Source organism: Drosophila bipectinata, chromosome 3L (assembly GCF_030179905.1).
Source record: "Drosophila bipectinata strain 14024-0381.07 chromosome 3L, DbipHiC1v2, whole genome shotgun sequence".
Lineage (NCBI taxonomy): Eukaryota > Metazoa > Arthropoda > Insecta > Diptera > Drosophilidae > Drosophila > Drosophila bipectinata.
Window position 1 is genome coordinate 2,907,839 of NC_091738.1, and position 67,713 is coordinate 2,975,551.

General features: G+C 42.1%; 10 protein-coding genes and 3 long non-coding RNA genes across 18 annotated transcripts; 3 read left to right on the forward strand and 10 right to left on the reverse strand.

Moving 5' to 3' along the window:
• Nucleotides 1-7,198: 7,198 nt before the first annotated feature.
• LOC108127775 (uncharacterized) lies at nt 7,199-8,956 on the reverse strand. The gene is made up of 5 exons (XM_070280020.1): nt 8,873-8,956; nt 8,632-8,823; nt 8,187-8,528; nt 7,646-7,726; nt 7,199-7,586 (listed from the first exon to the last, which is right to left on the reverse strand). The coding sequence occupies exons 3-5, from the start codon at nt 8,526-8,528 to the stop codon at nt 7,338-7,340; spliced, it is 672 nt and encodes a 223-aa protein (XP_070136121.1). The 5' UTR covers nt 8,632-8,823; nt 8,873-8,956; the 3' UTR covers nt 7,199-7,337.
• Nucleotides 8,957-9,682: 726 nt separating this feature from the next.
• Nucleotides 9,683-12,627, reverse strand: ebd1 (earthbound 1). Its single transcript, XM_017245058.3, has 2 exons — nt 11,731-12,627; nt 9,683-11,542 (listed from the first exon to the last, which is right to left on the reverse strand). Exons 1-2 carry the CDS (start codon nt 11,821-11,823, stop codon nt 9,884-9,886), a joined length of 1,752 nt encoding a protein of 583 aa, XP_017100547.2. The 5' UTR covers nt 11,824-12,627; the 3' UTR covers nt 9,683-9,883.
• An 866-nt stretch (nt 12,628-13,493) lies between these two features.
• Nucleotides 13,494-15,506, reverse strand: hiro (highroad). The gene is made up of 4 exons (XM_017244667.3): nt 15,359-15,506; nt 14,097-14,888; nt 13,859-14,044; nt 13,494-13,804 (listed from the first exon to the last, which is right to left on the reverse strand). The coding sequence occupies exons 1-4, from the start codon at nt 15,423-15,425 to the stop codon at nt 13,509-13,511; spliced, it is 1,341 nt and encodes a 446-aa protein (XP_017100156.2). The 5' UTR covers nt 15,426-15,506; the 3' UTR covers nt 13,494-13,508.
• Nucleotides 15,507-15,965: 459 nt separating this feature from the next.
• LOC108127556 (retinoid-inducible serine carboxypeptidase) lies at nt 15,966-17,674 on the reverse strand. Its single transcript, XM_017244680.3, has 4 exons — nt 17,530-17,674; nt 16,652-17,437; nt 16,407-16,592; nt 15,966-16,339 (listed from the first exon to the last, which is right to left on the reverse strand). Exons 1-4 carry the CDS (start codon nt 17,579-17,581, stop codon nt 16,044-16,046), a joined length of 1,320 nt encoding a protein of 439 aa, XP_017100169.2. The 5' UTR covers nt 17,582-17,674; the 3' UTR covers nt 15,966-16,043.
• Nucleotides 17,675-18,174: 500 nt separating this feature from the next.
• Nucleotides 18,175-18,994, forward strand: RabX6 (RAS oncogene family member RabX6). The gene is made up of 2 exons (XM_017245118.3): nt 18,175-18,481; nt 18,539-18,994. The coding sequence occupies exons 1-2, from the start codon at nt 18,302-18,304 to the stop codon at nt 18,992-18,994; spliced, it is 636 nt and encodes a 211-aa protein (XP_017100607.2). The 5' UTR covers nt 18,175-18,301.
• A 73-nt stretch (nt 18,995-19,067) lies between these two features.
• Vti1a (Vesicle transport through interaction with t-SNAREs 1a) lies at nt 19,068-20,565 on the reverse strand. Its single transcript, XM_017245117.3, has 2 exons — nt 20,357-20,565; nt 19,068-20,298 (listed from the first exon to the last, which is right to left on the reverse strand). Exons 1-2 carry the CDS (start codon nt 20,448-20,450, stop codon nt 19,700-19,702), a joined length of 693 nt encoding a protein of 230 aa, XP_017100606.2. The 5' UTR covers nt 20,451-20,565; the 3' UTR covers nt 19,068-19,699.
• Nucleotides 20,566-20,779: 214 nt separating this feature from the next.
• LOC108127809 (uncharacterized) lies at nt 20,780-30,361 on the reverse strand. Of its 5 annotated transcripts, XM_070280108.1 has the most exons (3): nt 22,921-22,944; nt 22,699-22,868; nt 20,780-22,604 (listed from the first exon to the last, which is right to left on the reverse strand). In XM_070280108.1, the coding sequence occupies exon 3, from the start codon at nt 22,485-22,487 to the stop codon at nt 20,922-20,924; it is 1,566 nt and encodes a 521-aa protein (XP_070136209.1). In that variant the 5' UTR covers nt 22,488-22,604; nt 22,699-22,868; nt 22,921-22,944; the 3' UTR covers nt 20,780-20,921. The 5 variants fall into 5 exon arrangements, with proteins under 5 accessions (XP_070136209.1, XP_070136211.1, XP_017100598.2 ...); XM_070280110.1 differs by lacking the exons at nt 22,699-22,868; nt 22,921-22,944 and adding an exon at nt 29,969-30,361; XM_017245109.3 differs by lacking the exons at nt 22,699-22,868; nt 22,921-22,944 and adding an exon at nt 26,416-26,632.
• Nucleotides 30,362-30,465: 104 nt separating this feature from the next.
• LOC138926346 (uncharacterized) lies at nt 30,466-30,895 on the forward strand. Its single transcript, XR_011442825.1, has 2 exons — nt 30,466-30,601; nt 30,669-30,895. It is a non-coding gene; the product is annotated as an uncharacterized lncRNA (long non-coding RNA).
• A 5,520-nt stretch (nt 30,896-36,415) lies between these two features.
• Nucleotides 36,416-37,630, reverse strand: LOC138926275 (uncharacterized). Its single transcript, XM_070279906.1, has 2 exons — nt 36,796-37,630; nt 36,416-36,734 (listed from the first exon to the last, which is right to left on the reverse strand). The coding sequence occupies exon 1, from the start codon at nt 37,544-37,546 to the stop codon at nt 36,809-36,811; it is 738 nt and encodes a 245-aa protein (XP_070136007.1). The 5' UTR covers nt 37,547-37,630; the 3' UTR covers nt 36,416-36,734; nt 36,796-36,808.
• A 224-nt stretch (nt 37,631-37,854) lies between these two features.
• LOC108127794 (uncharacterized) lies at nt 37,855-41,032 on the reverse strand. 2 transcript variants are annotated; one of them, XM_017245087.3, is made up of 4 exons: nt 40,778-41,032; nt 40,574-40,705; nt 40,125-40,511; nt 37,855-39,483 (listed from the first exon to the last, which is right to left on the reverse strand). In XM_017245087.3, exons 3-4 carry the CDS (start codon nt 40,254-40,256, stop codon nt 37,870-37,872), a joined length of 1,746 nt encoding a protein of 581 aa, XP_017100576.2. In that variant the 5' UTR covers nt 40,257-40,511; nt 40,574-40,705; nt 40,778-41,032; the 3' UTR covers nt 37,855-37,869. The 2 variants fall into 2 exon arrangements, with proteins under 2 accessions (XP_017100576.2, XP_070136153.1); XM_070280052.1 differs by lacking the exons at nt 40,574-40,705; nt 40,778-41,032 and having other exon boundaries at nt 39,635-40,253.
• LOC138926336 (uncharacterized) lies at nt 39,268-46,588 on the forward strand. The gene is made up of 4 exons (XR_011442805.1): nt 39,268-39,403; nt 43,203-43,520; nt 44,711-45,231; nt 45,362-46,588. It is a non-coding gene; the product is annotated as an uncharacterized lncRNA (long non-coding RNA).
• LOC108127795 (uncharacterized) lies at nt 41,645-42,631 on the reverse strand. Its single transcript, XM_017245088.3, has 2 exons — nt 42,501-42,631; nt 41,645-42,436 (listed from the first exon to the last, which is right to left on the reverse strand). The coding sequence occupies exons 1-2, from the start codon at nt 42,538-42,540 to the stop codon at nt 41,784-41,786; spliced, it is 693 nt and encodes a 230-aa protein (XP_017100577.2). The 5' UTR covers nt 42,541-42,631; the 3' UTR covers nt 41,645-41,783.
• A 9,311-nt stretch (nt 46,589-55,899) lies between the features above and the next one.
• On the reverse strand, nt 55,900-56,770 carry LOC138926407 (uncharacterized). The gene is made up of 2 exons (XR_011442919.1): nt 56,213-56,770; nt 55,900-56,159 (listed from the first exon to the last, which is right to left on the reverse strand). It is a non-coding gene; the product is annotated as an uncharacterized lncRNA (long non-coding RNA).
• Between the last annotated feature and the right edge of the window lie 10,943 nt (nt 56,771-67,713).

Genomic DNA, 67,713 nt, shown 5'->3' on the forward strand with positions numbered 1-67,713 from the left:
CTTGGCCAGGCACTTCAAATGGCGTTTGTTTTTATGCAACTGCAGCTGGGAGAAGAAAACCAAGGAACTGCCTAAAACAAACAAAACCAAATGCGATATCATCATCATCATCGACGAGGGAAAGAGTTGAGAGTAGTGAGCGATAAAAAGATTTTTGTTGCTTGATTTCGTTGCACCAAAAAAGGCAACGGCAACTCCCCATTAAACGTCCCAAAAAGGCAAAGGCGCCGTGTTGCAGATTGTTGCTGTTGCTCTTGCTGTTGATGTTGCAGTTGCTGTTGCAGATTGCTGGCGCCCACCAACTTGCGAGAATCGCCGGCCACCGGCGCAGTCGCGGGCATTTCATTTCGTGGCTGCTTTGCCACGCCCATCCCACGCCCATTGTGGCAGCATTTGTGGCATATCCAATGATTTTCTACAGAGCCCCCACTCATCAAAGATGCCTAATATGGATAAAAAAAAGTACTATAAGTAGTATGATACTAGTTACTTATCACATTCTCTTAACTTTCAAAGATATTTCGAAAATTTCTGTTTTAATAAAAACTTTCAAGTGACACTATTTGAAAGCTATACCAAAACAAAAGTTTTCAACTTTTTTTTAAAATAATAGAGTTGAATGCGCATCTCTGACTTCAAGTCAATAGCTAGCATCAGCAGTATTAAAGCAGCTGCATTTAATTTCAATGTCCATTTACGGTTCCTAGGCCCCTTCAAGGGCGCTTTTCCTCCTCCCAGATTCTGATTCCTCGTCGTCGCCGGCTTCGCAGCTGCCACGCATTTCTTACAACATTTTTGCCGCGACTAGTATGCAGCCAACACGTGCAACAGCCTGCTGCAGCAGCATCAGAACCAGCTAGTACAAATACTAGTGAAGACCCTATCCGGCAACTGTATGGCCCCCAGTTACCCAGTCACCCAGCCAGCAATGGGGGACCCCAGCCCACAGCGGTTGTTGTATCAATTAAAGCTGCGCTTGATTTTTCGCAGGCGATGGGCGGACGACAGGTGCAAAGTGTTGCAACAACTCAGAACTTGCCCCAATCGGCATCCCCCCAGTAATTTGAATTTTTCCTTGCAGCTGTCGGTCCTAGAAAAAAGGTTAAAGCAAAAAAACTACGACTACATAGCTAGTTGTTTTGCAAATGTTCTTATCTCAAAAGTCAAATAAAAATAAAGTTTAAACTTAAAAATATATGATTGTACTTCTCTTTATGAGAACAAATTTTTTATTATACATTTATTAAACTCATTAGATTTACGAGGTACTGATTTAGTAAACATATTTGCTTTACCTCTAATAGTCTACACTTTTAAATTACCCTTTCTACTTGGGGTCTAAGTTTCTCTGTTCCACTGAGTGGTTTCGGTGAAATCTGAGTGGTTGTTCAGTAAGTTATCTTCAAAAACACGAAGATAGCGTTTCTAGATCGATTCCCCAACATTCTCAGTTTTTACCCTATATGGTCCGTAGTGATGGCTATATCTTTCCCAATTCTTATCCGATTCTCAAGCGGAGTACCTTAAACGATTTCTAGATTGATTCGCCCCGAGGTCTCGTCAAGGTGAAACTGAATATGTTGGACAAAGAAGAGTTTGTTGGCGGAATGGAGTCCGTTGTGGAGATCAAGGACAAGATTTTTTGACATGAAAATAAATTACGTGTTTGAACAATGGATTTTATCTTTTTTCCCATTCGATTCCAATCTATTCGGATCGGATAAATTACTGACTATTATTTCAGTTGTTCTAGATGTAAGATATATAATATTTTTTTGTATAAATGCCGCAGATAATCTGCAAACAGTGAAAAAATTCGTTTTAAAATGTTGGTATTGAATCTTTTAAAAATCGCGCTATTTGTTGTTGGTTTTTGGATCAGGATTCTTTCTGTGGAAGTGAGTGCATGTGGTATTGGTCCTTGACGACCTCTAAATATCCTTTTCCAATGCCTATAGAGCTGGCGTCAGTCCTACGAGTATTTTAATGTCGCAGTGATCAATTATCCTGGCAAACTGTTTGTCCCCAATTTTAAGCTTGTGGGTCGTGAGCGACTGGTTAACGGTACGGCTGAATGTCTCAAGGATCTTGATAACGAGTACCAGATTTCGGTAGAACTTTCCTCAGACGCTACTGGAGCTGGGTACAAGCAGTTGCCCTTGGAGATTCCACCGATGCCATTCTGCACCGCATTGCAATCCTTCTACCAGAGGTTCGTGAAAAAGTCTATAGTCACTGGAATAAACACCGATGTGGATTTCAAAAATGGAAAATTGTGCCCGTTTCCGAAGGGAATGCACTTTTTTAAAAACGTATATTTTGATACTTCAGAATGGGCCGTCATTCTGCCTCGGGGTCTTCTCAAAATGAGGCTTAATGTTTTGGACAAGGATGAATTTGCAGGTGGCTTTGAGTACATTTTAGAGATCAAGGATAAAGCCATCTAAGGATGAATAAAATCATATCTAAGTGGTCAGTGTTTCTTGTAGTGCAGTGGGCCTTTTTATTTGGGGCTAGGGATACTGGGCGATGGGGTGGGTGGTGGCCGATTCTTAAGCGGAGTACCTTAAACGATTTCTAGATCGATCCTCCACCATTCTGCATCAAAATCCTGAGACGAAAAATTTTCTATATTTTTTGTCCATTTTTCGTGAGGGGATCCCTTTAAAATGGGGTTTATATAGTGGACCCTATAGAGTCCACTGCGATGTCTATATCTTCCCCAATTCTCATCCGATTCTCCAGCGGAGTACCTTAAACGATTTCTAGATCGATTCGCCATCATTCTGCAACAAAATCCTGATACAAAATATTTTTCCGATATTTTGTCCATTTTTCCTCATGGGATCCCTTGAAAATGGGGTTTTCCCTATAGGGTCCACTGCGATGTCTATATCTTCCCCAATTCTCATCCGATTTTCAAGCGGAGTACCTTAAACGATTTCTACATCGATTCGCTACCATTCTGCATCAAAATCCTGGGACAAAATATTTTTTAGATATTTTGTCCATTTTTCCTGATGGGGCCCCTTGAAAATGTGGTTTTCCCCTATAGGGTCCACTGCGATGTCCATATCTTCCCCAATTCTCATCCGATTTCCAAGCGGAGTACCTTTACCGATTTCTAGATCGATTCGCTATCATTCTGCATCAAAATCCTGGGACTAAATATTTTTTAGATTTTTTGTCCATTTTTCCTGATGAGGCCCCTTAAAAATGGGGTTTTCCCAATAGAGTCCACTGCGATGTCTATATCTTCCCCAATTCTCATCCGATTCTCAAGCGGAGTACCTTAAACGATTTCTAGAACGATTCCCCACCATTCTCAATCAAAATCCTGGGACAAAATATTTTTCCGATTTTTTGTCCATTTTTCCTGATGGGGCCCCTTAAAAATGGGGTTTTCCCAATAGAGTCCACTGCGATGTCTATATCTTCCCCAATTCTTATCCGATTCTCAAGCGGAGTACCTTTAACGATTTCTAGATCGATTCGCTATCATTCTGCATCAAAATCCTGGGACAAAATATTTTTTATATTTTTTGTCCATTTTTCCTGATGGGGCCCCTTGAAAATGTGGTTTTCCCCTATAGGGTCCACTGCGATGTCCATATCTTCCCCAATTCTCATCCGATTCTCAAGCGGAGTACCTTTAACGATTTCTAGATCGATTCCCCACCATTCTCAATCAAAATCCTGAGACAAAATATTTTTCTGATTTTTTGTCCATTTTTCCTGATGGGGCCCCTTGAAAATGTGGTTTTTCCCTATAGGGTCCACTGCGATGTCTATATCTTCCCCAATTCTCATCCGATTCTCAAGCGGAGTACCTTAAACGATTTCTAGAACGATTCCCCACCATTCTCAATCAAAATCCTGAGACAAAATATTTTTTAGATTTGTTGTCCATTTTTCGGATCTATTGAAGTTGGGGTTTTCCCCCTATCTTGCTGAAAAGGGTTAGGAATTAAATTTCTCACAAGTTGTTTCTATACTTTTATTATCATACACGTTTAATCAGAAAAAGTGGAGCAAATGTATATTGTATACCCCATGGAAACATTTTATTTTGAAATATCTAACAATATTTTCTAAACAATATTTAAAGTTTACATTTATACATAATCAACATAATCAAAGCTATATTAGGCATCTAAACATTTCATAGTCAGCTGATTAACTAATGGCAGAATTTTATGGCAGACCCTTCGTTGTGTATCCCGAATCGTAACTAATTCATAAATTCATAAATTTAGCCCTTGTATTAGGCTTATGCGAAGCATTTTAATCAGAAAAAATGCCTCTTCATTCGCATGTCTTACGGTGAAGTTCTCTACGGTCTCCAACATGTCCAGGATCTTTGTCATTTCGGACAATGCGTTATCTTCTTTTGTGGTTGAAGACATTGTATTACTACCATTCTGAAAATTAAAAATACTCTTGAGCACTTTTAAATACTTATCCTCAGAATTTTCCGCTGGTTCTTGCTTTGTTGATGGGTTTTCGGCAGGTAATACTTCTAAGGCGGAAGTAATTGTAGTACTAGGCTTAGATTCACTACTCTGAAGGCCAGTACCTTTTTCTGTTTCTTGATTTTTTTCCTCCAAATTACTTGTCGGGTTCTGAGAAGGCAATTCTTTCGCAGCGGGTATATTGGGAGAACTACCAATTTGAGATTTACGCAGCAGAGCACCCGAACTCGTCGAAGGTCCTTGTTTACTGTTCGCCAGAGCACTCGATGGTTTCGGACTAGGCAATACTTTAAAATCTGAAGTAATTAAAGAATTACTAAGTCCAAAATTACGGATCCGAACACCCGAACTTTTTGCTAGTCCTTCTTTATTGCCCTCCAAAATAGAAGACTGCTTCTGAGAAGGCAATTCTTTGGTAGCTGGAATAATTGGATCACTACCGATTTCAGATTTATGAAGGTGAACAATCGTAAACGGAGCATTCGAGGGGTTCTCAATAGGCAAGACTTTTGAAATTGGGATAACCTTATCACTACCACTCCCCATACTTGTCGCTGGTCCTTGAGAAGGCACCTGAACACGAAGCTGATTACCCAAACTTGTTGGTGGTCCTTGTTTACTATTCGCCACGGCACCGGATGGGTTCCGAACAGGCAATACTTTTGTATTGGGAGGTTTCATCGGATGGTCTGAACTGTTTGCTGGTCTTTGTTTATTGGCCTCCAAGTGACTAGACGCCTTGGGGGAATGCAATTCTTTGGTATCGGGATTAACTTGAGCACTACCCGAGCTTGTTGAAGGTCCTTGCTTACTGTTCGCCAATGAACTCGATGGGTTTTGAATGGGTAATACTTTTGTAATTGTTGTGTCACCTTTTGTAAATTGTTGTGTAGTAATTGGTGTGGTTTGGGAAGTGCCCCCTCGTGCATGGGGCACTGTTCCAGGACGGGCGGGAGTTGGCAATCCTTTTTTGGGATGAGTTATTGCCGTACTACTATCTTTGGGAATATGTATCTGAATAACCGATCTTTTTGCTGGTCCTTGTGAATTGTCCGATCCTGGGTCGGTTTCAGAATGTTTTCGCTTCAAAAAAACGACCGGTACTCCAGCTTGCGGTACGATGGGTTTAATTTGGTTTGTGTTAGTCGCAGGATTGATCTGTTTATGAACTACTTTTGTCAAATTTTCATTTTTTTTGCGACCATCTTTTTCCTGTTTGGTTTGTTTTTCGACCGCACTAGATTCTGGCTTTGGTACTATATTTTGTGTAGGGAGATTAGGTTCATTTGTAGCTTCTGTTATCTTTAATGAAGAATCCCGCCGTTTGTAGACTTTAATGACTTGTGGTTTTTTGTTTTCAATAGTAGATATGGATTTAAAACCGCTTAAAATGGCAGGAACTTGCCTTACCGATTTGGAAATGTCAGGGGTCTCTGTCGTTTCCAACTTTGATGCGGGGCTTTTGTAATTTTCAGCTGATTGAGAATTCGATTTTAAGGTGGTAGTGACTTTTGGCTGTGTTGCTGGTTGTTGGTTTAATGATTTTCGTTGTGAGTAATCTTTTTTTATAAGATCAGGAGGGAGTTTCGTTTTATTTTCGGTTGGGATTGGGGATTTTTTTGCAGAATTGGTGATGGCATTGGTTTTTGGTAAAAACGTCACCACAAAAGGGCGAAAGGTATTGATTGCATCTGGCCGTATCTTATTTTCAGTAGTTTCAGATCGATTCTTTAATGTTTCCGAAGAGGTGCTCGAACTGACAGAGTCTGTCAAGGTGTTATCTCGTGAATCTTCATCACTGCAAAGGTCAATAACATCTTTGATACAAGTTTCATTGGAGTCGACACATTCAATAACATCATCATCTTCCTCTAAATCGCTGAGATTGCCAGCTGATTGATTTCCTATAGATGTAGACTCCTTTGGATTGGCTCCAGGTTTTGGATCAAGATCCTTCTTGGTGTAACTATAGTTCCTCTTGTCTATTTTCTTCATCCAGCTATCAACCCAATTCATTAATTCAACATACGCCTCTTCAGGAAGAGATTTCTTCAGTTCCTCGTTGCATTTTTTATCCAAGAAATGTCCTTTTGCACCTTTCTTGATCTTCAAGCTACTGCGACCGGTGCGAAGCAGGTGCCTCCAGGCCCTAAAATATGAATGTATGAAACTATAGTCGATCTGTAAAATTCATTATTAAACCGAACGATTACACTTACGCACAACTGTTTCCAATATCACTAAACTTTAGCATAATGTGATGAGCAGGGGGAATTTAACGCAATGCATCGGGCCAGGCGTCGTTTTCAATAAACTGACATATTTTTGTATAAGGACGATATGAAGTTGAAAACAATTTTTAGTGGCAAATTCAACAGCGGAGCTGCCAACCGGTTCCATTTATAACAAGATTTGCGTTAACCAACACTGGAAAACATCTGTTATTAATTTGAATTTTCAAAATTTGAAAAGTTACCAACTGAAATCCACTCAACAATTCTTGTTTAAATGTTCCAACACTGAATTTAATATTTTATTTTTGAATCATAGTCTTTTGTTATTAACAAAATACAAGAACAATTTCTACATAGAAATTAAAGTAATTTACATTTCTCAAATATCTTATCTTAAATTAAAATCTATTACTTATTTAACTATACTGATGATTCCCCACGGTATTTCCACGATTTATTCTTAGGTTACCCATACAGCCCTCGAACAAAATATCAGCGATAGCCTTTCTGGCCAATATGCGCTGAGTTGGGGCCATCTCCTCGTACTGAATGGCCCAGGATCTTGCCAGCACCTCAGATGCCTCACTTAGACTAGAATGACCTGGTCGCCGGCTGCTTTCGCATCCAGTTTTCAGGTTTGCATGCGTGGAGCAATCGGGATCTTTAGAAACCGAAATCTGCATGTCGTCGGCTTCCTCCTTGAGATCGCTGTTTTCATTTCATTGGTTGTATTTCCCCCATCCTGTTCTATGAACTCAATTTTTGGACTCAAAAGGGAAGTATCTTCGGATTTTTGGGCTTCTAGATCAGGTAAATAGTTTGTGTCGCTTTTATCCTTCATGTGCCAGTCCCCCAGGCCTTCGGACGGATCAGAAATAACCTAATTCAAAGAGCAAAAGGTCAAATATATTTTAGGATTGATGACTAAACTATACATACGCCTCTGTTTAGTTGGAATACTGGCTTTGGCTTATCGTTGATTGTCATCCGTACCTTTTTGCTTCTGTGCTGAAAGGTTTCCTGTGGGATTGTCGGTTAAGAAAGGTTAATATTTAAAATATCACATAAAAATATACTGATATTGTTTTGATATTTTTGTGAACAACGCGTTACATAGGCGTTACTTATAGACACACATACATTCATATGTACATTCTTTTGAGACATGTATTCGCATTTTGTGAATACATGATAATGTTTGTTTCTCAGGTGCGAAGCCAGGTTACTTGTATTTCCGCTTGTTTTAATGACTTTATTACAGTGTATGCACTTTGCTGTTCTGTTGGTTATGTCCGTATAGTTTGATTTTACACTCATTTTTTTAATTTTGTGCTTGATTTGTTCACTCGATGTCGCTTTGGAATTCAGAGTGACCAAAGACCAAAAATATCAAAAAATATCCAAAGAAATATCGGAATTCCGATATTTCTGAGTAAATGTATCATTGATATTTTTTTATATTATCAACAGCCCTAGTTACCTGTGTGAGAAGGAATCCCATGTAGTCGTAGAACCAAAGGGTCGGCTTGCAGAGGTCCGAGTGTAGGCCCAGCTCCTTTTGCTTGAGGATACGCATCTGCTCCCGCCTGTAGTTAGTCCTGAAGATGTTAATTCGCCTTCCCACTTCGGTGCGTGTGGCGTTTGGCTGGATTTCCCTAAGTTTCGTCTCTAGCAGCTCGTAGGCTCTGTTCCTGAGCTCTTTGTTGCGGTAATTTACGTGGTGGGCATCCCACAACTCCGGCATACCTTGGTAGAGAGCCAGGAATTCACGCCAAAATTGCCGCTTTCCAGCGCTGAAGCGATCTGGGAGGGCTGTTGCCATCTAATAACCAAAATTTGTATTATTAACTGGTTTTATAATAAAAACAAAGGTTCTCTACCTTTAAACTACCAATAACGGCTGGCAGAATAACAATAATATTTACCTTTTTTGTTTACTTCAAGCCAATCAGCTGTTTGTACTACCGGCAAGGCCTGCCCACTAGAGACAGTGTTGACTAACACGCGATTATAATACCCTGTAAACGGCTGTTTGTATGGTTTGTTCGCAAATGGATTGAATCAGATCGTGGTTTTAAGATAAAAAGATAAAAAACCAAGACCAGCGAACTCGAAACCTACAATTACTACTTTACTTAGAAGCACTTTCTTAGATTCGGACAGTACCTGTTCTCTCATCAAGCTCCAATCACGAACTGTACCGACTGCCGCTTGATGGAGATGAAAAAGCGCCCCTGATGTGCATGTGTGTGACTCGATTGAATGATTGATTAGTTGGCATTGAATGAGAGGGAGTCGGGGTCTGTCCATACGTGTTTTGTTTTTGTGCTGGCTAACATGAGCACACACACACACACCCAACCGCCGAATAAGTCAATCAATCAAATGAAATTGAATGTCTAGGAATGCGCAATATTTCGATTGGGGGAGGGGGACATAAAACGAATTTTAAACCCCAGTTGATAAGCTAGAATGGAGACGTGAATTCGCATTTAAAACACCATCTCCCATATTTAAATATATTAAAATACAAATAGTATAGGAACTCCCCCTCATGGCTGAGAGCAACAAAGGGAGAGAACTGAGAAAATCAAGAACTCTGACCGAAACTAAAGGCAGACATGCGCACTTCAATGTTGGTTGTTTATTTCAAGATTGCCCAATCAAGATTGTCGGGGCCTTGAAACCCCAACAGCGCCCATATTTTTACAGAATATTTTTATCTTTATCCACGCTCTATAGTCTCTCAAAAGTACCTCCATAGATTGAGAAATCTTCTCCTGCCATTCGATTGAATGATTGACCTCTTTGTTCGCTTACGTTTGCATGTGTAGTTGAACCAGAAGTGCGTATGTGTGCGTGAGACAAAGTGGGTGGCAGCCCGGCGGAGAAAGGTAAGAGCAGTCGGCGAGGTAAGGGCAGACATGCGCTCTCGGCGAAAAGCAGCAGCGGGTCTGGACTGCCCGTGAAAATGACTGCGAAACAGCACACCTGGGGTCATTGCATTAGGTTATCAAGCAACCACTTACATTATTTTAATCTAGTTTATTTGGTTTGGGTAAAAATTAAAAATAAAATTGCCATAGTCCTAGTGATTGATTTCATCCGACCGAATTGCATCTTCTAGATGTTACAGTTCCTTAATCTTAACTTCTTTGGCTGCAGCTTCCTAGCGACCTACTCCGTCTTGTCGTCTATCTCCCGCATAACCTCATCGGCCCTTGTAATGAGGCCAATCAGCCTATAGTTCTCCTTGTGCAGGGCAAACTCCTCCAGCAGCTTTAGGTACTTTCGAGCGTCCGCACAGCTGATGACACTGGACCCGGCTGTGGTTCCTTCTCCAGGCTCTCCATTGTTGTTGTCATCGTGGGCGGATTCGTGGCGGCGTTTGGTACCCTGTCGAAGATTGACCGGTTTGTCACATATGGATGGTGGGGAGTTCCTCCTGCGTTGCCGCATCTGCTCTATGTACTCCATTTCGTCCTCGACATTTGCGGCTAGCACCTCGGCCAGCGAGGTGACACTGGAGCGACCGTTGTTTGCATCCTCATCGGTGTCGTCGGGATCCTGCTCCATTTCTGCCTCGTCTCCAAACTTGGGCTCTTCTTTTATTTTCACTACCGGGAGTGCATCCAAAAACTGGTCCTCAGGATTTTCGTTTTGAGATTCAGGCCTGGCCTTTTCCGAATTGTCTGTCTCCGGCTGCTCCTGCATTTCCTCCGTGGAGTCCTGGGGTTCAGTTTTTATGTCCTTTTCTAGCTTGATTTCCACCTTGGGCGGAGGCACCGCAGGACCCTTTTCCAGCTGCTGAGGAGACGGAATCTGGGTGATACTCTGAGCCAGAGTCGCCAGAGGTATGATCGTCATCGTCATCGGTTGGGCAGCGCTTCCTCCAGTCTGTGGAGGCACAATGGGCGTTGCCAGGAGAACTTTTTGGGAGGTTCCAGGCGGCGCATTGGTTTGCAGAGGCAATCGAACTAGCTGGGGCAACGGTTGAAGAGCTCTCGCGAAATTCAATTCACTTAGGGAAGGCTTAACGTCCTGCTCCTCCTCCAGGTCCTCCACCCTGTCGCTGACATCACCACCATCGACATCCACCTCGCCGTCCTCGCCATCGTCCTCAGCATCAACGCAGCTCCGGTGAATACTACTGAGTGGGCTGCCCAAGCTGGCCTCTCCATCCTCATCGTTTCCTGGACCACTTTCGGGCATACACTCCGAAATAATATCTTTGACGATATCCTTAATCTGTACTGAATATCCTTGGGTGTAACCTATTTTCAACATCTTCGTTTCGCTATGATTAAGCCTGTAGGTGCGCCGGAACTTGTCACACCACTCCTGATGGGGGAAGAAGTGGGCCAGGCCCATTGAGCTTTTGAACTGCAGGGCCATCTTCTGGATGAGTCCATCGGAAATGCTAAAGTCCTTGTAGTACATCATGCGGCGGATCCAATCGTAGACGGCTTTCCCCAGCATAGAGACCCGCACCGTCTTGGTTTCCATGGTCCTGGCATCCTGACTGCGGCGAGTTCGCTGCTCCCAGGCATTCAAAATCTCCTGGCGTTGCTGCACGATCCTCTTGATCTGATCCGGACTGCAGTTGAATATGCGGCCGACGTGCTTGTACACCGGCACCCGGTCGTACTCCCGCAACGCCGCCACCTTCTCGTTCAGGGCCAGCACATTCTTGCGCTTGATGCGGTTATCAAAGGCCACCTTTTCGGCAGCCGGCAGGCTGGATGTGGTTGCCACTGTGCTAGGGGGTGGGGTTGAGTTTTGTTGTGGAGCTGACGCAGGCGCAGGAGCTGGTGTGAGGGCCTCCGCCTCGGTCCGCTGCAAGAAAAAACAAACGAGGATGGTCATCAAATTGTACCTCCAATGGACTACCCTAGAAGTCTATTCGGCTCGTCGAGACACTTGCCCATTGGGCTTCAAAGGTTTTGATAAGTCCGAGCACATGTTGTGGTTGTGGGCATGCAGGTGCAACCCAAATTTAAAAATAAAGGTGTAACATGGCTTACCTTGCCCTTCTTATCATCTACTTTGGCAGAGTCCTTGTGCTCCTTGTGGTCCCTCTGCTCCCGTTGCAGTTTTCGTTTTTCGCGTATCCGCATTGTTTGCGTTTTCCTGGTGGCTCCGCCAAGCGCAATTGAAACGGCAATTTGTGTTTGTTTTCGTGTTCTTGTTATTGCTGCGTCTGCCTCCCCCTTTTATGGCCGCCTTTGCTCTCCCCACAGCCCCGGCTGACTCGGTGTGGTCTGTGGGCCTGTATGTGTGTCCGCCGTGTGCGATGGCTACGATTATGCGCGTTGACTTCCAGCAAAACGTCGCCTCATCCAAGTATCATTTCGTCATTGCAGCGTCGTTTTATTTGCTGCCCTTCCGTTGTCTTGGTTCAGTAGCCTTTGATTCCGTTCCGTTGCCGTTTAGCAGCGTGCTGATTGCAATTTTCCAACAGCGATGCGTGTGATTTAATTTAGTTTTCAGACTCTGATGTGGACTAGTCGATGGCAAATACAAAAATAGCTGCCCCGCCGCTTATCTCTCGACCAGTGCTCTCTTCCGAGTAGCATGCGCAACGTGGGCAACCAAGGCAGCTAGCCGGAGAGAGGGTGGCAATTGCTTTTTTCGAGAGAACAAAGGTCACATATACGCGTGTGACTGTGTTGGTGTGAGAGGGGTGCACTGCGCATGCGACAACTTTGCAGCTACGGTGTGATGTGGCCAACACCCGCAAAGCGATCGTACAAATCGGTTTAAAAATATATATATTCATTAATATACGACTTAAATTACAGAATACAAAAATCACAGATAACACCATCAACTAGAATCTAGATTCTAGAAGTATTATCACCACAAAAGGAAAATAGACCGTTACATTTAAGAAATGTTTTCAACTTGGTCACTCTAATGGACTCTACTTAAGATCGATTTTAATTTGAAATAAATGGGAACCAATAGTTTAACATATTGACAGAATTATATCATAATTGAAAAATTTATTAAATCAATATATATCAAAATCCTTATCTTCAGGCGGGTGCTTGAAGGCGTATTCTGCCTGCATAAGAAGCCCAATGGCGCGGTAGTTCTCCCACAGCATGGCGTATTCCTGAAGAGCTTGCAAGTGCTTAATGGCTTCTATGTCTGAATTTATTGAAATCTCTTCTGTTCTAGGTTGTAGCTGTTGTCGCAGTTCACATTGACCATCCTTCACAATGGCCGCCATCTGATTATAAAAGCGCCATTTTGGATTAGTTGGAACTAGTTCATTTTTTGTCCTCCTGTTTATTTGAATGTAGGTTTTTTTCAAGTTTCGGAATTTTAGACACAGCGTCGTAGCATCTAAGCCTGCCAGCCCATGGTCTTCCATTTCCCTGACTATTTCTTTCCAGACTGGATGGTTTCTCTTGGTCCAAAACTTATCAATCTTTGTGGAACAGAGCAACAAGAATAGATGGGTCTTGTGTGGACCCCACTTTTGGTCTTGATCTGTTTTCGCTGAAAAACATTTTTGGTGGTTTTAAGAATTAAAACTAGAAGTACTTACATTTCTTTTCCATTTTTAGCTTCATTTCACCTTTTAGCTGCTGCTAGATCTTTTATATAATAGTTAAACAACTTCTAGCTTAATTTCACCTTTTAGCTGCTGCTAGCTTCTTTATATAGCTATAGTTCAACAATTTCTAGGGTAGTATGATAAACGACACATACGGGGGAAAAGATTAATCCGAATATGATATATTTTTTACTTGTAACTTGCTTTATTTTTAAAAAACAACTTCAAAATCTGTAATTAACCAAAGTTGGTAAACAGTCGGAGAATATGCGACATGGCGGCCGGGTTGTCAGCAGGCACCATATGGCCAGCACGGTTAACCCAGAACATGCTAAAGTTTCCGGCCGTCTTTTCGTATCCCTCAAGTACTCGATCAACTGTGATTCCCACACGGGAAGCGGCCTCGTAAGACTTCTTATCGGTCCATTCCATATCGGAAATCCAGTTCACGGCACCCGGAGTGGCGCAGATGAGGTCAAGTCCGCCGGAGAATACACCCACCCTAACTGTAGTGTTGCTGAGAAGTTCTCCAACTAAAAAAATAATAAAGTCACACTTTTTTAAAGGCATATTTTATAAAGACCTACCAATGTGTACAGCGGGTTTCATAAAGTCTCCCATCAGTTTTGTGAAGGTAGTGCCACTTTGAGCGCCCCACTTTACTCCGGTGTTGATTCCCAAAGCCTCGGTGACGGGACCAAGCATGAGGTCCTCCAGCAGCTGATCCCTATCCTCGTCCACGTCGAATTTTACCAGAGTTCGGTACATGAGTTCTACGAAAAAAATCAATAAACACTTATTGAATGGTTGAATGGAATGGCCTACCTTCGGGGGTCATGGTGTCGCGGGCCTTCAATCTGTACTGGTCGCCCAAGGTAGGGGTTTCCACATTGTAAAAGTCCACACCCTTAGATTCACGCAGCACCACCGACTGGGTGGAGCTCCACTGAAGGGTAGCCTGTGTCCATTTCTCGTTATCGACATAGTTCTTTGTCTTCAAGGCAGATGCCTCAATTTTGTCGTGGCCGTCCTGATCCACAATGCCAAGCTGCAGAAGGAACGGAGCCCAGGACAGCACTGAATCAATGGGTGAGGTCCAGGGATCTCCCAGACCGACCGAAACCAGGTTGCTCTCGATCTCCTTTCGCTGTATGGCGTAATAGAGCTCCAGAGCGAACTCGGGGGCCATCTTGCCGCCGTAGCTCTCGCAGAAAATGTGCAGCGGTACGGTCTTGAATTCGGGGTGGTCGTTATAGAAGCCCTTCATAAGCTCCACCAGATCGAGAGCAATCTGCTTGTTGGTAGTGGTGTAGTAGGAGGACCCATCCACGTAGCTGAACCCGCTGCCCACTGGATTGTCGATGAACATAACGTTGATGTCCTTCACCCAAGTCCAGTCGCGGTAGCTGCCGTCGAGCTTCAAGGGACCAAGCTCCTCGAAGTTTCCGTATCCTGTCGAGGAGGCACCCGGACCTCCTTGGAGCCAAATGGCCAGGGGACGTTCGGTGTAGTTGGAAACATTGGCAGTGGTGTAGTACAGCCAGTAAAACATATGAGCTCCGGTCCTAACATCAACAAAGTTCCAATCCTGTTCTCCGGATCCATAACCCTTGCGAGCTGCTCAGGATTAAAATTAAGTTACATTATTATTAAGAAATATTAAAAATGTTAAATAGCTCAAATCCTCTAGCCAAAAGACACCCTTTATTGGAAAATCAATCTAGTTTATGCACTTGAGAGCTATCTACCTCTTAATTGTATTAATTGGAATCAAGCAACCTCTTTATAAATAAGATAAGGATAATTAGTTTTGATGTTTGATAAGAGTTTTAAATTAAATAATAAACTAAGATTGCAAAAGATAGGATTCTGTCTTGAACTTAAAAAAATATACATCTACAATTTATTTATCATGAATTTAATTTTAAACCACATTTGAGACAATAAAGTGAAAAGGTTCTTGAAACACGTGAGTTATTTATATTATTTTGCTTTCGATGGCCTGCTGTGCAAGCTTTTGGCTTAAACCACTTTCTCGCTGATTAGCACCTTTGCTACCTTCCTGATGGGAATAAAAAACAACTTACCGCTGACAGAACCCAAGCTGGAAATAGCCAGTAGAGCTATAACTCCGATGATAACCCGTCCGGCCATGTTGCACCAATTTTTCGAAGCTCAAACCGTGGAAACCCAACCGAACGCTTGGCAGTTTCACTGCCTTCTGATCACTGCCAGAGCGGCGACATCGCAGGTAAGGTAGGTGGTAAGCACCTGACACACCTGTCGTCTGCTTGCGGACAGAATTCTTAATCTACGGTCGGGGGAGAAGTGTGTTTGTAGAGTATTTATGACCCTTCGGCGGACGATGACGCTGCTGCTTTGGCCAATATGTGTCTGTCACTTGTCTGTCTTGGCAAATCTTTTGGTCATAAATCCGAGGGAGCCTCTAAGCCACCCCAAAAATTGTGGCAGTGATTGCATTCCGTTATCTTGAGTGGGTTTTCCCCATATTTTTGAGCTCCGGTTGCAGTTTATCCCACGTGACATATCTTTGAGATACCTCAAGAATGTAATTTTGAAGCTGATAAAAACAGACAATATAATAAATTATAAGCTAGGGGAAAATCTCTTCATTGATTTCATTGATTGGTTAAATAGTTTAAGGCCTTCAAGCAATAACAAACACTAGTAATATAACAAATGCTCGCATTTTATTAGGTAACAAATATTACAATTTTTTTTATTACATCATTGCTAAGTGAATAAAATTTTCTATCCAAAGTTTGTAAACTGTCGGAGCACATGGCTCATGGCAGCTGGATTATCGGCAGGGGCCATGTGTCCACTTCGGTTAATCCAGAACATGGTGAAGTTACCCCCAGACTTCTGATAACCCTCCAAAATGCGATCCACAGAGATGGCGTTTCGAGGAGCTTCCAGATACTCGCTTCTCCTGCTCCAATCCAGCTTGGCGATCCAGTTCACGGTACCAGGAGTAGCACAGATCAAGTCCAGACCACCCGAGAACACACCTACCTTAAGGGGTGTCTTTTCCAGTAGTTCATTGACTAAAAAATTAGACCGTTAATCTGGGAAATAATCTTAGACCGTTTAATAAAAGGAGGAATATTTTACCTATGTGGATGACAGGTTTCATGAAGTCAGTTCGATGGATGTCAAAAACGCTACCACTCTGCGATCCCCAGACCACATTGGAGGGGATTCCCAGGGTCTCGGCAACGGGTCCGCGCATCAAATCCTCCAGTAATTGCGTACGATCCTCATCCAAATCGAACTTAACCATCGTGTTGTAAAGTCGTTCTAAAAAAAGAGACAATACTATCTTTCAGGGAAATTATAAGCCAGAAAGAGAACCTCACCCTCAGGACTCATACGTTGATGCCTCTGGTAGCGACCTCCCTCCGTCACCTTCAATACATTGTAGAAATCCACACCCTTGGAGGCTTTCATCACCTCCCACTGAGTGTTACCCCATTGATAGGTGGCCTGAATCCATCGCTCTTCCTCAACAAGCTGAGCCGTCAAATTGGCAGCTTCCTGGATGGCATTGTACCCATCGTGATCCACTATTCCGAGCTCCTTTAACAGTGGTCCCCAGGCCAGAACAGAGTCGATGGGAGAGGTCCAAGGATCGCCCAACGCCACTGAGGTAAGGTTGCTATTTATTTCTCCACGCTCCTTGGCATAGTAAAGTTCCAGGGCGAATTCCGGAGCCATCTTGCCACCATAGCTCTCGCAGAAGATGTGAAGTGGTACTTTCTCAAACTCCGGGTGGAGCTTATAGAAACCCTTCATCAGTTCCACCAGATCGAGGGCAATTTCGTTATTAGTGGCCGTGTAATACGCCGTATTATCCACGTAGCTGTAGCCACTGCCCACGGGGTTGTCAATAAACAAGACGTTCATGTCCTTTACCCACGTCCAGCTGCGCCAATCGCCGTACAAATCAACCGGGCCAAGTTCCTCAAAGTTTCCATAGCCCGTGGAGGAGGCACCGGGACCTCCTTGTAGCCAAATGGCCAGTGGCCTATCCGTGTAGCTGGATACATTGGCGGTGGTGTAGAAGAGCCAGTAGAACATGTGGGCACCGGGACGGACGTCCACATAGCCCCAATCCTGTTCACCCGGCCCGTAACCAGGTTTACCTATGGTATGAAAATATCTTTAAATAAATAAGCTCTATTTATAGCCCCACGTTCGTTATTCCTGGAGATAGTTTCTGATTTATGGCACTTACCTTGGGCCAAAGCAACCAAACAGGCTAGGAACGTTACCAGCAAAGGCGTCATCTTCAACTGCTAGTGATAGTGCGATGTCTGGCTTTATTTAAAGGGTAACCCATTATCAGTAGAAGAAACTACTAAAACTTATATATATTAAAAGTGACAGAATTGAAAACAATTAATGATCGAACTAGTTCTAATGAAAGTTTAACTGAGAGGATTACATGAAACAAGATTGAATTACATAATATATTCGACATTTTCCAAACTGTTATAGGGTAGGGTAACTTACAGATTGTTTATTTAATTTTCTGCCATAGATATGTTAGAGAAAAATATGTAATTGATTTCTAAATCATTACCTTGACTGGTTTTTAAATTTTATGGGGGATAAGTTACCAGGATTTTATTATCCCCTTATTTGACTAAATGCTACAATTTTCCAATAAAAAGCCTTATACCATTTGTTTCTAAAATTAAGATAAAATCAAGACCATTTTGTGTTTAATGAATAAATCTATTAAAAGAGAGATTCTTTTTAAAATCTATTAAAAAGAATCTAAAGAATCTTAATTTGTTAGTAAATAACTGTCATTTCGTTTTATCAAATTTCAAAGGAGGACCATCGATAAAGTTGCGAAACTGGGTGGCATCACTGGTCGATTGATTGTTTTTGCTGAAACAGCTGTTGGAAATATTGTTGTTGTCGTCTTTGTGTCTGGCAGGTGGAAAATAATTGGATTACCTTTGGATAAATCAAAGCAAAGCCCATCACCAATCAAGAATATGGCCACGGTGCGCATTCCTAAACAGAAAGTAATCCTTTGTGGGGATTACGGAGTGGGAAAAAGTTCCCTATTCCGACGCTTTGCCACAAACACCTTTGTTACGGACACGGATAGGAAGTCCACATTGGGATTGGATCACATTGATCGAGAATATAGTGTTAATGAAAAGCAGATCAAGGTGAGTCCCTTAAGTCTTATGAGCTAATTAATAAACTCATGTGTACTATCCTCGCAGCTCCAACTTTGGGACACTGGTGGCATGGAGCGTGTAGCTTCGGTGACCTCTTCATACTACAAATTTGCCGAGGGTGCAATCCTCGTGTTTGCTCTGGACAACGCAGCCTCCTTTCATTCCCTCTCCCAGCACTTACTGGATATAGTGACATATGCAGAAAATGCGAAAATCTTTATCTGCGGCAACAAAAGCGACTTGGAGGGAAGAGAGCCCGAAGTAAGTGATGAGGAGGTGGAGGCTTTCTGCGAGCAGTGTCATTCCCTGATTAGCGCGACCTACAAAACCTCATGCCGTAGCGGCGCCGGTGTAGAGGAGATGTTTCGTGACATTTCACGGCAACTAGTCCATGCCAATCGATCCAAGATGGAGTTGCAGGCTCTGGAGCACAAAAGCTTCCAAGTGGATTCAGCCTCCGATGCGGTAAACGAAGAGGACGCGTCTTCATGTGGCTGCTAGCAGTTGGGGAACATTGAATTTGGCTAGGCAATAGGTCAATGGCCTGGCTAGGTTCAATGGGTGCGCAGAAATGTATTTTTAATAATTTTGTTTATTTATTAACATTTTTTGGCTATGCTTATGGTTTTTAGAAACACATTTATTTCGAATTTACATGAAATATGTACGTCCCGAACGTGAAAACGAGTCATAGAATTAACTATTTTTATCCTGGCGACGCTAGATGCCAAAAGATAAAGGGGAGCCTTCCAATGGTTATTATTGTCATCATAATTATGATGATACTCAGCGATTTGTTAACATTTATAATTTTTGATTTTCTGTAGAAGGCTCCTCCTTTACATAAACGTAGAACATAATATAGGATTGGTCGATTTTTAAGGATGCATTAAGAAACTAGATAACTAAAGAAAATATGAATGTAATCATTCAGTGGGCTAACGAAGATATTTTGGAATATTTTGAATTTTTATATTTAACTCCAAAAAACCTTTTGCCACACCTTTGTGAAACGATCAGTCCCGACCTAAAGCAGATTAGTGCGTAAGTATACAGCTTTCTTCCACATAATATCTCATAAAAGATAAAATATGTATTCTAAACAATAAATAATCACCTCACAAAAATGGAATGGGTTAACGTATTTTTTTTACTAAACTTGGGCTATCCTTGAAGTATCAATAATTGTAGTGTTAGTTACATTAATTACAAAGTGACAGGAGTGGATGAGCTCGGTGCAAAGGTTAAATACAAACTGACACCTACAGCGACCACGAAACATACACCAACACCGTAAAGAACTACCTTTTCTCGGAGAGCTCTCAACATCATAGTGTTTAGGGTGCGGGATGCTCTTCCTAGCTCCGCATTGGTTTCTCTTAGCCGAGCTCTAGCTCCCTGAAGGGTCTCCCGCTGGTGATGCAAGTCGTTCAAGACCTGTGCTCCCATTTGTTCTGTTTCCAGCGCTACGCGATACCCTTCGGTCAGCCGGTTTCCTGTTCTTTCGATGCTCTCCGAGTTGTCCAGCAGTCTCTGGCGCTGATCCGTGCTGATGGAGACATCCTCATAGCTGTCCCCCAAATCTAGCGTTGTAAACGTATTCGCTTGAGCTCGCTGTTTGTCCCTCGTTTGCCTGTACTCAGCTTGAAGTCGCTTAAACTCAGCCTGGGCTACCTGGAGTTTCCCATTGAAGCTGGTTCTTTGGGCAGGATTTAACTCCCTTACTTCTAATCCCATTTGCTCCAGAAGCTCTTGGGCCTCTGGAAGACTAGTATCAATCTTTCCACACAATTCATGGCGGTCACCTGCGTTTCAAATAGAAGAACGTTTATTTCCGTCTGGAAAAAAATATACCATACTCACTGCTGTTACTCTGTTGTTGCAGCCGTCCAATATGGGCCGTAATTTCAGCTATTAGTGCTGCATACTGCTGCTCGTATTGATCCAGCAGCGACATTTGTGCGTTATTTCGCCTGGCCAAGGTATAATTATGTATTTTGTTCAACTATTTGCTAATTTTTCGCTGAAAAACGTAAACATTGATGAAAAGAGACCTTGCTGTGCCAGTGGTAGTAATCCAAACATAGTGTGGCCATATCCCTACCAAAGGAGCGTTGCCACCCTAGCTTACAATATAAATTTGAAATTCCCGCCAATTTTTGCATTCCTTTTTCTAAAATTTTTAAGCAACATTTCAATATTTTTATTTTTATTAAAATTTAAAAAAGATTTTATCGTTTTTTAGTTAATAAATTAATTCTTTATTAATTTAATTTATTCTGCAACTTAGGTAAATGGAGATTCTTTCCCTTTATATTACATAACTCAGTTAATAGTTGGACAAATTAGTAATACTATTTAATACATATATACATTGTTCATCACATTTGGTTTTATGCTCTACAAATTGGTTAAGACCCACACTGTCTTAACCCTCGGCCAGCGTTGCCTTGTCGCCTTTGCGAAGCACCAATTCCAGCTGGGAGAGCAGACCAATTGCCCGGAAATTCTCCTTAAAGAGCACAAAATCTTCCAGCGGCTTAAGATATTCCAATGCTTGTGTATAGCTGTCCAGTTCCTTCAGCATGGCCATGCTATGATTGCCCTCGGGTTCTGGAGATGAGTGACCATTTGTGTGACTGCCGGTTACTTGACTTGCACCATTGGCAATCTTTTTCGGCGATGAGGGCATAGAGGCCGGAGCACCTGGAGCAGGAGAGTCCTTGCCCTTAATGGAGGATGCTGGAGTGGACTTCCCACTCAGCCCGCCGTTTCCCTTTGGAGCGTTCTCCTTGCTACTGGCACTGTCTCTTCCTCCACAGTTGTTATTATTCTGCTCCTTAGGACTCGAGCTGCGGCTATCCTTGCTGATCAAAGTAGATTCGGCCTGCGGCATTGTTGGGGAGGTCGCCGACGAGTTGATTTCCTGGACTTCATCGTCGTCTAGTGACTCTACTTTAGGTCTCTTAGCCAATTGTACGGGCTGGAATGGACTAGCCCTTTGGGTTGGACCGTTAGGTGGTAATTGGGGCTGAAAGGGTTCCCTTTGTGGAAACGGTGCCTGCTGCTGCATCTGTTGTTGTTGTTGTTGAATCTGCTGCTGCATCTGCCGCTCAAAGTAAAAGTCATTGAAGCCAGCAAATCCCGGGTGCGGAGGATGACCCGGATGCCCGGGAAACGGAGGCCATGGGTGTCCCAATTGCTGCTGCATGTGTTGTTGTTGGAGAGCAAAGTGCTGCTGCTGTTGTTGTTGTTGTTGCTGCTGCTGTTCCTGGTATCTCTGTTCTTTCAGATCCTGACTGTCGTCATCTTCTTCGTATTCTCCATACTGCTGCATGTAATTCATGTACTGCTCGGGCATTTCGTCCAGTTTCGCCACTCGTTCGGCGCTTGCGGGCGGAAACAGATGCGCCAGATCTTGAACAATATCCGGGATCCACAATGAGGTGCCCAGGGGCTTCAGCTGATTGGTTGCCAGTTTTTGAGCAAATCCCTGGAGATGCGTCTCCCTAAAGCGGTTTAGCCAACGATTGTCTGCGATGAAAGCGGTGCTTCCGATGACCTGGCGAGCATTCTCTGCCTTGTCCTTAATCATTCCGTGTGTGATGCTTCCTCTCAACTGGGGATTGATGTTGGCCCTAACCAACCACTCGTACACCACCGCATTTATGTAGGCGCACTTCCTGCTTCTCTCGATCTCTTCGACCATCGCCTGCTGCTCCACGGCCTCTAAGTTGGATGGCACCTCGAGCCTGAGGGTAGGCAAGGCATTGGACTGGAGTCTGCGTCCACCCAGGACACTGGGATCAAAGTGCAGAGCACAGACGACAGGCTTTTTAAATGGCACGATCCTGCGCAGTGATGCGTGGCACGCCTCCTTCCAAAGCTTGTGGAAGGGGTTTTCCGGACGAGGAAAGGCGAAGAACTGCATGCTGGGATGCTGGCGTGAGTTGGACAAACATCCGATGATGCAGCAGCGCCGGATGGTCGGCATCTCGGGCTGCGGAATTGCGTGCTGGTGGCCCCGAATGTTTAATCTTTAAGAGCTGGCGTTGCTGACGCTTCGCCAAGCCAACGAATGAAAGGAAAAATTAAAGAAGTCCACCCGGATCTGAAAGAAAGACAAGAAATTTGTTAGCTTGCGTTAGTTTACTTACAATAATAACAATTTACAACTAAATGACTCCCGATTTCGTGTTTATCACCTTTTTTTAATTTTCCCGGAAATGCCGACAAAGTTACCGCTTCCGCAATTATAGACATGTGGCAAGGTCCTGACAAAAGCGTAATGGTCTGGCAGCTTTTCGGCAACAGGTGCAGAATTTGAATTAGAAATTCAAATCTGTGATTAGCGGTATTAATTCTGAAGTTTTATCTACAAAGGCCACATGATTTTTAAAATCGTCTTTTAGCAACAAGATGCTTACATTTATTAATGCAGAACAGAAATTATAGCTAGTTTCTATACGTTATTACGTTAATTCCTATTCAAACTAGTTTATATACATACTTTCCACCAGAAACTATAATGATTAAAATTGACAAGTTCCCCGGTTGAATCTCGATTCTTAGAAATCCAATATTTCCATTATATGAGTGAATCAGACATTTAAGAAACCAGAAGGACAACTATTTCATTGTTTGAATATATACTCAGAGCTCAATCGAATGACTCATCAAAGTGTGGAAACCCAAATATGTACATATGTTTATAGATCGGAGTATATTGAAAACCTCGATAGAGGCAACCTTAAGATCTTATATAAATATCTTTTCTTACTTGGAAAAATATACAATCGTATGATATGTTTTCGTTTTTAAACCGAAAAACCTCCGAATTCCCATATCAGGGCATACCCACACACTAAAGTTTTTTCATATGGCTATAGATATTTGGTAGTTTTGTTAGAAGAACGATTCGGTCGGGCCCCCTGCCGAACGCCCCCAGATTTTTGGATGGGTAGAGCTGTGTACTTTTTGGCTGAGTCAGCAACTCAGAGATCTGATGAAACCAACCCGAATCGACGAGCAGTGACCCACCTGCCTGACTCAGAGCCGGTCTTTGGATTAGCACAGTTCCCCCGAGATTCCCCCCCAAGTTAAATATGACTTAATACGAACACCATGTCCGTTTTGAACAGATACGATAAACTTCCCCCTTTTAGAAGCGAGATTTATGCTGATCAGGCAAGGGACTTGAATTCTTACCCAAGGGTATTGAAAGCCCCAGAAATAAACACAATCTGGGGAAATAAATAATAATCTGTTATTTTCATAAAGTTAATTATAATACGTCGACTGATAAGCCCTTAACGCTAATAGCTTCTGTTGCAAAAACCAAAGCTACTGAATGAAAAGTCTGTAATTGGCTTATGAAGTATAAACCATCACAAAGAATGAATAATATATCAAGGCCTGGTATCATGGCTTCGATTCATTCTGCGGTTGCTAGAGATTTTCTGCTTATTTAACCATTGTAGGTATGTACTACATACATCCGGGGGTTAGGTTTTGTTTCGTCCCACAGCTTCCTTCCTTTTCTTTAGCTGTTGACACGGATTTACGGAATTGGGTTTTATCTTCGGGCCTGCCAGCTTAGGGGTTGCTCACTGTTTCATCTCTATCTCTTTTTGTCAGACTTCTTCTATATGTAGCTTCCACCCTCCACGCAGCTGTTCGCTTAACTTGGCAAAGTTTTTGCGCCGGAAACTTCTTGGCAGCAGCGCTGCCAGCACTGCCAGCGACCGAGAAGTTTCGCCGCCCGAGAACCCAAGCCAGGCCATACCGAGCCAAACCAAACCAAGCCAAACCCAGCTGAATCAGACCCAAGGAACCCTTCCACTTTCCATCTTCAAGATACTCGCACCTTGACACACAACGCGACTGCGCTTCGTCTTCACTTCGGGTGTATTTCTTAGAGTGTACTCGTGTGTCTGTGTGTGTGTGTGTGTTTGAGTGTGCACATCCGTACGCACACCATGCCACACTTTAGTGCACTACACCATCAATTCCAATTCAAATCTCCCCTGACTGACTCGCTTTATAAATGGTTTTATATTTCCTTTTATGTCGCTCTCTATGGCCCTAGCTATGGAGTATAGCCATATAGTTACAACAAAGGACAAGACACTAGTATCTAAAAAAGCCTAATGATCTAACAGGTCTCAAGTTCAAAGATCATATTTTATAGAATTTACATCTTTAAAAAAAAATATTTTATTGTAAATGTATTTAAACTTTTTCTACTGCTTCCAAACTCCTTTAATTAACTTGCTTGACCTCGAGTGTAACTAAATATATAGCACAGCTTCAGATGCGGATGTTGGACGTAAACGTGGACGTGAATGTAGCTACAAGTACGAGTATCTCAACATCTCAGCTCGCTCAGTTCGCCCGTTCTTTCGTTTCGCTTCTTTCCCTTATATCGATTGGCACTTTATCTTAATCGCCTCGAGAGTTGTCCCTCGCCTGCCCCCGGGGGGATTTGGCTCCCCCTCAATACCTTGGGTCCTGCGTCCGTTTTCCCTCCCACAGACTCACCCTAATGGCTGCCTATGTCGGCGTCGCTGCTTCTGTGCCAGCTCCTGGCAGCAGATTCTGGGTCTCTTCGTGAAATTTCGTGCAGAGCCATTATCTTCGGAGCAATCAAGATGATGCCCCAGTCCTGGTCCCAGTCCGGACCCAAGCCTCAAGACCAAGCCCAGTCCCAGTCCCAGTTTCAGTTCCGAGCCAGGGTGAACTCCAGTTTGAGTTCCCTTTGTTAAAGACATATCTATTGTATCTCGGTATCTTAATATCTCAGCCATTGTTTGCCTAGGAAGTTTTCTGCCCGGTTCGGGTCGGTTTTTTAGCTCGGTTCGTTCGTTTCTACGTTCTACTACCTACATTTACCATCTTCAGCCACGTCCACCTCATTGCCCTTTTGTCCATAGTGGTAGCTATAGTTGGTCGGTCGGTCGCCCTCCCGACATGCTCCGCCATGGGATTAAGCTGGTAGTTTTGGGTTTCACTCGGTTCACGATGTCAGGTAATTTTGCGATTGGTTTTCAGTCTTCGTCTTGGGCTCGGGCATGAGTTTAGTTTACTTATTTATCGTATATCTCAAGGTGGTTTGGTTGGACCTTTTTGGGCTGGTTTAGCAGCGCATAAATGGATGTTATATAGCTCGGCATGCCATGAATCGGATTTGTGTCTGTCTGTATGTCTGCATTTTCGTTCAGATTCGAGGGGAAGATATACTCATGGGAATAAAGAAACAGACTATGCCAGATACATACAATACTCTGGCTATATATTATGTGTGCTTGTATCTCTGTTTTTTGTCTATGAGGTCATTAATGTGAGATATGGATAGAAAATGATGGGGCATTATGTGCGTTTTTAGGTTCTTTAGGTTAATAGAATCAACGTGATATATTTTGTTAATTAAAGACTTAAAGGATTCTTAATAGTTGTCGTTTTGTCCAGTGTTTACATGTCCTTCACCTCTTATCAAGGACTCCCAATTGGCGCCAAATCTGCGGGCAATGGCCGCTTATCACACCCCCCACCAGCACACACGTTTAAAACAAGTAAATAAATGCAAAAACCAAAACAAACCACGCCGCCAGCGCCGACTTCGCAGCCGCCGCGTCGTCAAAACAAAAACAAAAGCGGGCATTTTTAAACGTCACATTTCCCCCAACGCTGACACCCACAACAGCCACAACCACCCACTCTCACACACACACACACAGACAGTCTGCTCCTTTTGCGGCATGCAAATGCGGTTGTTTTTTTTTTTTAATTGCACACACACACACAAACAACAACAACAGTGGCAGGATGGGGCGCCGACAGCGACGCGACAGAATCTCAAGACCCTGTTTGTTTACATCCCAAACAATGCACATTACGCATTCGCACAGTGGTACGGTACTCACATCCAGAGCAACGAATCGTTTCGGCGGATCGGCCTGCAGATATGTATATCCACATGCAGCCGACACTAATTCTGGCCTCAACCACTATTGTATCTCTCGGGTAGCGCCCTCTATATGCGGGGAGCGATACGCGATTGTGTCTACTCGGGGAAAAAGCTTCGTAACGCGCTGCGAGAACCGCATTCAACGAACGTTCAGCACAGAGTGAAGCCGGAGTCGTCTACAGGCACAGGCACTGGCACTGGCTATAGCCACAGCCCAACCGACTCGACGAACGACCCGACCGACTCGTTTTTCCCATCTATAGGAAATATTTAATCCCAAACAAGCCATGCCAAACCAAAAACCTAAGGCAACCAGCGATGAGGCGACTGCCGCAGCAACCGAGCCAGCGACCGAGGCAGAAGCAGAGCAGCGCAGTTGCGGCGCAGCAGCAGCTCAGACGTTGGCAAGGACGGCGCTTGAAAGAAAGAATCTCCAAAACTGAGATGCCAAAGGTATCTCAAGGGATGAAAATATATATTTGTATCTGGATTATGACGAGAAGTAGGAATAGGGGTTTCTAGGACCTACAATTGTCGGGGACTATATATTTTGAAAGTATGGTATATGAGAAAAGATAATGATCTATAGTTGGTTGGGTTTATCAGATGTATCTTAAAAGTTTTAATAAATTTGAAACATATTTTTGAAACAGTCTTCAAAAAAATGTACTATAAGAAGCACTATTGTTATATATCCTTTAAATATTATATCTATTTTAAAGTAAACACTTTTTAAAACTTTACATATTTTGAAATTTTTAAAATCGCATTATTAAAAAACCAAAAACTCCCTAAAAAAAGAAAAAGCTTAAATTTAGAGGGAATAGCTTTCATCACTTCTCTGTCCTCAAGAGGCCGCGCAGTCGACGTTGGCGTCAGCGCAAGACGTGCAAAACAAACAGCGGGAGCTAAGCGACGGAAGGTGTAACCGTCAGACGGGGGCTTGGGTCGGTCGGTCGGGGGTGGTGGCTTGGGTCTGTCAGCCAGCGGCTATATGAGCCGAAGACCCGAACCCGAGAACCCGAGCCAGAATCCAAAACCGAATCGATTCCGAAGCCCATATAACCTGACATCTCGTCCTACCTTTTTTGGGGTGCGTTTTATGGCTTCAGAATGGGATGTTTGTATATAGAGCTCTCGGATGGGTTTTGTTTTTTGGGTTTTTTGGGCATACGTAGAGCCCGCTATAGCAACTGCCTCCCTGCCTCGTCCCCTTGCTACTTTCCCGATTTCATCTCTCTAGGTTTTGTGTGTATCTGTATCTCTACACACTTTTTCAGGTTACTTAGGGGTTTGGGTATTTTGTGGGTCTGACGAAACTCTCTTGGAATTACAGATATATACATATATGACTCAGATATAGGCATAATCCCGATATAGAAAGACTAGTCGTACATGTTTTTACCCTTATAAGGCATACATACATATCGATCTTTTATATTTATTTTTGGGAATTATCGACTTTTTCGGGTCTATAATTTCTAGTAGAGTGAACCTCATGGGGGATTATTTCAAGAAATATTTATTGAGCCCTGAAATTGTTTTGAAGTAGATTTTTAAAAGAGATATATGTATAAGGTTTCTAAAAATCAAATAATTAAATACAAAGATAATATTAGAATAACTTATATATCTATAATATTTTAAAACATTAGTTTTAAGATAGTAGTATTTGTATGTAGTTCTATTTGTATTGTTTTTTAATTTTTTTGTTGTCTAATTTTTAAATTTATTTAATTTAATGCCTTCAATCTGATACAATATTTTAGAACTTTGAAATAATTAAAAGTAAGATCCTTCAAACTCTAATATTATCTTACAATTGTTTCATTTATCCATAAGATATATTTAACCACATCTTTATTTAATAACTATTTACTACTATCAATACACGATCATTTAGGTTAGGATAGGTTTTCTTCCTTCTGGTCCACCCCAATTGACTGGGTTGTAAGTATAAATTTTCGTTTTGGCATCGGTCCAATTTAAACGAGTTTTCTTATGGATACTCCATATAAGTGAGACGGCAGTCGCTGGCATCTGGTGGAGATGCGGAGCCGCCTGGTTCGGGTTCTTTGGGCACTCATTATAGACATTGGAGAATGCCTTGCCAACTATAACTATATACAAATATATATATATTCACACAAACATGCTTACGCAGAGCTATCTTACAGATGCTGGGAAGCCGATAGCTACAATAAAGCTGCCATGTATCTGTAACCTGAAGTTTTATAACGATTGGGTTTGAGGTTCGGAGCTGTTCGCTTGTACGAAAAATGGCTAGAACCCTGGCGGCAGCGACGTCGGCAGAGCAGCAGCAAGCCATTAATTCGAATGCAGCATTTTGATGGATTAGTTTTAATAAAAGTTCGAGATACAAATGGATAACGCTCAGAGTCTGGGTTCGTATTTTCGGTCGGTTCCCTACCATTTCGATACGATTGAGTGCGATTGGGTTTTGGTGGTGGGAAATCACACACATTCTATATATCCCTCTCGTATATATGTACATATATATATATATACATATTATATATAGAAGTAAAAGTATTGGAAAAGGTATAAAACCACAGCATCAACCTCTGTGGCGGGTGGGCGGTATACGGGTGGTCGATGTACTTGGGGACTCCGGGTTTCCTCGGATGCTCGGGCTAGGCGATGGCGATGGCGATGGCGATGACGATGACGATGACTCGACTCTATTATAGTATATTTCAGCAGCTATCGGCCACTGACCAGCCAAGCAAAACTTTTCTCGAAATGTTTTTGCGGTCGACTCACAGGAGGGAGCCCATAGGTGACGGGAAGATGCTGGGAGGCGGGTGGGTGGTTGGCTGTATGGATGTCCGTGGCAGGGGGTAAGCCCTTGGCAACCTTTAGAAAACGAGCTGAAGCATTGAAGAAAATGACCTTTCCTTTTGCCATTTCATGACTCCGATTCCAAGTGATTGCGATGTGCCAGGAACCCTACAAGCTCACACACACTCACAGCATCCAGCATGTATTACATTGGAATATCTTTAAATCGGGATTCCTAAAGTGTTTGGAAATCCAAGAAAGCTATTAAAGTTTTGGAAAAAAAACTGTATACTTTTTAGATTTAAATAAATTATATAGAAATCCCTACGCCACGCCAAAAATATTATTACTTTATTTTCATAAAAAAAGGATATAAGTTTTAAAAATGTTTTAATATTTTATAGTCCTGTTTTAGTTTTACGACTTTATAGCATCATAAAACAACTCCCCATTACTTTAAGGAAATGTTCTCAGTGTATTTGGTAAGACCGCCCCCTCGTCAGAGCTTGACTAAGCTCATCTATTATGACCTTTTTCTGGAGAGCCAGCCAGATGCGGGGATTTAGCCATGGAATTTATTATGGTTATGTATTATTTTATATCAAACTGAACATCGCCAAAACCCCAAATCCCTCCCCTTCCCAACCCAGAGCTCTTTGGGGATTTTAAAATCGTTGCCACGACCCGAGATAGTATTTTTCCATTACCTTTTTTGATTAGGTCCGGGCCTTGGCCCCAGCGTTGGCTGGATTCCATTCCTGTGCCGGCAGTTTCGGGTTCCATTTACGGTTCAGTGTTCAGTTTTTTTTCTGGTCCCAGTGCGCCTCATGGTCCCAGCATCCTCAGCATCAGCCAAGGTGGAAGGTATGTATCTCCTCTCGGATCTCCAAAGCATCTTTTCCTTCCATTGTGCCCGCTATAATCTATATGCGAGGCCTGCAGCGCCCGTCGGTTCCTCTGATTATCTGGCGGCTTTCCTGTCTATATATTTTAGTGTGTATGTGTGTGTGTATCTATGTGGCTAGATGTGTTAGTTAGTATCTATGCGACGACTGTCGCACCAAAAAGCACCGTAGGGACTAGAGCTGCAAACGATTCGATCTTAAATCGATTACATCGATGTTTTTGAGTTGAGCGAGAACATCGATTCCTATTTTAGGGAATCGATGCATCGAGCAATCTGTCACTTTAACAAAGAAAACAACGCATACTTTTCGTTTATGCAATCCAAAATTGCAAATAAAATTAAAACCCCAATGTCGGATGCCATTATTGTGCTCCGACAATATTTAGAAGCCAACCACGCGACGCCAAATATAAGCCCGTTAGACTATTGGAAGGTTTGTTGTTTAGATTTCATTTTGTGATAAATCTAGTCTAATTTGCAATTCTAAATATTTCTTACAGGTGCAAGATATTAGGATGGAATCTATAAAAAAAATAGCTTTAAAACTGTTGATCTCAAGAACTCTGTATTTATATTATTGTTTAAAGGCTTATGTTTTCCTCTACAATTTTTGAGCATATATATTTATATATTTATTTTTTCGATCTAAATCGATTTAAATCGATCTTTTTCAGAATCGAATCGAATTTACTCGATTCACTAAAAGTAGAATCGTTTGCAGCTCTACTAGGGACCTGAATTTTTCCTGGTAATTTCCTTTGTGCCTTTTGGCTCTCCAGTGGCGATGCCTCCTCCAGTTTTCCTCTGCCCAATCCCCCTTGCCCCATTCTCGGTTCACTTGTGGATACGCTAGCGTCGCAGTCACCGTCGCTGTCGCAGTCGACGCCAACGTCTCACTTAGTAATCCCAATTCCTGTTGCAAGCCCCTCGCCAACCAAGCAACGTGAACTCAATACTGCGGCAACTACGAGTTTATTGCCATTTCCATATCGGGGCTTTACATCTCTCGTTATAGCCTGAACTGAGCGATTTGTTGTTGCTTCTTTTAGTTCGACAGTTGTGGCGAAATCAGGGTATGTCGAAAATCGTTATTGAAAGGAGATTATTCGAAATCTGATCGACAATACATTCGAATATATGAGTATATATACAAACTTCAATATCCAACATCCATCCCTAACAATGGGCAATGGAATGGAAAAATTTGAAAAGAACATTTTTTTTTTATTTATTCATCAATAAATGACATATGTGTAAATATGTACATATGTATATAGTTTTTTGAAACCCTGCTACAAAGATATATATTTTTATACCCTTGCAGAGAGTATTCTAATTTTGGTCTAGAAGATAGATAGATAGCTTGGAACTTTTTGAAAATTTTGATTTTATTTTGAGATTCTCTTAAGGATCGGAACTATATACGATGTTAACTGCAAGGGTATATCAACTCAGTCTCTCTTACTATTCCCATTAAATCATTAAATTGAAAGTAACCATTTTATAATAAATGCCCATAGCCTTCCATTTGTTTTTAATTTTAAATCATTATAAAAATTACAAAATTACATTTTGACATTTAACATACAAAGTTCAGTATAGTTCAGCAGTTAAGGCGATTTTCCGTAAGTCCATTTTTTCGTTCAGGGCTCTTAGGGGTGGCTCTGGCCCAGGATTTTCCACAGACTCCTTCCATGGAGACTCCTCGAAACGTAGGTATATATATAAATACACATATATATATAGAGAGTGGGCCGAGAGTACGTAATTGATCATTTTGAGAATCTTTGTCCTGTTGCTGAGAATGCTCGTCCTGTTTATTACGAATGAGATGACTGCCAATTCCTGCTGATCCACGTGGAATTTAACATTTTTCTGAAGAATTCGATCGAAGCAAGGAGTACTGCTTGGAGATCACAGCCATAGCTCTGGAGCAAACTCAACCCTCTACAAAACCTGTGGCTCCCGACGAGAAAAAGCTACCCGAGCTGTTGTTGGTGGAAGCGAGATTGGTCGATGGCCGTGACGGGGGCCAAAATCAAACATAAATTCAGGCCGAAGGATGCTCGTCCCGTTCGGACAACCGCGTTTGGTCAATGGCCTTGGTGAGGGGCTTAGGGTATTCACGATCCAACAAGGAAAGAAGGGTATCTTGGTCACCACCTTACCCAAGTTGGGTAACCAACGTGGGTAAGTTTGTGGCAAAGATACCCTTTTTGTAGAGTGAATACCGTAAGGCACTCACCAAGGACATAGACCAAATGTGCTTCTCCGAACGGAAAGAGCATCCAGAATTTATCTTTGACTTTGGCCCCAGCCAAGGCCATCACGCTTCCACCAAAAACAGATCGTGTAGCGGTTCCTTGTCGGTAGCCAAAGGTTTTGTGGTGGGTTGGGTTGGCTCCAGAGCTGTGGCCGTGATCCCCACGCAATCGAATTCGATCGAATTCCAAAGAGAATCTTCCAATTACAAGTTGGTTGGCGAGTTCTTGCGTTCTGGGGAAATGGCGGGATTATTGGGGGGGTTTAACCAGGGAACTTACCCTTCCTACCTTAACGATGACGTAACGATCTATTTTAACTTTATGGTTTTAAGAAATTGTATTTTGAATAATATTTGTTCGGTTAGGTAGGAGCTAGGGACTGGCCAGTATCCGTGGCTTTGGTTAACTGATGTTTCTGGGCTTAGTACTCGTTGTACTCAAATGTCTAAGCCTACTAATAATTTGCCTTTTTAAAATACTAACTTGGGCAGCTTAGTCTGAGAACTATAGGGTAATCAATATCCCCTTCAAGCAAGTGTATATCATATTCGACTCCGCCCAAAGTTAGCTTTCCTTTCAAACAAAATTTGTTCTTAAATCCAAAACAAACATGAAATAGTGTTTTCGAAAACTAATCTAATCCAATTTGGAAAACCCCTCCTGCCAGCTTTAATGGTTTTCAGCTATTTCATGAAGTGTCCCTTTGTTCGAGAAATAAACACATTTCATAAAACGAATTCCCAATCAATTTGGAGACAAAAACGTTTTCTTTAGCTCCGGAACCCAGAGTTTCAACCCTTGCAGAAATGGTCTGTTATCCTTATTCTCAAAATAGTTGTTTAGGAAGTTCCCCCAATCGCTTTTGATCTTATAGACGGTATGTACGGAGGGTGTTGAAGCATTTCCAAGCGTTTTTCATGGCTTTTTGCCATGGTAACTGATGATGTGTGAAATTAAATCAAAACAGGGGGAGTTTTTCCAAAAAAAAAACCGAAAGAAAATGTGTATATAGACATTTTTTTATTCAAAGAAAATACATATGTATATTTTTGCTTTATAAATAAATAAATAAGTAAAGTAACAATTCTTATAAAAAAGAATAAATATAAGTTGTTTTCATCGCTTGGACCTGTTGGTCCTGTGGAAACGACAGGTGATTGAATTTTTGACAAAGGAGAAGAAACCCTACAACTTAAGAATTTCATCAAAAAAAGGGTCAACAACTTTTCTGTATACTCAGTTTTATTGGTTCCAACAGGAATCTCTTGAACCTTTTTTTTTTTTTTGCACAGTTCAGATAGATGCTAATCTGAAGCCCTTGCCAAGCCTTTTTTAAAATAATTTTTAGAACCTGCCGACTCAAGGGCCATCGTCATCGTCTGCCCATGTTTGTGGAATGGAAAGGAATTGAAGCATTGCCAAGAGGCTTAATGCCGCACTGCCGACCAACCCAAATAAGAAGTACGAGTTTAAAGCTAAAGACCAGAACCAGAGCCTGAGACTTGTTTCGCTGCCATCAACATCAATCTGTCGTTTCTCACGTTTTCCGTTCGCCTTGTATCTGCATCTGTATCTGTATCGGCGGCCTGCAGCCTCTATATCTGCACTCTAGATGAACGGGTATTCCGTAGAGTCGTCGCTATACACGATAACCTCGCAGCTCGATTGGAGGGGAAAAGGGGCCTCTGGTTGGGTCTACAGTTTTGGCGCTAGGCGAGTGGTGAGCCATTCATATTTGGCATACAATGACAACGATTATGGCATCGCACTTTTATATGTTCGGTGATTAAAGGGGTCGCTTGGGTGAGTCTGGGATGATGAAAGAATCAATATTATATATGCAACAGAGTCAGCTAAATGCTACATGTATATAAGTAAAATAAATCGTTCAATACAGTTACAGGTTTGGCACCAATTACGATTGAGATGACTACAAATTCCTGCTAATCCAAATGGAATTTAATATTTTCCCAAAGAATTTAATACTTAAAGCAAAAGACAATTTAATTCCATAGGAGAGTAATCCTTCTTCCTATATTTTAAGTATAGATGATAAAATTTTGCCAATAAACTTCAAGGGATATGGCATGGCAGTTAGTCACGGCATGGCCACCCTCATTTATAAAATGTACATCTGGGATACTACAATTCTGGCCCAATAAAAAAGTTATATCTAGAAGCGCTATATAAAAACCATAAATAGGAAAGACCCCAGGGCTCACGGCTCGAATATAAATAAAAAGCTACGCCTTATGGAGAATCCTTGAAAACAAGGATAACTTTTCTCTAGGGACAGGGATGAAATAAAACGTTTATCATTCGACTCATTACTTAAGAAAGCTTTGAGAAAATTAAAATACTTCAAGTTCATTTTTTCCTATTTAATATATATTGAACCACAAAAATTAAAAGTCATGGTTATTTGATAAAAAAATCCTCCAGGGGAAAAAAATTAAATTAAATATGAATTGAAAATATTATTCCAAAAACATTAACTCTGAAAATTCAAAATCATCATGATTGTATGATTGACGAAATTCCTTTTGAAAAAAGTAATTGAATTGTGCTTTTGCAATCTCATCGATCGCAAACTTTTTGTATATACGTATATATATATCGAAAGCTGGAAAAAACCCTGCCTTCGCCGTATCCTATTGTACATCATTACATGCCCTCCGGTTGAACATCTTCCGTCCCTGTGATGGCACATGAACTGTACCATATACAGAACCCCAGCGAAACACTCGACCTGGCAGGGTGGCGCGGGAAGGGACTATGGTAACTGCTGAGGTATACATATATAGTCTGTCCCTTTGCTCTTATATCCCTCAATGGCAATTTCGCTTTCAGGGTTTTATGTCAGAGCTCTTAACGCGCTGGGGTTTCCATTTTTGTTTTGGGGCGCAGCCGTGTGGCAGTAACCTGAGCCAAAGTCGGGCCATTCTCAACTTTGTTGCTGTCCCTGCCACTGATGCTATTGGTGTTGTTGTGGTGTTTGCATTGATGTTGCTTCTTCCACCTTTATCGGTGAAGCCCCCGACACGTCCCGTTGAGCTTCCGGCGAACCTAACCCTACACTCGTAGGTTTTCCACATCGAATTGCACGTCCTACAAGAGCTATAGTCGCAGCCATCAGTTGAGTCTGACGTCGGTCGGAAATCCTTGAAACGAAAGTCTTGCAGTAGCTGCTGATGCTGCTGCTGCGCCAGCTTCTGTCGGTTCTGGTACTTCAGTTCCTCCTGCCCTGGGGGGTTGCAAGCGTCAGACGAAACTTTGCCGCCATAGCTTTAGCGATGTTTCCAGCGGTCCAGCTATCTGAAAAACACACTGAAAACCTAAATATTAAAAATATTTTTAAATTAAAAGTACCATGTTAAATGTTTATACATTATTTCTAAGGTTAGATACAAACTATTACAAGGAGTCTGGCTCTCATTTTGAAACCATACCAATATTCCCCATATAATTGATATTGAAAACTATTTTTTCCCAGCATATACAAGTTGTATGTGTGCGTGACCACCTCGTGGCACCACAAGGTCCCTCCTCAATGGTAGGGCGAGCTGCTGGCATCCGCTTCTCGATTTCACCCTTCGTCGCTCCACCTCCGGCTGCCCAACCCATCTACAATTGATGTAGCACCTATGGAGCCCGGCTCCAGCTCTCGGAAGTTCACCTACACGCACGTTCAACTTTAACTTCCCCCGCCGCAGGTCATCCCGCTCTCCAGCTCCATTCCATCCGCCCCATGTCCCATGACCCCTCGATGGGCAGGGCACCTAAAGTTTTGAAGGACGGACATTAAGTTTCAGCGATGATTGCGTTTCTCAACGGAACAAAGGACGAAATGAAGGGCGCTCAAAAAAAAGTTCAGCAAAGGCTTAGGGGATGATTTTTTCTCCGATATATCCCCATTAGGAAATTAATTTTGGACAATAATTTTACAATACAATATATTTGGTTCATCAATCTTTTAGGATTAATAAGATGGAGTGCATAATTACATTATTCTTTGAATTATAACAGATACTGTTTAGATCTAATATGTCATTTTAATAAAGCTGTTTTATTTTTCAAAAATAATATCTTCAACTTCATTAACTTTAAGTTAAACCTCAATAAAAAAATATGAGATCTATAAAACAATTATACAATAGTGAGAACATTTGGTTTTATATTGTACTGGGAATACTTTGAGTCTTTCCTTCGAGTCTTTGAGATCCATTATGCATTGTAGGTTGAGATTCTGCAATAAAGAAATCCCGGATATCCGAGATCCATTACGCATTGTAGCTTGAGATTCTGCAATAAAGAAATGTTAAAGCTTACTAGTTCTCTTGCAACTACCAAGTCGTACCCTTACCTGGTATTTTCATTTATTTATCATTCTTTCCAGGTTTGGCAAAGATCTTGTCAAGCTGCGTGAGCAGTTTGAAAGCAGGATGGTTTTCTTCCGCTAAAGCGAACTTCTTCAACGGCTTAAGACGACGCAACGCATCCTTATTAGAGAGAATGGCTGACATTTCGGGTTCGACGGTACATTCCTTAATGGGTCGTTTCTTATTTGGTTTCGATGTAGTACTGGGTTCAGGTGCCTCGCCAAATTTGAATACAGGCGGCGTATTATCATTGATGATTTCGATAACCACGACATCATTGCCAGAAGATTCGGGATCCTTCTCAAGAACCGCTATTTGCCCGTGGTTTCCACAATAGGCGACTATATCGCGAAGATCCAGAGAGGCGGGAATCTTGCGGGTCTTCACTGGAACCACGCCCTTGGTGAACTTCATCAACATGGCATCTATCAACTCCATATCCGGAAAGAAGCTCTCGATCTCCAGCATATACGTCAACTTTATGGCCACAGTAAGCATACTTTTTGAATAAAAGGACTTTACTTTATAATGAACATGCGAACGAACAATGTACTCGCAAATGCATATTTCAAGAAAAACAAGCTTTCTCTGACGCTGCAGAGCCTTTTCGGACAAGGCAGATCCATGGAATGGAATTTGATCCTCCTCGTCTAATTTGGAACTACGTCCTTGAAAGACTCCAACATCTTTGGCTTTTTTATCTTCGGATATTTTATGGTTCACAGCGTCTCCCATTTGGTTAGTCCTATTTAAGTAATTTCTAAAGAAAATTTTCCGGCACGTGTTCTTACCTTTCGGTTTAGGGATGGAAAGAAGGTCGAGAAGATTTTCGATTTTCGATAGAAAGCTTCATTTTATGAACCAGTTTCCAACACTGGTAGGTATGATCCACATGGTCAGTGAGAAAATCCTGTTTTTCTAATAGTTATTCAATGAAAACAATTTTATAAATGTAGTATGAAATTAAATAATACAATTTCTTATTTCAACAGTTTTTTATTTTAATTAATTTTTAATAACAATTATGTAAATTAAAATGCAAAAATTTTAATTTTTTTTCATCTGTTTTCTTTTTTTGCCATAGACTCGAATATTTGTTCCAACTGTGTGATTAGACCGATGGCGCGATAATTTTCTTCCATCAGAACGAATTCCTCCAAAGGCTTCAGTAGACGAAGTGCATCTTTGTAGTTCTCGACGCAGGTTGGTAGGTGGGCCTCGTCACTAGTTTCGGAATAGTGACCGGGACTGGGGGCTGATGGGAATTCTTTTTCAATTGAATCAATTTCATGAAGTGACTGAATCTTTTGTATCTTTAAGGGACAGGGAGCAATATTATCTTCCATATTTCGCTTGGCGGCTTGTGCTGAGATCTGGTTGTCGTCCTCCATCCAACCGTCATCCTCGTCTTTGATATCTATAAATTCCTCTTTTATCTCCACCGTCACGGAGTCATCATAATCTTTATCTGTTTCCTTGTGTCCTTCTGCATCCTCACAGAAGTTGTTTCCTTCTTCTGAATCCTCACTGAAGTTGTTTTCATCTTCTGCATTCTCACAGAGGTTGTTTTCTTCTTCTGCATCCTCACAGAAGTTGTTTCCTTCTTCTGCATCCTTACAGAAGTTGTTTCCTTTTTCTGTATCCTCAGATGGGATTGGAGCTTCCGAATTCTTAATGGCTACAGTTAGCCTTGGCGCATCGTATCTGCTACAGTAGCTGACTATATCCCAGAGATCCAGGGACAAGCGCACTCGATTAGTCGGTTGTACACCGACAGAGAAACTGAAACCATAGTGGCTCTTAAAGTGGTTTAACCACATTTTGTCCGGAATGAAGTTTTCAATCTTAAGGATATCCTTCAAATTAATGGCCACGGTCCGTAAGTTGTCGATGTCGATCCTTCCTCCCTGTTTATGAACCTCCCACCTTTCTGTGTACTCGTAGAGGCACTTTTCGAGAAAATTAATCTTCCGCCTCCTTTGCGTCAGGACTTCATCACAGGTGGCCTGATTTTGACTAGAGGCTTCCATTAGGGTTTTGGTGCGGTATAATGGCCGATCGCTTACCGATGATGAAGCTTCAGATGAGGAATTTGGAGTTTGAAGCAATGTGCTTGGAAGAACGAATTTATTGCGACTACAGTAAGACATTATATCTTTGAGATTCAGCGATCGCGGTGGCCGCCGGTTCAACGCAATTTGCCGATTGGAGAGAGAAATATTATACTTGGCTTTGAAGTGATTCAGCCAAGATTTGTTCGGCACGAATCCCTCCAGCTTGAAGAGAGAGCGGAATTCTAGGGCCTTGTTGCGAAGAAATTCTTCAGTGATTTCGGTGTTCAGATAGTACTGAGCTCTTTGGATATATTCATATAAGCAGTTGCCCAGAAAATTCAACTTATTTCTTCGGAGGGTGACATCTTCGATAGGCTTCGATTTCAACTTAGTCGCCGCCTCATGAAACTTCAATATGGAGTCACGGTTGGCTACTATATTTTTTATCTGCTCCCAGCTGCAGTTGAAGTTTTTAGCAATCTTGCTGTACATGGGAGCAATATCATATTGACTGATGACAGCTACACGCTCCTCAAGGGTAAGTATATTACGTACACGATTGGAGTCGGAGGGGGAGGCGGATTTCGATGCGCCTTTTTCGGGCGGGCCCTTACTATCCTAGAATTGAAAGTGCAAACGGGTTATTAATTAAATGGGTCAAGATAATCAGGGTAATCTTAATATTAATCTAAATAAGAATAAGAAAACTACTTATATCAGTGTGTTTCAAGAATTTCACTAAGAGAAAAGAAATATGTAGTTGTATTACCTTTATAATAAAAGGGCCATCGCATAGGGGCTTACAATGTTTGGCAATAGCTAAGCTGGCTGCATACGATTCTTTTATTTCCCCTTTACTATTTAAGTCCTCAGTTAAAATAATTTTATTTTCCTGTATGTAAATTTCTTCAACATTATGTACTATATATTGAAGGATTTCTTCAGCATCATCGCTGTAAAATTGTTGAAGAAAGGCTTTGTGGTCTGGAATCAATCCATTCACGATATCCCTATGGCATAATCGGATGTGTCGCACACGATTGAATTTTCTGTTACCAAGAAAAACCATTTTGCAAATTACGCACTGCAATTGGCATTTAAAGTTTTTTGCAAAGATAAGGGTCTCAAACTTCTCCGTCATTTTTCCGCTAAATATAAGCATCAACTATGTATATAATTCTTATATAATCCTCTATGGATAATAATTGATTTGGTCAAAAAATCCAGATGACTAGTTCTATGGCCTACGCCACACATACCTCGTTTGTGTTATGGATATTTGTACTGGGATCCTTAAGCGTCTTCAAAGTCACATTTGGAGGCAATTGTGGGATGACTTCTCTTTTCTTTGCTCTTAACTTCCGGACACGTTCAATACTTGATTTCGACATTATTCCTGATATTATTATTCCATTATCCAAATGTTGAACTATGATTTATGCTTATGTTCTGCTTATATGGTAAGTTGTTTGCAGTGTACGTTGTAAACAGAGCAACATAGACCTGATTCGATTAAAACGCAAAGTGCGACTGGCTCTTATTGCTCTCTTATATAGTTCGTTTGGTGACTCTTTTCCTTTTATTCTTAAACCAGCGTTTCTCCAAGTTCAATTTTAGCGTGTCCCGTATAGCGTACATCCGCCCTCCTATCGTAAAGAATCATTCAAAAAATTAAAATTTGTAAATAAACCAAAGAGAGGGTACTTACCTCAGAGTACATTTTTACGGTTAGCTCTCTCCGTCCAAAAATAGTCGCTCTTTCCAGGCCTCACGCTCTCTATCTTAGCTTGCTCTCCGTTGAAATGGCTATGGCCTACGGATAATGGGAGCAAATACGACCCTATTGAAAAGAACGAAAATGTATTTTTCTTATATAGAAAAAGATATTCATCCATAGGTTAACCGGACTTACTTGTCGGACTATAGGATCGCACTTTTCCCAAATATGCAGCAGGTTTTTAGGCACATAAACACACTACTCGGCCGAACGGATGGAAACTAAAAACAAGCCCATCGATGATTAAAATCATGCGAACGTCGACTTGCAATGGGTCGGTGGGTTCCTCTCTCTAGCCTGCTGAAAAACCAGTTTGATGAGAAACATCTCGCGACCACGATACGAGAGAGCAACAATCTCTTTTCAGTGGATGGATTCTCTTTCCGTAATCTGAACCCGGAATCTTTTTCGTAGGATTAACGAAGATATTAGGGAGTCCACTCTTCCGTGGCAACGTTCTTCTGAAAATTATAACATTATAAAAAATATAGTTTTTATATTTTGGCTTATCAAGACCTCTTCACCTCCATATTTAAATCAACTGTGGATGACATGATGGCTTTTATTGACGCCGCATTGTTCTCCAATTTGATTAATACCCTTTTGCATTATTATCATTTTCAGGAAAACACAACAAAACTATCTTTCTTGGAAGAGAAGAGTCTTATTGAACAAAATACGGAAAAAGCCCAAGCTAGAGTTATGTTAAAGGAAAAGCAAACCACTTACTATTGATAACAGGATAGTCGGTCTTATTATTCATTTGTATCCTAGCGCGCTTCACTTTCTTCAAGGATAGTTCCACTTTACATGGTTGTTGATGATTTTGGACATCCTTCTTGGAGGGAACATCAGATTAGTCTTTCAAGAAAATGTAAACAAATAAATGCCTGCTTCTTGCAACACCTTTTATAAACGTAAACACTTTCAAGTGCTGCCAGTTATGTTGGTTATTGTTGCCACCCTGTTTTTATGGACCGTTATCGATAGGCAGTTAAAATCTTTAATTTTAAAATAGTCAATCTTGATTTTATTAAAGTCGTTACTAAAATACAAAAAGTTTACATTGATCAGCTTTATACAATACATAAGGGTATAATTAAATATCTCTAAATAAATTAAAATTTCTATTTTGTATTGACTATGCTTCAAAATCTTTACTGCTAGGCGGGTACTCGATGGCCTGTTCTGCCTGCATTAGAAGCCCAATGGCCCGGAAGTTATCCTGGATCATGGCGTATTCCTGAAGTGCCCGCAAGTGTCTCAAGGCCTCTTCTCGCGTGTCGATGGATATCTCATCTCTGCAAGATTGACCTTCTTCTTCTTGGCAAAGCGATTCATCCGGAAACGTTCTATTGAGACGTTGGGGTTTTCTTTGAGGAGCTAGACGTATGCGTATAGGTGGAGGGGGGCTCATGGGCTCTTCTTTAGAGCATTCCATGCTAGGCAAATGACTATAGGACGACTCCGATTCCTCATTCTCCTCTTCCTCAGCTTCTGGGTCAACCTGCAGCAGGCCCTCCATCTCGTTGTAGAATCGCCATTTTACATCATGCGGTCTTTTGTTCCCTTTCTGCCTTTTCTGAACGTATTCATAGGTTTTCTTAAGGTTTCTAAATTTTCGATCCAGTTGCACGGTGTCGATATCCATTCCATGGTGCTTCAGTTCGTTGGCGATTTCCTCCCATATCCATTTGTTTTTTTTACCCTTCCGAAACTTGTTCTTTCTTTCAGAATATAGCGACAACATCAGAAAAGTGTTGTCGTCCGTCCACTTTCTGTCTTCCTTTGTTTCTAACGGTAATAATAATACATTTATTTCGTTCTTCAAGATTGAAGTTATATCTATGTATCTCACGTTTAAAATCCATTTTGCAATCCGAAATTTTTCCTTTCATTATGAAAATGTATCAAATGATCCAAAACAGCTGTTATTTCTGTATCGATTATATATATATATAGATATCGATTCTAAAAGATTGTACTGTTTCTTTGGGGGGTTCATGTAACTTTGATTATGGTAACACTGCATGAATTAAACTATACAAGCTGGCGCCATCTGACGTGTAGAGCAAGATCTATTGTTTCAAGTTCAAAGACGCTAGGTGGCGTTATCGAAATTCGAATTTTTAAAAAATATAAAAATAGTTTTTTATTTATTGTCTTGGCTTGCATTTTAAAATTATATATGATTTGCGGAAAGGGACATGATAATTTGATTAGATTTTTAAAAATTATTTAAATTAGAACCTAGTTTCTAGAAGGGTTAGGATCAGGATTAGAAGATCCTTATTTATTAGCATTTACTTCCCTGTACAATTTTTAAACACTGTTATTGTATTAGAAATAAGAGATGTATATATAAAATATATATTATAATAATATTATATAAAAAACCTCTAAAAAATTTGAGCCGTTTTAATTCTAATTTGAAGCTCATTAACCATATCAGTCTAATCAAGCGTGTCAAGCAAACTGCCTCTGAAATTAATTTCCGTTCAAATGTTAAAATTAAAATTACCATACTCGTATTTTATGGAATTTTTTGGCATCTTTTCAGTTGGAGACACCTGCGCGCACCTGGACAAACGTGTGAAAAGGTCGGTCAGCCGAGGTGCGTCGTAGAATGTCTCAAGAAGAGCAGCTCTACCGCACTTCCGTTCTGGCCTAGATAATAACCGTGAAAACCCAAAACAGTAGTAGCTGCAAGATGCAACTTTCAACCCCACAGTGAAGTGGCCGATAGTGACTTGGCTGCTTTCCCATTTCCATGTAGGGGGTGCATCAGAGCGCAACTTTACAGAAGGTGTTGCATGCGTGGGGGTTGACTATCTTACTCTGGACTCTGGAGGAACCTCCATGGTTCCATGGACATAGAGTAAGACAAACCTATGCTAGATAATTGTTGCGCAACAAGGCGAAGCCAACTCAGTGATTTTCCCATGAGGAGTCGAACCAAAACGCGATCACCGGGGCATAAAATGTGGGAAAATCAACTCGAAAATGATTGACAATGGGCCCTGGTCTCTTTGGGTTTCCTTCTTGTTTTTGTTAGTGGTCTGCCCCTGGCAATGGCTTCATTATATTATGCTGAACAGCTCCCACAGTAATAATACTTTTGGGCTGCCCGGTTCAAAATTACACTTCGTGCTGGCGGATTGCAAATTCATTTCGCTAAAATGTGTGGCGCTGCCTTTGGGCCCTATGAATTGCAAAAAAAAAAAAACCATGGAAGTCGAGGTGAGATTGGATTACTATAGACCCGTAAGTCTATCACGGTTTATAGTTTATTTTAACACTATGGAAAAAAAGGGTCAATCGATAGTCAAGTTATAGTATTGTCTACATCTCAGATATATATCTTTTTTGTTACCAATTTCTTAGATACTTTTCTGAGTGCATCCCAGACCAGATCAGTTCACCGGGAGTTCAATGTTCGCAGGTCACGACTTTGACTAAAGCCAGCAGACATAAATCGGAGCAGGGAACAACTTGATGCGGATTTTGACAGACTGTTTGAGATCACGGGCTAAAGATCTGCCTGGTTTATAGATGCATCCAGGCCAGGATAGGACAGACCAGGCCAGACCAGGCCATGCCAGGCCAGACCACTTCAATCAATTGACGGAAGTGCCTTTCCAGCAGTGATCATGATCATGATCTATGTTATTGGCCGCAACGAGATCTCTCGACCGAACTTGCCCATTTGCTATTTGTCAAATATTCATTAGAGGGCCATAAATTGAAATCACGCGGCATTTGTTTTGGCCAACACACAAATAAATTTCGCGTCTGCCGCACTGATTCTCACGATCAGTGGATCCGACTAGGATCCAGACAAGACCGCGGCTCTAAAACTTTCTAGCTGTTCACACCAGCTGGTCTTTCGGTTTTGGGCTTTTGGTCTGGGTCTTCTCGGTTATGGCCAATCGCCACCTGCACTTTGGAGTTTGGCAGATCGACCAGAGGAGGAGGCACTCCTGGCCAAGTGCACTGGGGGAAAAGGCCAACCTTCTTGCAGTCTTCTGAGACTTTCTCATAGTTCTTTGTCTTCTTTTTTTCTTCCAGTGCCATGGATGCTCGGTATCTGGTCTCCACACCAGTATGTTTGTTGGCTAAAAGCGAATTCCAGTTGCAAACCCATTTTTGGCACGATCGCCGTCGCGTCCAGACCATTTTGGGAAGAAGCTCGCAGTGGGGACTTTGATTTTTAGCTGGATCTGGTATTGGTAATGCCGATTGTCGGCCAGAACGCACACGTGGATGTGTTTAGCTGGTGGAGTGTCGGGTGGAGGAGAGTGGTGGTGGGTGGGTGGTTGGAGGCCAGTGAGAGTTTGCAGGTGTGTGCTGCTGGGGACTGGACTTGGAGCTGGATCGTGATTTGCTGGCAGTTTGGCATAAAGTTGGACGCCGGGCATCCAGCTGTGAGAACGCACCCACTTGGCCAGCTTACACACAAAAATAAAACACTAACACACACACTAGAAGCAACACACCCACAACCAGCGGGTCCAGACGAGGCCAGAGGCGGCAAGATCGTGTTCAAGTCTTGTGACTACACTACACAAAAAATATATCTAAACTTCAAGGTATAATATTTGTACAAATTATACTAAAGTTATCTACTAATTATCATAATTTTTTCCCTGTGTATGGCCTGCATATGGCAATTGGACGTATGAACCTCATATTCGTTTCTATATCTCGACTGGGGCACAGTGCTGATTGATTAATCATTGCCGGTAATTTGATTTTGTGCCTTTTGTGAGCAGCTCAACCGTTAGACGGGCCCGGCCCGACCATACGGTGCTCTGTACTACCATAATACTATATATAGATATATACAGCTATAGGTATACCAATAGCTCACAGCTCGACAAGCCTCTTTCAGCGGTTTGATTGATTGTTTCATTGCATTTTGAGCACTGGGCTTGAGCTTGGCATATTCACCTGGTTTGCCAGTCATACTCGTGCACTCTTAGACACACGACATGTGTTTTGTTCCCTGCATCTCCATCTGCACCACCTCAACCACCTCCACCTCCACCGCCATCCACAATCCCCATCTGAACCTGCCCCATGAATCTGTTTCTTTTCTGGCTTTCTGCCACTCGGGTTTTCTGCATGTCAGCTTAGCTGTCAAAATCCTTGAGCCGACTACAATGTCTAAATGGCTGGCACACTTTTGATTTGGCTGATTAACAACTCGGCGACGGGGCTGCCGTTTGACAGTTTTCCAGTCCAAAATCGGAGAAAGATCGATGACAGTTTTGGCTGATCTTCGGCTTGACAGCCCACTGAAATTTTCGCTAATCGAAAAAGCTATAAATTAAGCCATTTACTTTTTTTTTTGAGAAATGAAAAATGCAGATTTATAAGATAATCATAGGATTTCCAAATGGCTTGATGGATGAGTATATTAGATTTTTAATAAGTTTAATTTGAGAAAGAAATGAGATACAATAATCTGGCCCCTAATCTGGCTATAATCCATGGCCAAAACACACTACCATCTCACACCCATCTGGATAACCGAGTGGCAGGAAGGCGTTGCTCCCGTCAATAGAGAACGAGATCCTTTTGTGGCAGGGGCAGGGGCAAGTCAAGCGGCGGACAAAGGTGCGCTGACTGGAAGGCGTCGAGTACTGCCTCACAACACCCGGCCAACGATGAATGCAAATATCCTCACAAACAAAAAATATCACAATCGTTTATACAATGCCGGTGAATCACATTGTGACGTCACAATGTCGCAGTATGTCAGCGAGTCCTGGCGGATGACAACCCCTAATTGAGGTTGCTGCTTGCCACGGCCCCTGGCAGCCTCGGTTTAAGCCAAGGACACTGTTCAGACACCAGGACTAACCAAGCTACGCAAAAAAAACAACAACAAAAAAACACAATCGCGGAAAAAAGTCGAAAGAAAAAATTATGCACTTGGAGAAATTTTAGGAGGTTTTGTAAATTAATTACAATTTTTATTGGAGGGAAATATTAGATATTTAAGAGAACAAGAATAGTCCTTACTACTGTTTACTATTTACTGGAAAGTAATACTTATAATATAATTTTCTCTCTCTGCATCTGATAACTGAGAAAAAAAACTGCGCGCAAAAGTGCAGCTGATGCTGCTGCTGACGCAATCGTGGGAAAATTTGGTGGCAGCCACCCCGCCGACTGCCGACTGCCATCAGCCGTGAACCGTCAACCGCCAGCCGCTCGCCGCCTGCCACGGAAGGACAACCCTTGGAATCGGGAAAGGAGCCACAGCTGCACCCGGTCATCTTGTACATTTCTGCATCTGCGAACGCCACTCTGCTCCGGTTCCTGCTCCCGGCCAGCTGCCGTACAGTCGCGTCTTGTTCTTCGGACGTTCGATGGATGATTGGATGATGGCCTAGGATGATTGGATGGACTGGAGAGTGCGGCGGCGGAGAGCCGCATATGTCAACGTTGGTGCTGCGCACGCGCAGATACAAATGTATCTATAGCGGGAAATCAGTCCAATTAAAAATAATAAAGGTGGAACTGCAGCTTGTTAGTGTGGACTCCCAACTCCCAACTGCCGACTGCCGAGATGGCAGATTGCACCCAAAACAATAGTGCCTGCCGCCCCCTCTGGAGGCCTCTTCGCACACACACCGCCTCGGGAGGCGTGGGAAAGCCAAAAATAAAATCCGCACCTGCCGCGCCCCGCTCACACAGATCTTGCGTTTTTCCATATTTGGCTTTTAGTTAAGATATGTATTTGCTTTATGGGTTCGTGATCGAATCAGAAGCTCGGCCATAAAGCCGCTAAATTGCAGAATTCTGGCCACAATTTGAGCAAAACACGAAATTGCAGAGGAAAAAACCAGAAAAAGTGGGGAGTTTTTCAAGAAATGTACGGAATTTTAGAAATTATATTTTGAGAACATTTATTTTATATTAAAAAGCCTTAAAAGTGATGAATATTTAAACCAAAAATCCGTCAATAATGTTTCTATAAGTCTCTAAAACAAACCAGGTCTAACGTTAATTCTCAAAGTTCAAATCAAAAATGCTTCTATGTTTAATTTTTCTCTGTATTGCTGGTCGGGCTGCTGACAATTCTATTTGGCACGAGCTCATTAAGGTCCATTTATATGCAACCTGAGCCATGACTGGTCCAAAAATCGCACATGCAAACTGCAGCAGCCGCCTCTTGATCTCCCGATCGCCACTCGATCCACTCGAGACCCCCATACTCCCCATATACACTCCACGACCATCCAAGTCCAAGACAATCCGCAATCCATACTCGAAGCTCATGGCTCGATGCCCGATGCCCGGCCTGTTGACAAGTTGTTGTCGCTGGCGAATGATTTACTGGCTCTCTAGAGACCCAGCAACAGCATCAACATCACCATCAGGTCGCATGCCAAAAGCCAAAGCCAGCAAAACGCAAATAAATATATATATAAATATATGGAAAAAAAATTAGAAAACACAAAAACAAAAAAACTCTATTACATGTCAGGTGGAGTGTTGGCTTTGGCCAACATGTTGGCCACATTTTCTTGTAACTCGCCAGTTGTAACTGGCTCGGCATTCTTGTCTCCGGTCATAGGGCGACACAAATAAACAAATGGAAAACAATGTTGAAATTTTTTAATTGCCTGCCGTTAACATTCGAGCCAAACGATATCGTTGGCAAACGTCACTTTACAGAAATATTTAAGCCACTTTATTTAAACAAGAAACTGGATCACTTGATGTCTTCATTTTTCATGGATGTAGGCATTTTCTAGTATTTAGTAGTAGCTTTCTGAATTTAAATAGAACTTAGAACCTTTTTAAAAATGCCTTCCTTCAAGGAATTGACTTTCAACTTTCAAAAATCCCCAAGAATGGGTTGAGGCCCTATGGGGCACACTGCGATGAGTATATCTTTGGCAATATTGATCCGATTCCTGAGCGGGATACCTTAAACGATTTGTAGATCGATTTTTCATCAATCTGCATCAAAACCTGGGAGCAAATTATTTTTTAAATTTTTTGTAATTTTTTCTGGAGGGTCCCCTTCAAAAATCGCCAAAAATGGGTTGAGGCCCTATGAGGCATACTGCGATGACTATATCTTTGGCAGTTTTAAGCCGATTCCTGAGCGGGATACCTTAAACGATTTGTAGATCGATTCTCCATCAATCAGCATCAAAACCTCGCAACAAATTATTTTTTAGATTTTTTGTCATTTTTTCTGGAGGGTCCCCTTCAAAAATCGCCAAAAATGGGTTGAGGCCCTATGGGGCATACTGCGATGATTATATCTTTGGCAATTTTGATCCGATTCCTGAGCGGGATACCTTAAACGATTTGTAGATCGATTCTCCATCAATCTGCATCAAAACCTGGGAACAAATTAATTTTTAGATTTTTGGTCATTTTTTCTGGAGGGTCCACTTCAAAAATCGCCAAAAATGGGTTGAGGCCCTATGGGGCACACTGCGATGACTATATCTTTGGCAATTTTGATCCGATTCCTGAGCGGGATACCTTAAACGATTTGTAGATCGATTCTCCATCAATCTGCATCAAAACCTGGGAACAAATTATTTTTTAGATTTTTTGTCATTTTTTCTGGAGGGTCCCCTTCAAAAATCGCCAAAAATGGGTTGAGGCCCTATGGGGCACACTGCGATGACTATATCTTTGGCAATTTTGATCCGATTCCTGAGCGGGATACCTTAAACGATTTGTAGATCGATTCTCCATCAATCTGCATCAAAACCTGGGAACAAATTATTTTTTAGATTTTTTGTCATTTTTTATGGAGGGTCCCCTTCAAAAATCCCCAAAAATGGGTTGAGGCCCTATAGGGCACACTGTGATGGCTATATCTTTGGCAATATTGATCCGATTCCTGAGCGGGATACCTTAAACGATTTGTAGATCGATTCTCCATCAATCTGCATCAAAACCTGGGAACAAATTATTTTTTAGATTTTTTGTCATTTTTTCTGGAGGGTCCCCTTCAAAAATCGCCAAAAATGGGTTGTGGCCCTATGGGGCACACTGCGATGACTATATCTTTGGCAATTTTGATCCGATTCCTGAGCGGGATACCTTAACGATTTGTAGATCGATTCTCCATCAATCTGCATCAAAACCTGGGAACAAATTAATTTTTAGATTTTTGGTCATTTTTTCTGGAGGGTCCACTTCAAAAATCGCCAAAAATGGGTTGAGGCCCTATGGGGCACACTGCGATGATTATATCTTTGGCAATTTTGATCCGATTCCTGAGCGGGATACCTTAAACGATTTGTAGATCGATTCTCCATCAATCTGCATCAAAACCTGGGAACAAATTATTTTTTAGATTTTTTGTCATTTTTTCTGGAGGGTCCCCTTCAAAAATCGCCAAAAATGGGTTGTGGCCCTATGGGGCACACTGCGATGACTATATCTTTGGCAGTTTTGAGCCGATTCCTGAGCGGGATACTGTAATCGATTTGTAGATCGATTCTCCATCAATCTGCATCAAAACCTGGGAACAAATTATTTTTTAGATTTTTTGTCATTTTTTCTGGAGGGTCCCCTTCAAAAATCCCCAAAAATGGGTTGAGGCCCTATGGGGCACACTGCGATGACTATATCTTTGGCAATTTTGATCCGATTCCTGAGCGGGATACCTTAACGATTTGTAGATCGATTCTCCATCAATCTGCATCAAAACCTGGGAACAAATTAATTTTTAGATTTTTGGTCATTTTTTCTGGAGGGTCCACTTCAAAAATCGCCAAAAATGGGTTGAGGCCCTATGGGGCACACTGCGATGATTATATCTTTGGCAATTTTGATCCGATTCCTGAGCGGGATACCTTAAACGATTTGTAGATCGATTCTCCATCAATCTGCATCAAAACCTGGGAACAAATTATTTTTTAGATTTTTTGTCATTTTTTCTGGAGGGTCCCCTTCAAAAATCCCCAAAAATGGGTTGAGGCCCTATAGGGCACACTGTGATGACTATATCTTTGGCAATATTGATCCGATTCCTGAGCGGGATACCTTAAACGATTTGTAGATCGATTCTCCATCAATCTGCATCAAAACCTGGGAACAAATTATTTTTTAGATTTTTTGTCATTTTTTCTGGAGGGTCCCCTTCAAAAATCGCCAAAAATGGGTTGTGGCCCTATGGGGCACACTGCGATGACTATATCTTTGGCAGTTTTGAGCCGATTCCTGAGCGGGATACTGTAATCGATTTGTAGATCGATTCTCCATCAATCTGCATCAAAACCTGGGAACAAATTATTTTTTAGATTTTTTGTCATTTTTTCTGGAGGGTCCCCTTCAAAAATCCCCAAAAATGGGTTGAGGCCCTATGGGGCACACTGCGATGACTATATCTTTGGCAATTTTGATCCGATTCCTGAGCGGGATACCTTAAACGATTTGTAGATCGATTCTCCATCAATCTGCATCAAAACCTGGGAACAAATTATTTTTTAGATTTTTTGTCATTTTTTCTGGAGGGTCCACTTCAAAAATCGCCAAAAATGGGTTGAGGCCCTATGGGGCACACTTTGATGACTATATCTTTGGCAATATTGATCCGATTCCTGAGCGGGATACCTTAAACGATTTGTAAATCGATTCTCCATCAATCTGCATCAAAACCTGGGAACAAATTATTTTTTAGATTTTTTGTCATTTTTTCTGGAGGGTCCCCTTCAAAAATCCCCAAAAATGGGTTGAGGCCCTATAGGGCACACTGTGATGACTATATCTTTGGCAATATTGATCCGATTCCTGAGCGGGATACCTTAAACGATTTGTAGATCGATTCTCCATCAATCTGCATCAAAACCTGGTAACAAATTATTTTTTAGATTTTTTGTCATTTTTTCTGGAGGGTCCCCTTCAAAAATCCTTAAAAATGGGTTGAGGCCCTATAGGGCACACTTTGATGACTATATCTTTGGCAATATTGATCCGATTCCTGAGCGGGATACCTTAAACGATTTGTAAATCGATTCTCCATCAATCTGCATCAAAACCTGGGAACAAATTATTTTTTAGATTTTTTGTCATTTTTTCTGGAGGGTCCCCTTCAAAAATCCCCAAAAATGGGTTGAGGCCCTATAGGGCACACTGCGATGACTACATCTTTGGCAATTTTGATCCGATTCCTGAGCGGGATACCTTAAACGATTTGTAGATCGATTCTTCATAAATCTAGAGAAGAGATTTAAATTTTTCCGAGTGATCTCACCAGTTGAAACTTTCTCAGCTCTTTCCGAAGTGAATCCCTCAACAAAATCCATCGTCTCCTTGTCATCTTTATGAGAAGTTTTCCCAGTCGGGGGTCACCTGGTCATCTGGCAGTCAATCACTGAGATGGCTTTTGAGCCAGGCAACTGGTTTTTTATATTTTTTCTGCAAGAATGGAAAAATTTTAAATGTTTTTGTCAGCTGGGGCTGCCGATGTGCAGTTGTCGCAATTAGCCGCCGCCTGTGTTCACACGAGCTGGGAGATGCGGACATTTCTTGACTCTGGCTGTGGCTCTGAAATGTGGCTGTGATTTTGAGTAATCATCGCTTGGCGGAAATCTTCTCGCCCGGCAGCCAAAGTAGCAACTCTTGACCCACAAACTTGACAAATCCATCAGCGGCAAAGGCAACCGGCAATCGGCAACCGGCAACTGGCAACAGGCAACATGCAACACGCCCCGAAAACTCTACTCTTTGGCTTCTCCCTCGATCGTAAATCAAACGCTCGTAACTTTTTCTGTAAATCATTGGAGGGGCTGGAAAAGCTGAAGATTCCACTGAAAAATCATAAGTCACTCCATGTCTGGGTAGTCATCTTCATTGCTTGCCTTGCCCCGCCACAGGTGGTAGTGGGGCGGGGGCGAGGGCGAGGTTGGCTGTAGGGTTGCCGCCTCATATGCAAAGTGTCAGTCATAAGTGACTTTTTTGATTTTGTCTGCCAGCAGCAATAACAGCAATACCCCAACATCCAGCATCCAGCACAAGAGCCAGGCACCACGGCAAATTAATTATAGCCAAGCCATTTTCAGACATATTTCTTTCTTGAATTTTATAGCCCGGCAGAGCGAATTGCAATTTTGGCCAAAATATTCCCGGCTTTTTTACGTTTAAGCCATTCTGTCACTTATGATGGGTAAACACTCTAAAGACCGCGAAATATTTGAGTAATAAAAAGTATGAACATTAATAGTTGGCACTTAATTCTAGGGGGTTTCATTAAACATATAATTAAGTCATTATGTTTTAAAATTATTTATGATGGGTGTTTTTAAAAATACTTATAGTAGAGTGATTTAGTAATAGTTTTATTATAATTTATTTTTAAAATTAAAATCCTTTCAATTTTAAATTAAGTAAGTGTATCTCTTCCTTCTGGTTCAAAAGTTAAACTCTCATCCTTGACTTTTTTTGTGGCGTTTTGGAAGTGTTGCATGTTGCATGTCCGCGGACTCTTCACCAGCAAGGCACCTTTCACCCTAAACTGTTTGCTTTATGACCTCTTTCAGATGGATATTGTTGACGGCTCCGGCTGGCTGTCAGGTGCCTGTCCGTCCGGCCTGACATGCCCGAGGGCCGACGCTTCTAGGCACCTTTCACTCCAGAGAACTCGAGTCCCGGCAGTTCGGACAACAGGTTCGCACCTGTGTACGTGTAGCTTATTGGTTTTTTCCCCCGTTTTCGGGCTCGTAAGTCTCTAATTAATCGACTTGGCCTGGGCCTTGATTAAACCGAGCTCTCCGTCTTCCCCCAAAGTTGGCAGCGTTTGAACTCTTGAACCTGGGCCATAAATATCGGCAAAAGATGTGAGATATGCGATGTCGTCGTTGTGGTACGCAGCACCAGCAGCAGCAGCAATGCTGCATCCAAGCTGCAACATTGCAGCAACAACAGGGCAACTGCCACAGCCACTCTTCGGCGAAAAGAGTCATCATTAGCTAAGCTCCGACGGAGGCCGATGTCGATGTCGTTTAGCATGTCGGCTTTATGTCAATTAGATGTTTGTCTTCGATTAAGTCCCAGCCACTGGGCGAGTGCATAATTTGGCGCTTGTGACAGCAATTTGCCTGCCCCTGCCACCGGGGCCTCCCCTAGTTGCCACCTTCTTGGGCTTGTTAGGCGACATTTGAGGCACTTGCCAGTGACAAGTGAACCCGCCTTGAGTCGAATGTTGACCCATTGACCCACCGACTAGGCTTGATTGATGTTTAGGGTTCTAGCACATGACAAAATAATAGTTACATCGATTTGATGCACTGAAAAAAGGACTATACTCCCTGCTCTATTAATATTCTGTCAGCATAGAGAGGAAAATTTTCTACGAATTTTTTGGGAGATCACATTTTCTTTGGGAATTTATATTCATGCTGTGTCTTTCCGAGGCCCATAACAATTTTTTCCAATTTAGAATTCGGCAATAAAACCCTAGAATTTATTAAAATATTATTCACTTTAAGGTGTTGCATTTAAACACCTTACAGATTGGACCACCAAAATGGTAAATTGTTTCTGAGATTTTTAAAATTCCAACAGCAAACACACTTCCTGAATTCTTATCCCTAATGTATGACCACTTTTTTCTTTCAGTGCTGTTGTGGTTTTCCTGCTTAACACTATGATTGCCCACAATAATCGCAGGTGCTCCTGTTTCGTCCTTTTCTTCCATTGCGTGAGTCCATCGAAATGGAAAAGTGGAAACTCGAATGCTATTGATTTTCCCTCAATTGCGGGTTAATTCGATAGTTGATTGATTGCAGTAATTTGGAATCGGATTCAAAGGTCTAATGAGCCTTGACTCTGGGCTTATTGGGGGTTCTCAGCCTATAATGGATTTCAATTTTCTTGGCAACTTCCTACATGCTTCGATTGTCAAATCTGGTCGAGTTTCCTGCTTATGTGGCCAGAGCGGCAATTTGCATGAATTTTTTATTCAAGCCGCCGGCCAGTCGACTTAATTCGATATTAATTGTGCGGCCTGACTGACTGACTACCCCTGACTGATTGCCGCAATTTGTTTGTCTTGACTTGGCCGAAAAGCCGGGCCGACTTATCGGGAATAAGCGATATGGCGGCCCACTCGCAGAAAGGCGCACCCCAAACCCCAAATCCCAAACAGAAAGAAAAAATACAGACTCCCGCTGGCATGGAGCGCCACAAAGATATCGGGCACGCTCCCAACTTGCAACAAGAGCTCGGTGCTCCAACTTCAACTCCAACATCCAACTACTCCCGGCTCATTAATAAGCGCCGTCTTTAAGCTAACGTTGGCAAGCACTTGAACCACTTGTAAAATGCAACATTTGTTTGAGCGATAAAATCGGGTCCAATAAATTCACAATGAACATACCAAAAGGTGCATAAAATGCAGCCACCAGCCAGCCAGCCAGTCCGGCAGACGATCGCGATTCCGATACAGATACAAATACAAACACAAATACTGATTCAGATGCAGATGTATCTGCAAGTATGCGATGCATTCTATGGACGATGTCCGACGACCGTTGCCGACAAAACCCAAGTGGGGGAATTTAGTTGGCTGGCTGGTTGGCTTGGCTGCTTGGCTGGCTGGTAGCCACTGGCCTGGCTAATAAACGACCGACCACCGCTGCCAAGTCTTTGGCGAGCGCGACAAAATAAAAAATAGAGTTGTACGACGACCACCTGCAGACCAGGTCGCTCCGCCAAAAGACCCCCAACCGGAGATCCAGAGTTAGAGCCGGGATAGGAATGACACTGGAAGTGAAGTCCAAAAACCTACCAAGAAATACAGTATGGAGTATGGGATCCCAGAAGGTGATCTCTCTCAGTGTATAGTCTTCTTCCTCTACCATTTGTCGCCAAGAGGCTGCGTGGCACTTGTTGTCCATTGAAATGTCGCCGTGCGGCTCCTAAAATATTCAAATCTCCTTTTGAAAGCCTTGTAAAACGAGCCACTGACCCCCAACCCGGAGATCTCCATCCATGTCTCTCTGCCATGTCCGGAAAAGCTGATGGGCAGCCCCAGTTGTTCCAGTTGCCCGTTTCGGTGAGGTCTTCTCCCGTGTCGTGTGTGGGCTTCTGGGGAATTGTAATTTAAGCTTCTCCATTGTTTCCAAAATGGACAGCAAAAAAAGGTATCTACTGTTAGAAATTCTATTTTACTGAATAGGTAAAAAGCGGTCCCTTGGAGATCTTTATAATGGGCCTATACCATTTTAAGTTTAAATTCTTTCGGAGGAGAATAAAAAGAAAAGCTGAAATAGTGGGAAGTGGATTTTTTAATCAGAACAAAATCTGTTTAATACCCATCTTTGGAGTTTGTTTTTCAATTTCCTGATAGTCCAGACAAGGTCTGACCTTAACTGGTCGGTCACACCTTACAGCCATATTAATTGTCCGACATTACGAGTTGTCATTTGACCCAAACCGAGCTGTCTGGCTTTCGAATGAAACAATTTCCCAACTGCCGGAGCTCCAGTTGGGGTAAATTGAATCAACAGCACCCAGGGCAACAATCGATCTACAATGATAGATATACATATTATATAGAAACAGCAGTATTGAAACCCAAACCGAAACGAAAACGAGCCGAGGCGAGCAATTGAAGGAGAATGCTGCGTGTCGATTGCATGTTCCGCAAACTAATCGAACGAATCGATCAAATTCTCAGCGCCGCCGCAACACGCAACCGCTGAAGATCTTGGGGTGGCGGGAGGACAGGCGGCCAGGCGGCCAGGGCTGGGCCATCGTCTAGCGGTAACTGGATGGAGTAACGCCCGCTGCTGGAATTCAATTATGACGATTGCTTATAGGCGCGATCGCCATGGCGAGCCAATAAACAAATGTACGGACAGCCAATGTACGTAATATTTAATAATAATAAAGCACGCGGCCGCCTGGACCCACAACTAAGCTCCCCAGCACCAGACTGCACCACTTTTGGTCAGAGGCGGTGGTGCAAGAGGGTTTACAGATCCTCAAGATCAAGTTAGTCTACTAGAGGTGCGAAGTTTGGGTATTACTTTTATAAGAAAAACCCAATTGCCTCTTCAAAATAAACATAAACTCTTCAAGTGGCTATTAAGCTCTTTATTCAAAGTCTTCTTAATGGAATAATTATCATAAAGATTAATAAAGTTAGTTGTTAAAAATAAACATACAATAAATGTCTAAATGGTGTTGAATAAATATTTAAATAGTTAAAGCCTTTTAAGTTTAAACGCTTAAATAGATAATGCCAAGCCTGTCCCCCCTCGAAAACGAAGTCAAGCCTAGCCACTGACTTTGGTGGTGGGCTCTGTGGCTGGCGCCCGTCGGCCATGTGGCTCTGGCGCACCACATCACGCCACCACCCGCACCCAAAAAACAAAAACCGGAAAAATGGCCACGGCGGCTGGCCAACAATAAAACTTATTTATGTCTCTGGTCAAATTTGCGTTGCTATTTTGGGACTTATTTGACAGAGCCAGCGTTTTGTTATTGTTATGGCCGATGTGAGCTTGGCTCAGATTTCCAAGCTCGGCAGCTCCCAGGGATCTGGGATTGGGATTGTGATTGGGACTGAGCCTGGGAGTGGGTGATAGTGGGAGGAGTGTGTGGTGCAAAGTGCCAAGTGGTTTCAGCGCCTGTCTTTTGTTTGGTCGCGCCAAAAGGTTTACGACCTGTTAATGTCCAACTAGCCAAACTGCATTGGCCATTTCGGCCACCGTTAGCTACCATTTCTCATAGACTTTACCCACATATATGTATAGCTTTTGTATTTGTTGTAGCATGGCTGCTTGGATACGCAATTTGGCGCACATTTTGTTTATATTATTAAATAAATTTCGTGTCGGACATATTTTGCTGGCATTGCCTGTGGGGAAGGTGTGCTGCTGACCCGGCTCTGATCTGTTTTACATGTGGGCCGGTTGTAATATCGTTTGAAAGAGCCAATGCGAAACATGAGGCATACATTATGTCAGGATTTGGAATTGGTTTCATTGTGATATATTTGCCATAATAGTTATTATCTTGGACAATATATATTTTGATCTTGTCTGGGTGAGACAAAGGCCATAAATTCATAATTATCGAGATTTTAAGAAGGGTAATTTATTGAGCAGAGCTTAAAACAATATTTCTAAATAATTTACTAAGATTAAAAATATTTTATAAGTAATACTTTCAATATTCCCTTTCCACAGCATCTATGATCGTCAGTTTATTGTTTTCTCAGCTGCATTAGAATTGAAGTCATCATCTGTTTATTTCCCCGGGGGCTGAAGAAATGGTCTTGATTAGATTAACATTTGCACTGGCATAGGGGCAGGGCAGCATTAGAGCACTGTCCACATCCGTTCCCAGCAACTGCCCCCGATTCTTGCCCCCGTCAGACTCCGGGCAATTGTCATCTTATCGTCGGGGCTCTCGGATGGCCAATTGATCGACGGAAATCCACAGACAACCCACATAGGCGCACGTGAACTTAATTTATTTCAATAAAAACATAATTTCCAGTCTATTATCCACACTCGTATACAGAGTATGGGAGTATATGTGTATATAGAAAGCCGATCCAATTAAGTTTGGTGAGTGCTATGGTGGAGAAAGGAATTGGGGATAATTTTGAGCGTTAATCGCACCGAAAATTGGACACGCCGACCGTTGGCATTTATGTGGGTTCTCGACGGCATTCAAATTCAGTCTCTTTTCCCAATACTCATACAATAAATCTCGAATTACATTATGCATATGAATGCGGCTTGTATTAAATTTCGTAAAGTGTTAAAATGGCTCCACAAGAAACCGAAAAAAAAAACCTGAAAACATATCTGAATCCAAATCGAAACGCACCATAAAACTGTCACAGACCTTTTGGTCTGAGACATAAAACATAATGGTACCCGGCTTGGGGTCACAACGTGACTTCTTCCACTACTTCTCCTTCTCTCACTTTTGGAGTTTATAAGAAGTATCTATCTATCCGTCGATTCTGTCGGTTTCTTTCACTCGAAAGTTCTACGGTCACTTGCCTGGGAAAAACCCAAAACCCCAAACCGAGCACCTCGGGTTTAAGAGACAGTGCTGGGTTTTGTGGGCTAACCAGCGACGTAACTCGATACCTCATATTGCCATGGACATGGATTTGGTCATGACAAACATGACACTTCATAATTCGCCCGGCCGAGGGCAAACACACTAATGTACACATTCGAATATGTATTTTTATGTGCCACTTTCCGATCGGGTCGGTGTGTGCGGGGTGCGTGAGTTTGTGGATCCACTTGTTGAGGTTGAAACGATGTGGAGTGCACCAGGACAGTGTGGCAAATGGGTTAAAGTAATGGTGAATTTTTATCCCCAAATTGAGGAGATTTTCTTGAGGAATTTTAAACTTTTAATGAGACGAAAACTATAGTATAGTCGCTTGGTCTCTAAAAAGCCTCTCAAGATACTAAGCTTTTGATATTTTGGTTAGAGTTACTCCTAAGTTAAAACTAAAATATGATAAGTAGACCCACTGTCCAACTCCTTGGGACTTGGGCTGTCATTGCTATTACCATGAATTACATTTCTTATCAACGACATTCGCTGCACTAAAATATGACGTCCCCGGGTCGATCCAACGGCCTCAAAGCATTGCATTTCCTGTGCCAGACCACGTAAACGTCTCGGATTGGTCTTGAATGTGGAGAGCTGGGACCTGGGAGCTGGGTTTCCTTCTTGTCGTTGCGTTGACTTGCCCAGTGTTTACCCAACTCACGCGCTGCACTTGAGGCATAAGTCAGTCGGCGGGTCTCCTGGGGACGGAGGCCAGTCACTTACATTACATATTTGTACTTGTTTTTGGTCTGGCTTTATCAGGCCGCGATGACCTAATGCAGGCTAAATATTTGCCCCCCGATTTATGGAGTACCAAGTGATAAGTGCAGAGCGATTACATCAAAATGAAATGCTCGAACCCGAACCCAAGCCCAAGCTCCTGATAATATTTAAAGGGAAAAGCAATTTCCCTGAAGCGACCAAAGCGATCGTTTTAAGCGGCTTACATAAGAACATTATGATATGAATGGGCTCCAAGGAACCAGAACCCAATCGGTGTGCCATGTAAATGGAATTCCCGGGAATCCAATCGGAGAAAATATCGGACTGGCGAGTGGAGGTTGGGTAGTGATATAGCTGGAGAAATACCAAACAATCGACAAGTGCCTGCCACGCCAAATTGGAATAATTAAATGCCTCATCGGTGGCGAGATAATCGGCCCCCTCGGGTGCAGCGATACTCGTAAACCTGAGACCTCTAAACAAAAAATAAAAAAAAAACCCCTGAAGGCGATACACCACCATCGATCCAGCAGACAACGACCTCGGTGATCCGAGATCAGGGGACAGCCACATACCACATGCAGGGATCGTCTCTTAGTTCCAAATCACACACGTCTGCACTTGTTCACGACCTCTGTCCCCTCGGATGCCCCACCACCAGAAACATGTACGGCATTCCTCAATCTAAACTCAAAACTCATTAATATTCTCGCAGGCAAAGCCCCTGGACGAGGATGAGGTATGAGGAATGGAGCCGGGATGCGATGGCATTATGCGGTTTGTTTGCCCTGCCCGACGATTAATGTGATGCGTGTGTGCCACGCCCTCGGTCGCGATGCACTTAGAAAACATAATATTTTAAAAATTTTATAATTTAAGATTTCCAAAATAAGATTTCAAAGATTTTTCTAAAGAAACAAATGGTTACATTTTCATATTGTTTTACCAAGAATTGGTACCTATAACCCTTTTGTAATTTTTATTAAATTAATACAGTTTCATGATATAATATCCTATTTTCTCCAAGTGCTGATGCGTGCATTCCTTCGAATTTTTCCGAAATGAGCCACGAAAATTAACAAATCTTTGGCTCATTAATTTGAACACTTGTTGCAAGTTGCAACCGATCGAGAGCCTCGGGGCGGGATCAGCAGCAGCAGCAGAATGAACAATAAATACGGCAGCAGGATAGGGAGCCACATCCTTTTCGTCTCGGGATATATGGGCATGGGAATGAAGTTGAGAAAATTGAGTCGCCTTCTGCATACAATTTGTTCTTAATCGGTTTTGTGTGAGCCCAACAACTTAACGCTTATTAAATCCATTCCAAAATACGTCCCTCAAAAAATTAAATAACCAGAAAATGAAGAAAAAAGGAACGGAACCGTAGACAAGGACGTGATCCTGGCGGGTAATGCGAAACCGTTGTGTCGGCAAAATATCAAAAGGTCAGGAGGTTCCTGGAATGTCAACAGAGATTTCCACACGATGCACACGTGCAAACGCATCTCCTCAAGTGGATTTCAGATTCGGATACGACTTTGAGGGGACTTCGGATGGTTTTGGCAGATAGCACCATATGAATGGCCGGGACTGGGAGTAGTAGCTGGACTGGGTATCTCCAGTACCTGCGATAATGCTTCACACCAACGGCAAACAGAAGAGCCCAAAGTGGGAATTATGAGGCTGCACACACAGTGCCTATATTTGTTGAGAAAATCATAGAAATAGTCAGCGGGGAAGCAGAGACATGTGTGAGAGGGTGGGTCAAGGAGTTTTGAAAAGGTTATCATCATTACTAAGCATACTGACTTCCACAACCTTAAGACCTCCCCTCGCTGGGATAACTAGACAATTAGCCAACAATCATTTCGCTCTGCCTCATCTGTGTGGCATTATCTATCGCCCCTGCTCACTATTTGTAGACCCTGGTCTGGGAACAAGTGTTCCATGGGGCATTACTCAAGTCATCGTCTCAGGAATGGGAATTTCAAACTGAACCGATAAGATAAGACCACTGCAGCGGTGGTCCTGGGGCCTTGGAAACTACACATGTGTGTATCTTACCTTCACTGATTTTCCTTCGGTTTTCTGGCCAGCCAAAGACAAATGTTTGTTTGCTCGGTATTTGATAGCAGGCTGGAATTATCTTTTCTTTCGGCAGGGAACCGGCTTTTTCTGTTTGGTAAACCTTCTGGCCTGTCTCTCGGGCTCCTGATAAAAATATGCAGACAAATTACAGGGACCGACCATGACTGACAGTGCAGTTAACAATCTAAACAATTGCGAGAGGTAATAAGATACAAGATAGATTTTAGGGTCAACAAAACTTTAAAACACTTCCAATACTTTGGTTCAGATAATAGCTTGTATATTATGTTATTACTTTTAAGTATCACTTTTAGGCAAGCTTGACTGTGTTCCTCCTTATCCATAAAATGCATTACCTTCATTCCAGGCATGCGTTTCACCTGTGACAATTTAGCGCGCCTTCGAGTGGCAAAAATATGTAAATTATGTGCCCTTTGATGATGCCCTCGGGTGGATTTATATATATATATGCATATATAAAGACTGAAAGCTGGACCCATATCGGTGAACGAGAGGAAGTTTCCATTTTTTGGGTGAAATTGCCAATGTCTGACCAAATAAATTACGAACACGATTAATAAAATGCAGTAGGAGCCGCCGCCAATCGGAAAGTTCAATTTGGGCCAAAATATTTATATCGCCTTCTCCGGATCCTCCTCCAGCTCCGGCATCCTCCTCTGCCCTGTCGGCTCCTTGTGCTGCTCCTTCTGTTCCTTTGGCTACCGTGTATTCCCATAAATTAAACGCCAAGTTATTTGAATTCTCTTCCCAGCGGAGATTGGGTTTGCTTTTGCTCCGATCTTTGCATCTTCCCCAACTCCTGCTCCAATTCCAGTGAAAAAAAATTACCTTACTGTATCACAAATAAGGTATTTGTTAAGAAAGATTCTTCTTTCAGTGTGGCTACCCCTTTTGTTTTGATTTCACTCGGTGCTTTTGTCAAATGAATTTTGCAGCTGCCGCAACATACAAAATTGCAGCAGCAGCAACAGGAGCTGGAGAAACCTCCCTCCAGGAGCTGGGTCCTCCGGATTGGGGTATCTGCAGAGCTGTTGCCAATGCCCCATGGGCAGGAAGACACTGATTTGGATACTGTAATTCGTATTTGTCCATTTCGCGTCTTTGGCAATTTTTCCACGCTGCTCAATTATCGTGTTTCATGTTTGCATTCTTCTTGGGCTTCTGTCGCGCCTCCTCCGGCTCGGTTCTTTGGAGGCTGGGGGCTAGGGGCCCAACATTTCCTGTCCCGAACACTTTTTCGATTTGGCCAGCCAACAGGAGCCCAGTCCTCCTCTGATCAGACTCAGCCTTCCACTTGGAATCACAGTAGCTTTTGGCAGATTGTTTTCTAAAGGGCTGAGAAATGATTGGTCTTTGATGACTGCTAAGGTAGCTACTTTGGAGAGGGAAAGAATATTTAAATAAATTATATAAAAAATGTTTTTTTAATAAAAATTGTTTACCAAAATGAAGAAAAGAATTTTGTTTAGATAGACATAGTTTAGAGGTGCCTCTTTAATTAATAAAATATAGATTTCGTAAGCCTTAACAAATATCTAAAGAAATCTAAGTTACTATATCTATATTCTTAGGAAGAAATACTTTAGTAAAAATTCTAAAAAATCTAGGAAATTAACAAAAAATCAAGGCTTTAAAAGAATGGTAAGCTTAATCCTAAAGAAACCCAACTTTTCCCATCTACTAAACACTTTTAATTTCTCGCCTTTAAATTCTAATATTCTTGGAAAGAGTCTTTTCAGAACTTTTGCCCTGAAGGTAGGGTATTAGTATCCACACACCCGTGTGTCCAAATTGCCGTTGCGGGGCATGCAACAACTGGCTGCAATTGTAAATTACCGTCTTGGCCACATTTTTGCGCATTTAGTCGCGCTTCGAGTGTTGGCCGCGGTTGCCGCTCCGTTCCGTTCACAGCTGCCACCAAATGCGGCAACAACTGCAACTGCAACTGCCTACCTCCTGCAAACGGCGAGTCTCTCTCTCTCTTTGTTGGCCTGGCTCAATCGCAATTACAATTCACTTTGCGCCAGGACGAAAGCGCCTTTTGGCCATTTAATTTGCGGCTTGAATTCGGTTTCGTTGTTGCCTCCGCGCTTGTTGTCGGTACTTAAGTGTAATTACGAGGCGAATCTCGATCGCAGGCACTGTGCGACCTCCTTTGCCACATCGTGAACTTTTTTTTTTTTTTGGTTTTTGGTTCTGCGGGGGAGAGGGGGGAGAGAATCGAGGTTGCAACGAGGATTTAAGGGGAGTTGTCGGCTCATCGATGTCGCTGCTTTTGGCCGGCGGCTCTCTGATCAGCCATTTAACCGAAATCTTAAGTCATGGACTTGAGCTTTTCCAGCAGGATCAAGAACACTGAAAAAAAATTTTTTAAAAAATTTTATCATAGATAAATATTACATAAATATACTTGCTAGTAGAAGCTTTTAGGGGACCTGCTTTTGAATATTTCATGGCTTTAACCTTTAAGTCTTAGCTCCCAAAGTCCTTCTTATATCATCATCATTATATCTATGATTATTTTTTTTTTGAGTGAATGATTGGGTGTTACTTGTGATTCGGCGTGTTGCATGTTTTCTTTGTATGTGCAACATTAACGGGAATCATGTGGTGAAACTTTTAATGGTCCGTGATACTGGGGCTGACTCTGTAACAAGAGCTTAATTTGATTTGTGTTTAACATGTTGGGCTGCTGTTTCCATTGCTACTTTGGCTTTCAAATTGGGGTTCTTTCGGTGGCCGAAATGCTGATGAGAATTAAACACGAAACCCCCTAATAACAGGGCAGAAAGAGTTAGCCCCTTTGAGGAAATTAAGTGCCTGAGATATTGGTAAAAAGAGGAGCAAGGATTTCAAGCTGAAACCAAAGATTGTGTGAAGAACCCTTAAAGGATATTGCTTTGTCCTCAAACTCTAGAGACTCTAGAGACCCTCAAGGCCAAGTCTAAATTATTTTTTGGAGCTAGATGGAAAAAACAAAAGCAGAAGCTGAAGCCGTTGCCACTTGGCCAATTGGCTACTGTCGGCTGCCACCGAGAGCAATCTATGTCAGAGTTTGACTCGTAATTAGGCTACTTGGAGTGCTGTCTCAGACAGAGGCTGACAGAGGCTACGCGGGCTTAAGATCGGAATCGGGATAGAGATCGGCATTGGGATCCCACTGGCAACAGTTGCAGATGCCGCAGCAGCTGTGGCGCGAAAATTGTTAACACATTGCTGTCACAGCGGCTACCGGACGGATCGTATGGGATCTTCTGTCTGGGGTCTGTCCAGAAGGCCACTAGATAGAGATGGAGCTGTGGTTGCAGCCAAAGTTGTGGATCTTTTTCTTGGCTCTTATCGCGCTTGACGGGCCGTTTAATTGAAATTCGTTAACCGAATGGAGAAAAGGCGGAAAGGGGTCTACTGTCTGACTGAAATTCCAGCCTGGGAATGGGAAATGGTCTGAGGCTTAGCCAACTAAGTTGCATTTTCCAGTTGCAGCTGCCAGTTGGTAGTGGCTGTTCCAGTTGCAATTGCTGGTGCGGCTGTTGGAGTTGCAGGAGCTGCAATAATCCACCCGCAACTGTAATCGAGTTGGATAATTGCAGTTGTTGTTGCTGCCGTCTCTATAGTTGTTGGCGTAAAAATGCTAATTAAAGTTGCAACTGCAACTGCAGACTGCAGACTGAATCTGTGTCCAAAGCGACAACTGAGTCTGCCAAGGGTTGTCCCAAAAAAGAAAAAATTAAGATTAACGAGCCAAAGAAATCGTTAAAGAAATGGAAAAAGATTCAGATAATTTTCATAAGTTTTGAAAATTGCCCAAGAAATACCCTTAAATTTTACATTCAAAAATAATCTAAAAATATTAGATACTCGTACATCAAAACATAGATTCTTCTATCCAGATTTTTAAAGTAAGGATCAGAATATGTTTAATAATTAATAAAATAATAGAAGTGTAGATTTTTATTTTTTTCTAAATTTTTCATCTCAAGAGATCTCAAGGAAAGAGATCCCACCTAATATTCTCAATTAAATATAATAGATACAAGTCATAGTCAAGGAGTCTTCCAAACAACCAAAATAAAAGACTATATAAGACCGATAACAAAACAAAATCTAGATGATTTGTTTGTCAGAGAAAAAAAACCTAAATACGGATTATGATCATTTAAGCATTAAATCGTATCAACCTTCGCGCCCAGCTGTAGTATCCCAAAAAAGGCAAAGGGTATCCCTCACGGGGAAAAAAATGATTTGGGAAAAAATGCAAATTGTTCGTTGATGAATTAACAAAAGCGAAAATCGTGACTTATGTTTTTGGCAGCTGCAAAACGAACCGACAACTGTCCAGTATCCAGTAACTCTCTGTCTGCCACTTAATGTTGTTGTAATGGCTGTTGCCTCCTTACTCCCATTGTGTTGCATTTATTTGTGGCTGCTGGCTTGCTTTCCTTGAATATATATTGTATATCGCCGGTCTAGTCCGATTTCTGGAGCTAATCAATGACGCAGCTTTTTGACGGAGACCGAACACCTGCAAGATCAATAACTTGATGGAGCTGCAGCTTCCGCACTATAAAGCTAAAGCTCCCTCATTAATGACAGCCGATCGGCTTGAACAGCAACAATGCCAACTAATTTGATTGCCCAGTTATGATGATTGGCACTGGAGCCGTTGGAGTCCCTAGCCTTTGGGTATCTTTTAACTGTGTATTGGATACTCGATACTTGGTACTGGATACTGGGACTCCAAGCTCCTGGCCGCGCTCCTTTGCTCCCGCACGTTTTTCGCGTTGAACTTCATTGAACTTGAAGCTGAAATTGTTTGCCAACTGCGAAAAAAGGAAACATGGATTTTTAATACACTTTAAGAAATATTAAAGACTTAGACAATCCACATAAAACAGAGCGAGTCTTCTAGGTATACAAAAATTCCTTCTAAAATATTAAATTATTAAAAAATAAAAGGGTGAAACTTTCATAAGAAACATCTGAAATCATACGAAACATCACAATTTTAATCTTACTTTTAAAACTCCCATTATATGATTATACTTTAGGTCTCCTATATTTAAAGGAAAACGTTTTCAATATTTTACTAAAAATCTTCAAGTAATAGAAGTGTGTAATATTTTCTTTAGTTTAAGCTCAACTTTTCATTTATGGCGATTTCAGGCAAATTCTTCTTTAAGTATACCAACAATTTTAGATGTATGACTCATAAATTTTCAAGGATTAATGTATAAACCTTAAGATATATATTTTTCCCAAGTGTATCCTAAGTTTCAGCTGTTTTGGTCGTGATTTGAGTGTCGTGCGAATTTTTTGTGCAACTTATTTTTAAGTAGAGGCGTATTTTGTGGCTGCACTCTGGCATCGAGGCGAAGAAGCCTGAACTTTGGGCAGTCATTTAATTTTCCTTCCCCGCGACCCTGAGTGGTTGGTAGAAAAGAGGGCGGGGAGTGATCACCAGCATTTTAATGTGCTACGAGAGCTGGGAGCTTTTGTGAAATTTTTCGACCATTTAGCGATCTTTTTGTGTCGCTTTTGTTGGTGGTGGCTGTTGTTGGTTTAGTTTCTTCTGGCCTCGAGTGGAATTTTAATGCTTTCGCACACCTGCGCACAGGCGCAGTAACGGTAATGTAACCGTAACCTTGTTTCTGGGCCAAAATAAAGGTGGAGATGGTGGCTGGTGGCGAAATTTTGTCGGCTGTCCGAAAGCCAGCTCTTCCCGAGATGAGACCACTCTTTTAATGCATTTCGCCTAATTAAAATGCATTAGGAGAGCTGGCGGGGGAGTGAGAAGAGAGGGGAGCAACAGGGAAGGTCTAAGGTTACCCATAAAACCGGACACGTCATGCCTGTTGGGACAATAATCACAAACAAACTACCTGGGATGAGCAGCACTGGACTGGAATCCTTTCCAATCACAGCAACAATATCGGCTTTTAATGGCCGATGACTCAACCTCGAAGAAGGCTCTCCGAAGACGAAGATGAAGAAATGAAATAAAGAAACACAGTCACAGTCACTCACTCACACACACGCACACGCACACCTGAGATCGGACTGCACACCTGAGAAACGAGAAATGCATGCAGGTGTCAATCGCCGGCCGAAGAATGGCCAGAAGAAGTGCAGCAGCCAGCGGAGGAAGCGGCCCCGAG

What these genes read in the sequence shown, in the direction of transcription:
- LOC108127795 (XM_017245088.3), bottom strand. Translation starts at nt 42,540, where the DNA reads ATGAAAGGAAAAATTTCGGATTGCAAAATGGATTTTAAAC. An exon ending in TTGCAAAATGGATTTTAAAC is followed by an intron (nt 42,437 to 42,500) that starts GTGAGATACATA and finishes TATTACCGTTAG; the next exon opens with AAACAAAGGAAGACAGAAAG.
- Vti1a (XM_017245117.3), bottom strand. Translation starts at nt 20,450, where the DNA reads ATGTCGCTGCTGGATCAATACGAGCAGCAGTATGCAGCACTAATAGCT. An exon ending in GCAACAACAGAGTAACAGCA is followed by an intron (nt 20,299 to 20,356) that starts GTGAGTATGGTA and finishes TTTGAAACGCAG; the next exon opens with GTGACCGCCATGAATTGTGT.
- ebd1 (XM_017245058.3), bottom strand. Translation starts at nt 11,823, where the DNA reads ATGCGGATACGCGAAAAACGAAAACTGCAACGGGAGCAGAGGGACCAC. An exon ending in TAGATGATAAGAAGGGCAAG is followed by an intron (nt 11,543 to 11,730) that starts GTAAGCCATGTT and finishes TTTTTCTTGCAG; the next exon opens with CGGACCGAGGCGGAGGCCCT.
- RabX6 (XM_017245118.3), top strand. Translation starts at nt 18,302, where the DNA reads ATGGCCACGGTGCGCATTCCTAAACAGAAAGTAATCCTTTGTGGGGAT. An exon ending in TTAATGAAAAGCAGATCAAG is followed by an intron (nt 18,482 to 18,538) that starts GTGAGTCCCTTA and finishes CTATCCTCGCAG; the next exon opens with CTCCAACTTTGGGACACTGG.
- LOC108127775 (XM_070280020.1), bottom strand. Translation starts at nt 8,528, where the DNA reads ATGGCAACAGCCCTCCCAGATCGCTTCAGCGCTGGAAAGCGGCAATTT. An exon ending in TGGGATTCCTTCTCACACAG is followed by an intron (nt 7,727 to 8,186) that starts GTAACTAGGGCT and finishes ACAATCCCACAG; the next exon opens with GAAACCTTTCAGCACAGAAG. An exon ending in TATTCCAACTAAACAGAGGC is followed by an intron (nt 7,587 to 7,645) that starts GTATGTATAGTT and finishes TCTTTGAATTAG; the next exon opens with GTTATTTCTGATCCGTCCGA.
- LOC138926275 (XM_070279906.1), bottom strand. Translation starts at nt 37,546, where the DNA reads ATGGGAGACGCTGTGAACCATAAAATATCCGAAGATAAAAAAGCCAAA.
- LOC108127794 (XM_070280052.1), bottom strand. Translation starts at nt 40,027, where the DNA reads ATGCTTATATTTAGCGGAAAAATGACGGAGAAGTTTGAGACCCTTATC. An exon ending in ATGGCCCTTTTATTATAAAG is followed by an intron (nt 39,484 to 39,634) that starts GTAATACAACTA and finishes TTTCAATTCTAG; the next exon opens with GATAGTAAGGGCCCGCCCGA.
- LOC108127809 (XM_070280110.1), bottom strand. Translation starts at nt 22,487, where the DNA reads ATGCCGACCATCCGGCGCTGCTGCATCATCGGATGTTTGTCCAACTCA.
- hiro (XM_017244667.3), bottom strand. Translation starts at nt 15,425, where the DNA reads ATGGCCGGACGGGTTATCATCGGAGTTATAGCTCTACTGGCTATTTCC. An exon ending in CGACACCATGACCCCCGAAG is followed by an intron (nt 14,045 to 14,096) that starts GTAGGCCATTCC and finishes TTTTTTTCGTAG; the next exon opens with AACTCATGTACCGAACTCTG. An exon ending in GAAACCCGCTGTACACATTG is followed by an intron (nt 13,805 to 13,858) that starts GTAGGTCTTTAT and finishes TTATTTTTTTAG; the next exon opens with TTGGAGAACTTCTCAGCAAC.
- LOC108127556 (XM_017244680.3), bottom strand. Translation starts at nt 17,581, where the DNA reads ATGACGCCTTTGCTGGTAACGTTCCTAGCCTGTTTGGTTGCTTTGGCC. An exon ending in TCAACGTATGAGTCCTGAGG is followed by an intron (nt 16,593 to 16,651) that starts GTGAGGTTCTCT and finishes CTCTTTTTTTAG; the next exon opens with AACGACTTTACAACACGATG. An exon ending in GAAACCTGTCATCCACATAG is followed by an intron (nt 16,340 to 16,406) that starts GTAAAATATTCC and finishes CTAATTTTTTAG; the next exon opens with TCAATGAACTACTGGAAAAG.